This window comes from Helianthus annuus, chromosome 17 (genome assembly GCF_002127325.2).
Source record: "Helianthus annuus cultivar XRQ/B chromosome 17, HanXRQr2.0-SUNRISE, whole genome shotgun sequence".
NCBI classification, from domain to species: Eukaryota; Viridiplantae; Streptophyta; class Magnoliopsida; order Asterales; family Asteraceae; genus Helianthus; species Helianthus annuus.
This window is the reverse complement of record NC_035449.2, coordinates 120,462,428-120,534,516: the sequence shown is the minus strand read 5'-3', so window position 1 is coordinate 120,534,516 and position 72,089 is coordinate 120,462,428. Positions and strand designations below refer to the sequence as shown.

The 72,089-nt window shown below is 39.3% G+C and overlaps 3 protein-coding genes across 6 annotated transcripts; 1 reads left to right on the top strand and 2 right to left on the bottom strand.

Annotated features, from left to right (window-relative positions):
- Positions 1 to 19,157: 19,157 nt before the first annotated feature.
- On the bottom strand, positions 19,158 to 20,353 carry LOC110924914 (ras-related protein Rab11D). The gene is made up of 2 exons (XM_022168888.1): positions 20,337 to 20,353; positions 19,158 to 19,763 (listed from the first exon to the last, which is right to left on the bottom strand). Exons 1-2 carry the CDS (start codon positions 20,351 to 20,353, stop codon positions 19,328 to 19,330), a joined length of 453 nt encoding a protein of 150 aa, XP_022024580.1. The 3' UTR covers positions 19,158 to 19,327.
- A 1,969-nt stretch (positions 20,354 to 22,322) lies between these two features.
- Positions 22,323 to 25,964, top strand: LOC110922478 (peroxisome biogenesis protein 6). Of its 4 annotated transcripts, XM_022166774.2 has the most exons (7): positions 22,323 to 22,491; positions 22,723 to 22,882; positions 24,368 to 24,512; positions 24,591 to 24,659; positions 24,940 to 24,996; positions 25,307 to 25,409; positions 25,516 to 25,964. In XM_022166774.2, the coding sequence occupies exons 2-6, from the start codon at positions 22,836 to 22,838 to the stop codon at positions 25,310 to 25,312; spliced, it is 324 nt and encodes a 107-aa protein (XP_022022466.1). In that variant the 5' UTR covers positions 22,323 to 22,491; positions 22,723 to 22,835; the 3' UTR covers positions 25,313 to 25,409; positions 25,516 to 25,964. The 4 variants fall into 4 exon arrangements, with proteins under 4 accessions (XP_022022466.1, XP_022022464.1, XP_022022465.1 ...); XM_022166772.2 differs by lacking the exons at positions 22,323 to 22,491; positions 22,723 to 22,882 and adding an exon at positions 22,966 to 24,177; XM_022166773.2 differs by lacking the exons at positions 22,323 to 22,491; positions 22,723 to 22,882; positions 24,940 to 24,996 and adding an exon at positions 22,966 to 24,177.
- A 1,530-nt stretch (positions 25,965 to 27,494) lies between these two features.
- On the bottom strand, positions 27,495 to 33,604 carry LOC110926305 (ras-related protein YPT3). The gene is made up of 2 exons (XM_022170055.2): positions 33,228 to 33,604; positions 27,495 to 28,122 (listed from the first exon to the last, which is right to left on the bottom strand). The coding sequence occupies exons 1-2, from the start codon at positions 33,446 to 33,448 to the stop codon at positions 27,687 to 27,689; spliced, it is 657 nt and encodes a 218-aa protein (XP_022025747.1). The 5' UTR covers positions 33,449 to 33,604; the 3' UTR covers positions 27,495 to 27,686.
- Positions 33,605 to 72,089: the final 38,485 nt, after the last annotated feature.

Sequence of the window (72,089 nt, the reverse complement as noted above, 5' to 3'; positions counted from 1 at the left end):
GCCACTCGGTCTCGAGTGGGCCCTTGGGCCGTAACCGGCTTGGGCCGAAATCCCCTAAGCTTATGTTGGAACCTTGTATATAAACCCAACCTCCCCCTCATTCTTCATTCTTTAGTTACCACACTTCTCCTATTCTCTCTCAACTAGAAACCCCAAAACAACATTCCATCTCTTCCAAATCACGGTTCAAGCAAGGATCTCGGACAAGAACTCGGTCAAGATCATCACTCGGACACTTCATCTTCTCTTATTTTCTTCTTTTCTTTCGGCTCCTTCTTCTTCTTCATAACCGGTTAGTGTTAACTTTATGATTTATGAAATGTTCATGAACTAGAATGCTTGGTTAGTAATGTTATGCATGATTTTTAGGATGTTTTGTGAAGTTTGGCATTATGTGTAAACCACTATGTTTGAATGCTTGATGACATGTTCAAAATGACTAACAAATGGTAGTCTAAGGATGATTATGGCTAAACACACTATGCTTCATTGTTTCTTGCAAAATGATAATGCTAAACATAAGATTTCGGCTATATATTGTATGTTCTTTGTTCTTGCCATGATAATCTTGTTAAAAACATATGGTTTTGGTTCATAAAATATAGTTATATTTGACATGAAAACCCTAGAAAACTTTGAATATAGGATGAACTTCTTGAATGTGGTTTGAAGATTTAAAAATGGCAAAGTTTGATCTAAGTTTACTAATATTCAGATTAGGCAAAGTGTTAGTAGGAACCTTATTGGTTGTTTCCTAATCTGGGTCTGATTTCTTGGTACAAATTGGACTGTCATATCTGCATCATCACGTGTGCATGAAAGGGACATATTACGACTCGCAACCATGGCATGGCAACTCAAAACCACACGGTTGCGACTCGCAACCATAGCAGGACAACTCGAAACCACGAGATTGCGACTCGAGACTACGACCGTTGCGACTCGCAACCACAGCGTGATGACTCGAGACCACGCGGTTGCGACTCGCAACCACAACGTGACAAGCCGAAACCTCCTGGTTGCGACTCGAGACCGCCTGGTTGCGAGTGGGCTGTCCATTTTGGTTATTGGGCCAATATGTGTTTAACTTGGGCTATCTGTTGACTGGATTATGTGTTGCTGTTGACTGCTTAATTGTTTAGGCCGGCCCAATAACCCCACGACTGTTTATTTGTATGTATGTTACGTGCCAGTATGTGTTTTACGTGAATGCTTGTATACCGAACCTGACCTATACCGGTAACCATGTTAGGACGTGGTGACCAGCGTGTTTGACCAAGTAACCTAAATCTACCGAGCAACCCAAGGTGAGTTCACAACTTAAAAGCATGCGTCCCGGTGGTTTGGGACACGAGACTAAAACAACCCTATCCCCTTGAAAAGGGGATACCATTTACATACCTTCCCTAGTTATTGGGAACAAAACTTACTTTCCTTCCCTGGTATTGGGAAACCTTTTGGTTAATTACTGTTTATACGGATTGCAACTAACGGCACTAAACGAAACTCTATCACTCAAGTCCCTACTACAAATACCGATTAGTCGCCGGGGTCAGGCGAACGGGTTATTAGTTGATAGCGCTATTTAGGTGTTTACCAGCCTCACACCGTGCCCTGGTTTGGGATCGGTCGTGAACTAATGTACTCAGGCATCCGTCAATGATGATAGAACATTGACATCGGGGCATCCTGCGGAAACGCAACGGTTACCTAGTGTTCGGTATTGGAAAAACAGTTTAGTCGCTAACTTTTGGGGTAGCTCCCCATGGCATGTATAAACGGATAAATTAACTGGTGAAACAAGTTTTTGGAAATTAAAACTGGACAACTAGTGAACTCACTCAGCATTATTGTTGACCCCTTACTGCATGCTTTGCAGGTAACCCGTGACGAAGGAGCTTGCTGCTTGGGAACGTGTAGTGTCTGTTCACCCTTGTGTTGGGTGTCACCTTTTTTTGAATTATGAACTTTGTTTAAACTGCCTTACTTATGCTTCCGCTACTTATTAACTGTTTGAACTTAAAACCTTAAACTCTGAACTTGATATTTACTAATCTTACGATTAGTAAGTATTACTTTTGTTATCAACTTAATTATTCAGTATAATTGGTGGCTGGATCCTGGTCAGTCACGCCCTCGAAGCGGGTGTTATCCGCAGGTGGATTTTGGGGGTGTGACAGATCTTTCATTCTGTAATTTTACTTGAACTACATTGATCGAATCAGTGAATCTTCGACAACGAGTCTTAGATTGATTTCACAAACATACACTTTTACGTATTTAGTTTGTTTTGAACTGATCGTTTATTGGTTTGATTGCTGGTGATCCGAGGTATTAGTCAAGCATCGAATACTCACCCGAGCGAATTCACACTCGATCTGCCGTCACCGGATTTTTGCCATTCAATCAGACATTCATCTATTTCAGTTGTTTGAGAGAGTGTTTGAACTGATCTTAGATTGTGTGAATTTGTGTATCGTTTGAAAATCTATCTTTGTGAATCTTTCAATACTGAAACATGGATTCTGAGTCATATAACTCATCTTTCGGATATGGAATGCTTGTTCAGAATCCAGCAGATATTGCACAGAAGAAGTTTGATAGTTTTACTGGTATCGAGGGGGAGTCTACAAACAAATTGATCGAGAGGTATTGCAAGCTGCATATAGAGATGAAAAATTTGAACATTAACAAAATGGATGAGACGTGGGTTAATAAGTTGGCAAATGCTTTACCAAATGATGTGTGGGGAACGTATTTATTGAATTGGAAGAATAGCTTTGGATATTTTGGATTCAATTTGAGCTCGTTCGTCGAGAAGATTCAAGCTCAAGAACTTGAGTTCCAAAAGATTAGAAAATTGAAGTCTGATTCAAGAGATAAAAGTAAAGCAACAACTGTTGAAGTAAAAGTCAAATCTAAAGAAAATGTTCAAGTGGTAGAGAAGCAAGTTGACAAAATTTTAGCTATTAAGGATGAGAAGAAGGCTGAAGCTGTAAAGATGATCGAGAAGTGCTTAAATTGTGAAAATCTGAAATCTGAGAATGCCAAACTCTTGAGGGATTTAGAGAGTTTGACATTAGAAAACAAAATTTTAAAAAATTCAGAAAATGATTTGAAAATTCAAATAAAAAATTTAGAAAATGAAAAAGTAAAAATTGAAAAAGATTTTCAAAGTCAAATAAAGATTTTAGAAGATGAGAAAGATATTTTTGGTAAAAATAATCTTGAAAAACAAATTGCAATAAATTCTCATCTTGCTAAAATCATTCAGCTTGAAAAAGAAGCTGAAAGTGATCGGAATAAAATTGCTGAGTTAGAAAATAAGTTGAAAGGTTTTGTGACTTCTGCATCATATGTGTGTCTAGAACCGATCAATATTCCAATAAGTGACTATGTCACAAATTTTGACAAAGTCAAAATTGAAGATTGCGATGAGAAATCTGATGATGAAAATGAAAAAATTGAAAAATAAAAATTGTTTTTGAAATTAAAAGATAAATTTCAGAAAACTGTTCTACAATCGACTGAAAAGGGAGAATGCTCTAAGCAAAAACCTTTGAAGAAGAAAGTGGAACAGAAACAAAAAGATAAAAAGTTGAAAAATGTACAAAAAGAAAATAACAGCTCATCAGATCGATTATCCAATCAAAATCAAAAATTACAAAAAGTAAAAAATGATAATTCAAAAATTGTTAGTAATAAGTGGTGCAGGTCGGACCACAGTGCTCAAAAGTCAAATCCAGCAATCAACAGGAAAAAGGATTATCACCAAGCCAAACAGTGCTTTGATTTGAGCATTTGGACTGAAAGTGGTGATTGGTATGATAACAGAGTGTGTTACCGGTGCGGTTATCAAGGACACATTGCTGTTAACTGCCAGAGTTGGAATTTTGAGACGAGAAGATGCTTTAACTGTAACATCATAGGTCACCTTGCTAGAGATTGCTCAATGAGATCAATGAGAAGATCGAGAGCTGAATCTCATAAGCAGATGAAAAAGAAACCAGTCAATGTCAAGCCCAAAGAACAGAAGGTTCAAGAACCTAAAGTTCTAGAAAAGAAAGTGAAGCTTTCTCAGGGGCAGAAAGACAGACTGAGAAAAAAGGAAGAAGGCGAGAGAGTATTTCGAGAAAATTTTGTCCTCGGGTTCATCTGTTGGTAAAAATAAGAGTTCTGATGAATCACTTTCCTCGACTGCAAAGTCAAGCAAGATGAATTCATCAGATACAAATCTGAGGATAGAAGAGAGAAAGAAGGAGAAGAAAGTTACTGGCGATGAATTTGTTTCTTTGGAAACAAAGGAGCCACACGTTATTGTGTGTTCGGTCACGCACGTTCACGGATTCCGCACGTCGAACGTTCGTTACGCAATCGAACGATGTCAAAACCGATCCTACAATGGTTTGACCTTTTGAAGTTTTCGTTGTAGTATTTGAGAACACTGAAGTGTTCTTACCTTTCATGTCGATCGATCGAACGGTCTGTTCGATCGACCGGCTTAACCGATCGGTTAGTCACCTCGATAGTGAGTCCTCACCTGGATGTCACCTGGTCGATCGAACAGCATGTTCGATCGGGTGGCATTCCGTACTACGACGAGTTGTAAAATCAATTAAGGGTTGAAGCATATTATCTCATGATCCGGTGAGTAATGTTATCAAATAGCTCGTTCGATCGAACATCCCCTCGTTCAATACTATACTTCATGCAATTTTCAAAGTGTGGGACCACTTGTTAGCCGATCGGCTGGCCTGGTCGATCGGCTGACATGCCCGATCGGTTGGGCTGTTCGTTCGAACAGCCTAACCGTTCGGCCAGCATCCTAACCTGGTCGTCCTGTTCGTCTAACACTTGGCTGTTCTGATTATTTGACGTTATATTGAGGTAGTTTGATAACGAGCTGAACTAGGGAAAGTTTCGTTCTTATTGGTTCTTCCTGCTCGGACAGGAATCACCCAAGTTCGGCCGGTGAACGGTTCGGAACGGCGGTTTAACGTGTAGCCCGTCATCGGTGAACCATGTAGATAGAATCCGAACCTTGAATCATACAACCATTAGAATGACTAGGGAGTTAGCTCAAGTTCCGTTTCTACCAATTTTGAAGGCATTGATGTAAAAGAGTTGAAAGGAAGTTGAAAACCATTCTTCCAATCCTTCACATCGTGTAAATGTTTAGATCTTGTGATAGATCTTAGTTTGTTTATGTGGAACTCGGGTAGATCCGAGCTATTCACGGTGGATTGGGGCCAAAACATGATGTTCTTGAAGAACACGATGATGACATCATCCTAGAATGCTCAGATCTTGATGATTTCACGGTTAGAAATCAAGATTTGAAAGATAGAAAGGTGTAGGAGCATGCATTGATAAAAAACGTACAAGTTTTAGGACGAAAACTTAGCGAAATCGGAAGAAATCTGGGAAAAGAAGGGGAGCACGAGCTGGCTGGTCAGAGAGTTTCCAAAAGTGGAAAGAATGATAATGACAGGCCTATTTATAGGCTTCCCAAAGAGGAAAGGGCTGGCCGATCGGCCAGGCATCCCGATCGGACAGCCTGCTCGATCGAACAGTCCGTCCGATCGACTGGGCTGTTCGATCGGCTGACAGCCTGTTCGGTCAACAGCCTGGTTCGAGTGTTCGGTGCGACGATTTTCAATATTTCGATTTCGATTGAAGATGATACGAATACGATAGAGTTTCCTATTCAAATTACTTTTAATCCCAACCACTATATCTAACATACAAGCATCTACATTCGATATTCGATTTCGATCTTGGTCGAGTTTCGATTCGATTGATTCACCTCGCATAACATAAAGTAAGCACACACAAGTAACACATAAGGCACACACACATATAATACTAGATTCGCATAATTCGAGTTTCGAGTTCGATGATGATTTGATTAACTTGATTATTGATTGATTAACTTTATCGCATTGTTACTTCCTACTATTCATAGTCGTAAATCGGTCATATTGATTAAACATTCGATCATTTTTGATTAGACAACACTTACTCCACATAATACAAAATATGAAAAATAGATTAAGAAGTCAAACTTTGACTTTGACTTTCGAAAACACGGGGTGTTACGGCAGTGGTAGTGACAGCACAGTTCTTGTTGTTGGAGCTGCTGTTGTTGTGCTTCTTCTTTTGGCGTGATGACTTTGATGGTTGCGTAGTGGCGGCGTCGGCGGTCGGTGCAGTAGTAGCTTGATGCAGAGACTTGGAGGGCTTATCCTAGAAACTAGCTTTCACTCGCTTGTCGTTGATTTCGGCGGCAAGCAAGTAAGTCTCTTCAATCAATGAGGTCTTCGTGACGTGAACAAAGTCGGCAACACAATCGGGTAGAGCTCGAATGTACTTCTTGATTGCCATGTCTGGCGTCTTGACTTGATCGGGACAGATAATGCTGAGCTGCTTAAAGCGAGCAGTCACGGTAGCGTTGTCTCCATCCTTCTGCTTAATGTTCCAAAACTCGTCCTCCAGCTTTTGTCGTTCATGGGGAGGGCAGAATTCGTCCATCATAATGGCTTTCAGCTCTTCCCAAGTCAGCTCATAAGCTGCAACATTCCCGCGTTTGTTTCGTTCGGTCGTCCACCAGTCTAGAGCTAGGGACTGGAAGACGCCGGTTGCGTTTAGGGTACGGAGATTTTCTAGACAGCCGCCTTGGCGCAGAGTGACTTCGACGGAATCGAACCGTTGGAACATAGCGGTAGGGCCATCTTCTCCGGTAAATTCCTTTGGTCCGCATGCCTTGAACTGTTTGAAGCTGAAAACAGCCTTGGTAGCATCTTTAGGAGCTTCGGTTCTCGACTCCTCAGACGATTTGCTGACGTTCTCATAGACATCGCTCACAGCTTTTGCTACTTGTTTGGCGATGATAGCGGGAAGACGCTTGTCTCTCTTCTCTTGGCGAGTTAGTAGGTGTCGGGATCCAGATGACATCGTCTGCAACAGACATCGTCATAGGACTCAACACATCATAATCGAATCTCACCTCATACGTCTAGTTCTAACTAAAGCTCAGGAACACGATAGGGCATGTACCACATAAACACACAGGCACGAAAATCACATAATCACAGAAGCACATAAGCACATATGGCACAGAATCACAGAAGCACATAAGCACATACGCATTTAATCACAGAGGCAGTCAGAATACAGAAACCTATCATTCAAGGTTCGCAAGTCATTCGTATATATAGCGGTCGCGTATAGCATATCGAGTAGTATAGTATAATCGTATAGCGTAATGTCGTTCATACCGTAGCAACTTGTTATCGTTTTGAGATAGAAATGCAGTGTGAGTTGGGTGTGTTGATCGAAGTGATGGCTTGTAGGATCGTTTTCAGACCCGAACGATTCGATTATAAGAGTTTTGCTCAGTTTGAACGGCGGAAACAGACAAACTGAGGTCAATTCAGCAAGTATACACTTTAATCTGTCGATTTATATTGAAATAATGACTTTTACAGCGTGACGACACTTCGGCAGCACTTCGTTGCAAACCGGAACAACTTCTACTGATTTCGCTTGGAACACCCCTATATATAGGCATGATGATTTCGCTTGAACAGGTTTCAAGCGGAATCACCATCTACGTTTCAAGCGGAATCATACAAATACACTCAAGCGGAATCTTAAACTATGTGATTTCGCTTGAACATGGCCTAATGCCATTTCAAGCGGAATCAGCTCTAAACTCCACTATCTTGATTTTTGTGCCCTGTTCTAACTTGTTCTATACAAGACTCGATACAACGAAGACGACAGACGGATGCACCAACAAACCCCCCTCGGATGTTGACGGAGTCTTCAGTGTCGAGTCTTCGCATCTTCAGTCTTTATCAGCCTTTGGGCTTCTCTTTGATGTATCTGGCGCTGTAAGCATCCTCAAACTTTATCTTCTCTTCTCTTTCCATCTTCCCTCGGATGTTGACGTTTTCTCTAGTCACCATCATCAACATACACTCCCTCTCAAATATTGAATCTTTAATCTCGTCAGCAACTCTATCAGAATCAGAACCTGGCTCTTTGTCATTCATACTCCCCCTCTCAATCAGTTGGATCGCAGTCTGGCTTTCACAAGTTCAAGATCGTTGACTGGTACAAATCTGCACATAATATCTACGACAAACATAAGTTTTATGATATTATACACCACTTGTAAAAATCACAAAATGATATATCTTTTAGATTCTGATGAACCACTTGCAGGAATATCATTTTCAAAGCTTTTTATGACCACTTGTAAGATATATTTTAAACTTTAACTCTCTCTCCCACAATATCATCATGATTTTTTTTGGGTAAAGGGTTACCCCTGGTGAATTTTATAAAAGAATAAACGAACAGGGTGCGACAAAAAGTTTGACACACACTACTAGGCTTGACATACAAAGCCTAGGACGCAGACAAACCTAACCAAAACAAAACACAGCCCAATCCAATACAAAAAGACAGCCCAACAAACAAAACCACACACAATATCATCATGCTTAGCACTTGGAATTTTGAAAATCAGCTTTCCAAAACCTGTTGTCGAAAATCTTTTTGCATTTTTCAAAATTTATGCTAAAACACACTAAACTCTTTTTGGATTTTTGAAAAATATGAAATGCAGTAAAGAAATATTTACAGATAATATTTTTGTGAGTTTGTGTAAGAGGATCATATCAGTTTCTGAGACATATCACCAACACCGTTAAGCTTCATTTCATTATAAGTTCTAAACAATTCACTTAGATTGTCAGTATACTGGTCCACTTTAAATTTTCACACAAAGTTCAATTGTTTCTAGATACGAGATTAACGTTTTAAACAACACTTAAACTTATTCGCGTGTCCCACCACTTGAATATACTCCCGTATCCAGATCCCAATATTCAGTCTTATAGGTGAGTATACCACAGATGATATCTGTAAAGGGGTTAAATTGCGAGGGCCGTGAGAGCTCAGGTCAGAACTTCCGTTCAGCAGAGAGATGACGGCTTCGACTTTTGGTGTGTCCCCTTTAGAGGATATTTTCTTCAACAGCAATGATTATCAATTTTATTGTTTAATCATTTTTGCTGAGGGCTGCGCTATATTTCAAGCATTTGCAGAAAGTATTATACGGGGACTAGGTCAGAATTTCCATTCAGCAGAAGTCCCGGGATAATACCCCAGATATAACTGAGTATAAAGACCTAGTATCTCAGAAAGAGGGACCTTTCAAACAAGATTTCGGTGGTTACCCATATATCCAAGAAATGTTTCCCCATGATATAAGCAAGATTGAATTTTAGGTTTATATCTCGTCACAATCTACTAAATGTATAAAAACCTACTGGCATATCCGCGGTGAGATTGTTTATCACATTTTTACTATCCAATTCTTTAGCATGTTGTGACAGTCCACTGATGTACTATCATTTCCTCTTTTATACACCAAACTCATTTTTGATTTTATCATGTTTTTGTCATTTTCAAATTTTCTAATGTTTTTGGATTTTCTGAAAATTTTTACTCCCCCTAAAATGCAAACATATTTAAAAAATTTGAAACCAAACTGTACAAGTAAACTTGACAACCGATATCAAATTGCCTTTCACTTGGCATAAACAATCAGAACCCCCCTTTCAACGAACTATTTTCCCATTTAGATTTCAAAACACTTAAGTTTGTCTTAATCAAAATGGTTTTTCCGGAAAATAAGTTTAGTTGATTTTACCATTTGTAGGGACGGGGATGTGAATCATCATATTGTCTTTCAACCACTTGTATTATGATATCATCAAGTTCAAATTAATGACCTTGACTAATCACTTCATCAGAACAAACCTCAGTAACACTTGTACGTAAAACACAAACAATTATAAAGAATGATGCCGATTCATGTTCCACTCTTACCAACCTGGGAACTCCGGCAAGTCAGGTTTTTCTATTCAAAGAAAATATCCACCCAAGCCTGACCAGCCTTGGGTGTTACTGAGTCATCAACACTCGGTTTCTTACCTCCCAACTTCTTCTCATAGAACTCTTTAACCCCTTTGACTTTTCGGTCAACCACTTTACCAAAGATATGTTTTACTGTGGGGTTAAAGGCTTTTTCAACATCAAAACCTTTCTTTTCAGAAAAGAATTGATTTGAAATCTCAACCTTACCAATTTTCTTTTTAAAATTTTCAGCCCGAAGTGGTGGAAAATTCTCATCATCCACAGTCGGAACTGATCCTTCACTTTTTGAAATAACCTGTGGCTCATCTGATTTTGTGGAATCAGATTCATCGCCAGAAGATAGCTCCTCTGATTTTGACCTATCAGAATCATCGCTAGAACTATCAACCAATTTCTTAACAACCCATTTCTGGTTGTCAGATTTAGCTCTCTTTTTGTAAAACTTGTTTGAACATTCACCAATTTAAAATGTTGAATTTTTGAATAATTTGGTTCTATCAATTAGTGATTCAAACTCAACCACTTTCTCTTTGAGTTTGGAAACTCCCTGTTTGGTTTGAATTGCTTGCGAACAGTTTACCGCAAGATGTCCAATTCTACCACATTTGAAATAGGTTCGAGTTTTCTTTCTCTGATTAGCATTCTTCATCTCTTCTTGCTTCTTTGCAAGGAATTCTCTCTTTGATTGTCTCCAAAATGCTTTGTTTTCTTCTTCTTTTTCTTCTTCTGATGTACGTGAAACAAATGTCATTTTTGATTTAAAATCACGAACATATTTTTCATTTTTCTGTTTTTCTGTTGGAATAAAACACAATCCTTTCTTTTTGAAATTACCGTTATGGTTTGGTTTCTTTTGAAAACCAGAGCCAGAACCGTAACCTTTTTTCTTGTTTATACGTTGTTGAACTCTTGAGGTGTATTTTTTAGGTTTATCAGTAAGATTTAAATCTTTTATTTCAGAAATATTGATTTTTGTTAGTTTGAAAACCTTTTTTTATCATTTCAGTTTTGACACCTCTTATTGGAAATTCCTTATCAGAATATAATTTGTCCGAATCATTCAAAGTATATGCCACTTTAAATGTTTCATCATTCAAATTAGATTTTGATAACATGAATTCTTTATCATAAACTATTATGTCCTGTTTTTCATTTTGACCCAGAGTGCTGGACTCAGACTTTGACTCTGACTTTGACTCCTCGGTTTCATTGTTATCTAACACATGATCCACCACTTTCTTCATCAATTAAGATTGTTGATCAGTGTCAGACGATGTAAACGTGACATCAATACTTTCTAGCAAATTTACTGTAGACTCCGACTCCCATTGCAAGTTTGTTGCCTTTTTTACTCTTTCAGAATTTGGATTTCTGGGTAAAAATCCATTTTCCAGTGGGGGTGGACACTTGTTGTAACTGACACCTTGTTTCTTACCAGAATTCTTCTTGTTAGCCTTTTTCTTTGTGTCATTTTTCTTCTCAGTCTTCTTCTCAGGAGTCTTTTCTTCTGTTTGTTCTTCTGTTACTTCATCCTCTTCAAATGCCTTCATGCCTTCAACAGTTGGATAAATCCTGTCAATGACATAAGAAGTACATGAGTAACTTTTCAACAAACGATTTACTCTCTCAGTCTCAATTCTTTGCAACTCCAATTTCTGTTCAAGAACAGCACACTTCTCGATGTAGTTGTTCGCAACTTTCTGTTTGATCATGAAAGCTCCTTGAAGTGTCTTCATAGCTGTTGCTTGTTCTTCATTGGAATCATTGTACATGTTCATTGCTTTGTTCAACACATCATAAGATTCTTTTAACCTGTTCATGTTGTTGACTAATTCACTGTTTTTCTTTTTCATGATTTCACAGGTGTCACAATTCACAGGAATCTCTTTTGCAATAACATCTTCGTTAATTTTGAATTTTGGAACTTCTTTCACTTTTCTTCGGACCATCGGAGTTTCTTCATCATCACTGCTTACCGGTGTCTTGATCTTCTTCTTTTTCTGCTTAACTTTCTCATCTTCACTATCGCTTTCAGCCATCATCTTCAAGTGTTGAGCCATTCTTTTAGCATAGTACTTAGTACCATCATCACTGTCTTCTTCAACTCGAGCAACAAAAGCTGTGTGAACAGGAGCTTGGTCAGGAATATAATCATCCCAAGTGAAATTCTCCCAGCTAAACCCTTCAGTAGCTTTTCGTCATCTTGATCAATCACACATGCTTTGCCATCAGCTGGTATATATTTATCCCAGTTGAATCATGTTGATGGCTTCTTCTCATCTTGATTTACCATACATGCTCTCTTTGAAGAATCATCGATCACATTTCTTCCATGAGCAGTTTGTGCCTGATGTTGATGTTGAGTTGGTTGTTGAGCAACTTGATGGTAGATGGCCTTTCGGTAGTAATCATTGTTGTTGTTGAACGGATTTTGAGCTCCGCTTGCTTCACGATTGGTGCACTCCCTCTTGAAGTGTCCTTTTTCCCTGCATCGAAAATAAGTGACTTTAGATTTGTCAAAACCTAAATTAGAAACATTAGCCTCACGAAGATCATCTCTTCCAGTAATTTGCTTAAATTTCTCAGCTCTCCTCAACAAACTAGCCAAGCACCATTTTATCTCCATCAGCTCCATTTCTTCAGCATCGATCTGGTCGTAATCCTTTTTTAGTAAGCATTGGATTCCCGATTCGACCTGCAACAAAACTACCATAAGATTCTAAAACAGTACCCAATAAAGACATATGGCTTTTAGCTAACTCTTCAGAATATTCCTGATCATTTTCAATATTCAAGACAATATGCATTGAAGCTTTTTGCCATTTCTAGTTGTTGAAACATTCGGATTAAATGATGGAAATGATGAGAAACTTGTGTTGCTGTTTGATCCTTTTGATGAACTACCAGATGAGTTCTTCGCGTTGAATGCAGTTTCAACTTTTGGTGACATGTTGGTTGTTTTATCATTCAATACTGTTTTGTAGTACAACCCGATGTCTTGTTCACCATCAAACACTTTCATTCTTGAAATTTTTATCTGTTCCATCTCCTGTGCCTCAATCTTTTCAATAAATTTGCTAAGTGTTAGGTTGCTGAAACCCTTCTTGTTCGTTAGCATCATGAAATAAGTTCCCCATGTTTCGTGTGGTAAAACATCAGCCAGTTTCTCGATCAACTCCTCATTATCTTTGTTGATGCTCACCCTCCTCATATTCACCAACAGATTGCAGTATCTTTCGATAATCTGCTTTGTGCTCTCGTTCTTCAAACCACGAAACAAATCATTTCTTTAGAAGTGATTTTTTGTTCTTGATCATTTCTTGACTACCAACAAACTTTGATCTTAGAGCTTTCCAAATTGAATAAGAACTTCCATTATGTTGCAATAAGACCATGATATCTTCTTTCATAGCTTGTTGTAGTAGACTTAGCATCATTTTCTCATTCTTATATTTCTTTTGTCATCCGCACTCATATCCTTGATAGCAATCTCATCTTCATCGTCATTCATTGGTCTAACGTATTTTGTCTCAACACATTCCCAGGCATCTAAATAGTTTGCTTGTACCCAGTTTTCAAACCGTCCTTCCCAACCCTTATATTCCTCGATATTCATTAGCTTAGGCGGATTTTGCATAGTCCCCGTTTCGTTTTCCAACATCGTGTTCTGTGCAATAGTGATTGGGGTAACCGGGGTAGCGAATGCGTTATAAAATTCCTCGTCCATGTTTTGGATATCAAAAATTTCTCAACACAGTCTATTCAAGCGGAAAAACCAACTGATTTCAAGCGAGATCACAATTCAAGCGGGATCAACGAGTTCGAGCAAAATCCTGATTTCGCTTGAATACACACAACTTTCAAGCGAAATAACCTGTTCGAGCGGAATCACAACAAAATTTCTAGCGGAATACCAGTTCAAGCGGAATCAACTGATATTTCAAGCGGAACCTGAAATTCAAGCGGAATCAAGCTCTGATTTCGCTTGAAGTGTTGCTGATGTCATCATATCACGTTGAATTTTGAAGCGAAATAGCAAATTTTACTTGATTTTGATTGAATTAAAGCCTGAAACTTTCAAGGATTTGTTAAAACATAATTGCGCACAACATATGAGAAATTTGGCCGATTTTAACCGTGAAAAGTTTGAATTTTGAAAAAGAATGGTGTAGAAACAGAATTTTCAGCTGAATTGATAAGAACTCTTCTTCCTGAGCTCTGATACCACTTGTAGGATCGTTTTCAGACCTGAACGAGTCAATTTGAAGAGTTTTGCTCAGTTTTAACGGCGGAAACAGACAAACTAAGGTCAATTTAGCAAGTACACACTTTAATCTGTCGATTTATATTGAAATAATGACTTTTACAGCGTGACAACACTTCGGCAAGCACTTCGTTGCAAACCGGAACAACTTCTACTGATTTCGCTTGGAACACCCCTATATATAGGCATGATGATTTCGCTTGAACAGGTTTCAAGCGGAATCACCATCTACGTTTCAAGAATCATACAAATACAATCAAGCGGAATCTTAAACTATGTGATTCCGCTTGAACATGGCCTAATGCCATTTCAAGCGGAATCAACTCTAAACTCCACTATCTTGATTTTCGTGCCCTGTTCTAACTTGTTCTATACAAGACTCGATACAAGATGAAGACGACAGACGAATGCACCAACATGGCAAAATCGAACAAATTTCAAAATTTTAAACATATAAACAGTTAAACACATATAAACACATAAAATCAACGAGTCATCAGAGTCAGCAGTTGCGGGCTCAGAATCGAAACATGTAAAAATCGGGAAATAGATTGTCTACGGCTATTAGACATTGACTACCCAAAGCGATTCGACTATTCTCAAGGATGCAATGACAAGTCCTTGTTGTCCTAATAGACTGTGCTCTATCACCGTCATGCGGTGAATGACACTCGTCCTTTTGGTCGTTTAAGCACTCGAGTCCTTGGAATCCATCAAGACTTTGGTGAGAGTTTTGTGAAGCAAAATTGGGCGGAATAGATCGTCAAGGTTCGGGGTTCACCCCTGGCTTAGCAACTTCTTCCTTGTTTTTAGTAAAATTGAGGAGATTATTCATCAAAATACGGATTTCACTCCTGATTTGGTATAATTCTCCCCGTTAAACAAGCGTTCGTTATTGAAAAATAATGAAGAAATCATTGATAAGTTGATAGGACAACATTGATCAAGCATTTTAGTCGAGAGTTTGCGGTTTTTACACCTAATCTTGACTATATCACTTGAATTTATTGAAAACTGCAGTGATAGTGTAGTGTAGGCGAGAAATAGCAGGGTACATCACATAAACTTGGTCTGTTGGTTCCTAACTATAGTCTAGGTCTCTAAGACATCGAACCGGACTAGGTCGAGTCTAGCCTAATTCCCTATAGTTATGGCTCTGATACCAATCTGTCAAACCCCAACCGATGGCGGAATCATCGGGGCATGGCACTGAGCGAAACAGATTGTCCAGAAGTTCCCATAACAATTATCATTACTATTCAATTTAAATAATACGTCCCATACCGTATCTCAATTAGCAAACAAATTATTACAGATAAAATCCAGGCAAATATTCTATTCCGACAACTCAGATTTAAATATAAAACTTATTTATCTGCTTCTTGAGACTCATGCTGCAAGATCTACAGACAACTATGCTCTAGACGCTTATTCTAGCCTCGCCTTCCTAGCAGATAAGCAACTTAAACACCTGTCACATACGTTAAAATAAAGTCAATACATAAAATGTAAAGGTGAGCATACAAGTTTGATAATAGCATAATAGAGTTCGAAATAGTTTACGCATAACCAGCACGTACACAGAGGAAAACGAAGCATGTTAATTATCGACATGGATCTATCGATACCAATGACTGCGGGTTGACTGCTCGAGGCAGTTCGCAATACATGATTACCACCGTAGTCCATGCAAGTAATTGTCCTTAATAACCCCCGTGTGAACGGTTGCTAAGTCCAAACTATAGTACTATCGTCGTTAAGGCAGGTAGACAGCATTCCACGTGTAAACATAACAACAAGCATTCATTTAGTCACGTAATACATGCGGTAACGGTTAGCGTTAAACTAATTGCGCAGTGTGTTCGATTGTGATTTAGAATAAGTAACACCCAAAAGTGCTAAAGCAAAAAGGGTTCGAGTACACTCACAGCGGTTGATGGATTGAAGGGAGCGCTTGAGAGTAGGGTTAGCCTAAATAGTTCGATAGCATAATGATAAGCAACGCGTAAAAACGGAAACAAGGTTTGGATGGTCGGACAGCTGGTCGATCGGACGGTAGTCCGATCGGACGGCTTGACCGTTTGGTTAACAGTCTGTTCGGACAGCTGTCCGGTCGGTCGGTAGGCCGATCGGATGGCTGTTCGAGTGGATTGTTCCTTCCTTTGTGTAAGATGTGTTTGTGTATGAGGTTTGACTTTTTGAGGTTTTTGTTGCAGTATTTAAAAACATTGAAGTATTTTTACCTTTCAGGTCGGTCGATCGAACGGTCGTTTGATCGGTCGGCAACCCGATCGGCTAGGTACTTCAGCAAACAGGTCCTTAGCAGGGTGTCACCTGATCGGACGACTGTTCGATCGGGTGGCACTCCTAGTGTGTCGAACATGTTGAAAAATCGATTAAGTGTTGAAGTATAGTATCTCATGATCCGAAGAGTAATTCAATCGGTCGGTAGTCCGATCGAACAACAGTTCGTTCAATACTAGACTTCAAAATAGATTTGGTGTGGGTCCATGTGCTAGCCGATCGACTGACTGTCCGATCGGCTGACTGTCCATTCGGACAGCAGTTCGATCGGTTAGCATCCTGACCTGATCAGCCTATTCGTCTAACACTTGTCTGTTCTGATTGTTTGTCATTTTATCGAGGTATTTTGAGAACGAGTTGAACAACAGAAAACTCGTTTTTACTTGGTTCTCCTGATCGGACAGGAATCACCCAAACCCGGTCAGTGAACTGTTCGGGACGGTTGTTTAACGTCTAACCCGAAATCGGTGAACCTCGTGGATAGAATCCGGATCTTGAGCCATGCAACCACCGGAATGATTAGCAAGTCGGCACAAGCCCCGTTTCTATCGGTTTTGAAGGCATTGAGTGTAAAAGAGTGGAAAGAAAGTTGGGAAACCATCTTTCAATCCTTTTCACCGTGTAAATGTTTAGATCTATAACAGATCTTTGTTTGTTTATGTGGAAATCGGCTAGATCCAAGTTATTCTTGGTGGATTGAGGCCAAGACATGAATTTCTTCAAGAACACCATGATGACATCATCCTAGAACACTTGAATCTAGATGATTTCACAGTTAAAAGTTAAGATTTGAAAGATAGAAAGGTGTAGGAGTGCGTGTAGATCAAGAAAGTACAAGATTTAGGATGAGATCTTACCGGAATCGAGAGAAATCTGAGAAAAAGATGAGTTGAGCATGTTGGTCGGACAGAGGTTTCCAAAAGTAGAAAGGATGACAATGACAGGGGTATTTATAGGATGCCAAATGAGGAAAGGGATGGCCGATCGGTCAGGCAGCAAGATCGGACAGCCTGTCCGATCGGACAGCAGTCCGATCGGCTGGCTGTTCGATCGGCTGGTAGCCTGATCGTTCAGCTGCCTGATTCGAGTGTTCGGCGCGACGATTTTTGACGTTTCGATTTCGATTGAGGACGATGCGAGTACTATAGATTTTCCTATTCAAATTACTTTTAATCCCAACTACTATATCTAACGTACAAGCATCTATATCTCGCACTATCTCTTCTCCACCAATTATCATAATTCGATTTCGATTGGGTTTCAATTTCAATTCGAGTTTCGATTGATCACCACACATAAAGTAAACATGCACAAGTAACACATAAGGCACACACACACGTATAATAACACCAAAGTTGCATAATTCGAGTTTCGAGTTCGACGATGATTTGATTAGCTCGATTACTGATTAATTGACTTTATCGCATTGTTACCTCTTATTATTCACAGTCGTAAAGCGTTTCGTAGTGATAAATATTTGATTACTTCGATTTTAGCAATTACTCAACATAATACAACCAACGTAAACATAAAATAGACTAACTACAGTCAAAGAAGTCAAAACAGTAGTTGAACAAGGAGTGACAGATCGTAATTAGCGATCTTTTCCTCCTTTGACTTCAATCTTGACTTTGACTTTAACTTTTGAAATCACGGGGTGTTACAACGCCGACCCGCATCATTTCGACCCAAACGGGCCCGCCGACGACCCACGTTGTTTCGCACCATTTCCCGAATCAGGCCTGCCAACGACCCGCACCATTGTGACCCGAACTAGCCTGTTGATGACCCGCACCGTTTTGAGACGATACAGGTCAGCGTCAAGCCAAGTCGAGTCGAAACGACAAGGATTAGATCCGCGCTGAGATCGAGGTCTACTCGGGTCGGGGATGCCAGGTCGGGTCGGTTCTGCATGACCAAGTTGGTTTGGTTCGGCAGTGAGGGTTGGGCTGGTGGGCCAAGTTGGTTAATGTCAATAGTGTGGGTCGGGACGACGGGTCAGGTCAATGATGTGGGACAAGTTTTGTATGGGCCTACAAGTGTGGTCGATGATGCGGGTCATATTGGTTTCACGGGCCAAGGCCAGTTTAGGCCGATAGTCCGGGTTGGGGCGGTTGCGTTCAAGGCTGGTTGTTGGGTAGGATCGATGCCCCTATCGGATCGAAGGTAGGGTCGAGGATGGTGGGAGATGGGGTGATAGCTTCCAACTCATTTGCCAACCTAACGCATCAAGTATGAAATTGAGATTCCGATTCCAAAACATTTCTCGAACCAAACACACCATTAATGTTCTTTATATTAGTAATTTGCATTTAAAACTTGAACCAACACTTTAGCCGCATCAGTACCTAATGATGGGAATTAATACTAGAGGGAGACCTAGTTTCACTATATATTCGATAATAACATCACTTTAGACGCATAAATATTAGTCGTGCAAACAAGTTGATTCAAGCTCGAACTCAACTCGTAAAACTTAACTATGCTAAAGCTTAATTCATATCGAGTTTTCTATTCAAAGCTCAAGTCGGCTCGTGAGAAAAATTTTAAACTCGAGTTCATTTTACCTCTAAATTTTAGCATTTTCCATTTTACCAAGCACGCCAACCATATAGATAGAACATAACACAAATGACCTATTCTTAACTTAAATCGAAAATAAAAATAAATAGTCAAGTTCAATATATTTCACATTCTAGATCAAGACCCGTTCATAAATCTTAAACTATCACACACCCCTTTGACCTGCTCAAGATTCTCAAACACTCCTTGATGCAGAACAAGACTGAAGACAATACAAACCAACACCTAATTCGAGCAACACCCGAACCCTTTACCACCCGACGATGCATCCGTGACATCGATCGTTGCTCCTTTTGAAGGAACCGATGCAGAAGCACCCTCGTCTCCAGCTTCAACCGCTTTCTTGCTCACAATTCGGTAAATCTGTGTAATCACTTCACTAAAAGCATTTTCAACATTGGTTGCTTCCAATGCAGAAGTCTCCATGAAATAGAGGGACTCTTTTTCGGCTAATGCCTTCCCATCTTCGGTAGACACAGCAAGTAGGTGACGGAGGTCTGATTTGTTGCCGATTAGCATCACAACAGTGTTTGGGTCGGTGTGGTCTCTCAACTCTTTCAACCACCTCTCGTTGCTGTCAAAAGTAGCATGACGGGTTACATCGTATACTAGTAGAGCACCAACCGCTCCTCGGTAGTAAGCACTTGTGATCGCTCGATACCTGTAAGGAAAATATGTGTATATAGACTATTATGAAACAAAAACCAAAATTTTATCTTAGACATAAAGATCATGATTAAACTGTAGTAACTTGAAACGTCGGACGAGATGTCATAATAATAAGAATAATGAGAGCTTAGTGTCTTCTTGGATGGGTCCCTTTAAATATGGAACTTCACCCTCCAAGAAAGAACCGAAATCGTAACCAAGACCATGACCCATTTAGTTTCTACTGCTGAACCTAAGAAGCCAGAAAACCCAACCACTGCTGAACCTCAAATAGAAGAAAATCACACAAACACAACAAATCTCCTATTGTCATATTTCCTAAACCAATATCACCACCAGAAAAACCAACCACTGCTGAACCTAAGAAGCCAGATTCTGATACACCTAAAACAAAACTCTCACTAGAAAAACCACCTGTCAAAAAGCAGAATACAAAATCCTCATCACCACTGCCAACCTCCACTGAAACAATTGTTGATGCAACAAATGTTTCAACACATGTTACGACAACAGCGGTTGAGACACCAGTTGTTTCAACAGTTGTTAGTCAATCCACTAATTCTACCCAATTTCAATTTCCATCACAATCAACCCTTACACTCATAGCACCTTTTTCTTCCCTAACTCCTCCTTCTCCAAAATCTGTTTACACAAGAAAGAGAAAATTCATGGTGCATAAAGAAGAGAAGGAAGAAAAAGATATACCCGCACCAATTCCGTTATCAGCTACTCCATTCATTCAAACTTCACCCAAACCATTCGTTCCACCTCCATCAACAAAGATCAACCCATTGGCAGTAACTTTCCCTCTGGAACTGCTTGCAGTTCAAGATGAAATGACTCAATTTTACACAGAGGATGATCCATCCAAAAGAACCTTCCCATCTCTTCATGGATTCGAAACTCCAAAGAATATTTATGAATATCTGAAGCTAAAGGGCAAGAAAGCAGAAGATAAGGCAAAAGAAGAATGTAAAGGGCTAGGAGACATTAAGTTATCAGCTCGTATGCAACATTGGCTTGGTGAGGTCAAGAAGTTGGAAGATTTTGCTAGAGACCTGAGTAAGAATATGCCAAATCTGTCACCAAATGCTGAGCTACAAAAGACATTAAGGAATGATTTCTTGAACATTATCATGGATACCAAGCCCTACGAAGCCTACAGGCCTGATTTCAAAGACTGGCCCCTGGAAGCTCTTAATGAGGAAGTTAATAGAATTGAAAAGATGAATAAAGATCCTCAAATGCAAAAATCTGCTCCCAACTGGAAACAATACAAAAAGGTTGAAGTGGATGAAGTGTTGAAGTACAAGAGATTGAAGGCAGAACTTGTAGCAGCTAAGTTTAGGACTGCTAGACAAATTGGAAAATGGTCTAGGCAGTATATTGATCGAGCTTACGATAAGTTAGAAGAGTGAAGAAAGACAGATCCATCCCTTCCTAAAAAGCCAGTATACAAAGATGAAACCACTGTTAGACGTCGGCAGACCATTACATCTAAAAAGTTGTTCTCATCAGCAGATGTATCCATCACTGCCTTGAACCAAAGAAAAAGACAACAACTGATGGATGAGGAAGATGAAAAGAGAGAAGCTGAGTACAGAAAAGAGTCTATCAGAAATCAGTTACGATATGGATTGGATGATGCTTCGTTGCAATTACAAGCTCAAGTTGCTCAAACACTTCAGAAGTTGGCAAGCATGCCTCAATCGCCAAACTCCTCTCAAATAAAACTTCTCCCAAGAAACCCATCAGGCCCAGAAATACTAAAGTGGAAGTCTGACAAACAGACCCATGAATTAACTTTGATCAAGTCTGATGGTAGTGTTGAAGAGATATCAAGGGAGAATGCACTTGGTCTGAATCCAGTTGACCTCCAAGATCTTTTTAACCTTCAGCTTGATAGGGATGAAGATGATACTGATTCCTTGGATTTTGAGCTCCAATTCAAAGGACAAATCCGGGAAAGGTTGATGAGAGAATAAAGATCTGCTGATTTCTAAAGTCTGCTGATTCCTTGATTTAGTTTTGCTGAAAGTTGTTGAGGCAGGTGATTGTGTGTTTGTAGTTAACGTTTGTTGAACCTTAAGTTGTCTTCAAATTCTATTAAGTACCTATGTCTATAAACAGTTTATATTGTCTTTTTGGGTAAACAGTTAAATTGTATGTAACTGATATATTAACCAATAATCTATGTTTATAGTTGTCTTTTAGCTATAATAGATAACACGTTTTGGTACAGTATCTATACACGTATCTACATGTTCTATTAATATGTGTTATGCATGGTTTTCTAAGAAACGACCCGTGTTTGCACACGGGCCTTACTGCTAGTATATATTAATAAATGAGATGATTTGAGTCATGTGACATGTGATAATGGAGCTTTTTTGCTGATGTGGCATGTTATGGTGGATTAGAGGGTGATTTTGGGAGGGAATGAGTTCTAACCATTGTGAAGGCGGGATCCGTTTAGTATTTTGGGTCGGAATCTGAGTGCGGGTCAAGCATGACGGATCCTTTATATTTCTTTTTTCTTATCTTCTTTCACACTCATCGACATTCTGCACAACCCTAATACCAAAGCTGTTCATCTTGATCTTGGTTCAATAATCCTTCGTCAATCCAAGGTGATTTGTGAGGAAATCATTCTTTCCATAAATCTGGAAACGTGATACTGCTTCAATCCATCTTCTTCCACTCATGTTTGATCATCCAAGGTATGCTTTAGGGTTTTAAAAGAATCGTTCGTTTCCGACACTAGAAACACGATCATCTGTTTCTGACATATAATATTCTCATTCTCATCTATTTATTAATAATCTCCATTGAAATCTTGAAACGTTATGATATAACAAACTCATATTCCTACTCCATTACAGATTATATAATTAAACTTACCTAAATTTCCCACCTTCAATATTACCGCCCCAATCTATATCTTTGTGCAGATACAGTCACACGCCACCATTTTATTAGTTTATTATTCAAAGATCTAAAATGGCTGCTAAAGATTGAAACTTGGAGTACTTCAGAGGTCTTTGACAGTCTTTAATGGCTTAAAATGCCTAAAGTTTTCTGGGATTTGAAGTTCAGATTGATATATAGAGAGTAAGTTGTTAAAGTTGTAATCTTTTTCTATTATATATTATTCATAATAGCTGAAAAAGAGTGGTGCTTTTTAGTTTTTTTTTTTTTTTTTTTTTTTTTTTTTTTTTGGGGGGGGGGGGTGGGTTTAAGGGCTGAGAATGGCTAAATTTTTATGGGATTTGAAGTTTAGATTGATATATACAAAGTAAGTTTGTTAAAGTTGTAATCTTTTTTTGTTATGTAATCATAATAGTTGAAAAGATTTAAGTGCTTTTTTTCTTTTTTTTTTGGTTCTCTTTGATTCAATACAGTGTTTTGTTCAAGCTGTAATCTTTTTCTGTTATCTGAACATAATAGTTAAAAAAGATTGGTGCTTTTTTCGGGGTTTTTTTTTTACTCAATACAGTATGTTGTTGTTTAATTTGTAGTCTTTTTCTATTATCTAATCATAATAGTTGAAAAAGATTGGTTATTTTTTTTTTGTTTTGTTTTTTTACTCATACACACGGACTAAGTTGTTCAAGTTGTAATCTTTTTATGTTATCTAATCACAATAGTTGATAAAGATTGGTGCTTTTTTGGGATTTTTTTTTATGTCAATCAAACTGATTCATTCATATGGAGACGTTGAGTACATTAGATGAGTAGTCGCATGACATGAGTCACAAGACGATGAGGAACGACACAAAACAAAAGCAAAGTTAAAGCGAAACAGGCTGCACACAAGATTTTCTTAGATGTGGCCAAGGCTGGCTCCAAATATGTTCTTATATCCCTTTAAAAACACATTTACTCGTGATTTAACGATCATGTCACATGACTGAGATTATAGGATGGGAAGTTTGTTTACAGACTCATCTATCTTAGCGATCTGATGCGGTTTTTGAGACAAGATGAAGCTATGATGACCACATCTCTTCTAGAAGGATCAATGGAAGATGAAAAGTTAGTAAAAAGGGCTTTGAAGACTTTAGGTGCTAAGAACTTAAACCAGAAATTAAGCCTAAAATCCAATGATCACTTGATTATAATTTGCTCACACATGCATTTTTATTCAATTTTTTAGGTTAATACATTAAGAGAATGAAAAGCAATGCCGATTTCTCATTTGTTTATTTTATGTTGTGTTTTATTAAAGAGTTAAATGCCATTTTCGTCCTTGAGGTTTGTCAAGTTTTACGAGTTTCGTCCAAAGGCTTGTTTATAATAGGAGCAAGCAACATACCAGATCTAATAGATGCATTACTTCTAAGGCCTGGTCGGTTTGATAAGCTACTTTATGTTGGCGTCACTATAGACCCGCCTTATAGAGAAAGGTTATATTTTTTTAAACCACTGTTATAGTTTGTATGTTCCATAAATAATGCAATATGACTTTACATGTCCATTGAATTTTATAATTCTTTTTCAATTTTTTTGTGGGAGTGTAGAAGAAAGTTGTGGATACAATGCAGCACCATGACATGTTTGTTTATCTGATACTTGACCATTTTCTTTATTTTTTAGGGTATTGAAAGCATTGACCCGTAAATTTAAATTACACGAAGACGTATCTCTTTATTCAATAGCCAAGAAATGTCCACCAAACTTTACGGGCGTAGACATGTATGCATTTTGTGTAGACGCTTGGTTCCATGCTGCAAAGCGCAAGGTTAGACAAATTACTTGAATTTAAGTTTCTTTTATAATAAGTATATAGCTAAGTTTCCTATTTTGTTAATCGTCATAGGTTTTAGCAGCCGATGCAGATCCAACTAACATGAATTATGTGGTTGTTGAATATGAAGATTTTGTGACGGTAAGTTTATGAATTAATTTATCATCAATTTAAACAGATTTCATATCAACTTCTTGAGTTGGTTCATGGGTGACGCATATTTCAGATACAATATTATGTCATACAAATATAGTGTTATTAATACTTGGGTTGGATAATGGGTCAAAACATGATTGATTTAAACATATCTTTATGGTACTGGTCAGAACACGCGGGTTGGGTTGGGATGACCCAAATCACTTTTATGTCCCAGTTTTGAACAATTCAGTAAAGGAATGAATGTTCTAAGTGTGATTAACAGACATTGCCATTACTACGTATTCAATCGGTTCATACTATCATGGATGTTATTGAAAAGGTAAGAGCTTCATTAATTGTTAGTTTTCTTTTTTGACTTTCTTTATTAGTCATGAAGTTTCTTTGTGACATTTGTAAATCGCTTTTAACTCCACAAGCATTCTCACTCTTTATGCGATCAAACGTTGTCATATCATCCGTGTTTTATAACATAGTCTGACATCAAAATCGGCATTATTTTAGAAAAATGGCACTATAAACAACTAAAATTTTTAAAGAAAACAAAAAAATATTTTACGAGTACAAAATAGCTCGACCTATGGGGAGGCCGAAATATCTACTATAGTAAAATGTTACGCCTGATGTCCCAGTTGTAGAAGCCAAACCTGTCTTGGAACAAGAGGTTTTAGATATTCCACCATTGTTGGTCAACCTGATGAGTACGAACTTACATGGCATCTCACTTTTCGTTTTGTAAGTTTCTCATTATCTAATTGCCTTAATATAATATTATTGAATGTTTTAAAGTTTTATGTGTATTAATAATTGAACTGGCTTCTTTTATGGAATTGTAATGCAGCGGTTCCCAAAGGCCTTTGCCACAAATGTGGATTTATCTGTCCTTGATGAAATGATAGTTCAAACTGAAGACGGCTTTTAAATGACTTTGGAGATGCGGGAAGAAACTGCACATGGCAGGATTAGGTATGTGTTAAGAGGATGGAAAAACTTTATGTTGCAAGCTGGTTTGGAGAATGGAGGTCAGTTCATGCTTCGTTATGATAGGAATCTCAAAAGGTTACTGATTGCTAACCCCAACGTTTAGGGAATGTTTGTTTTTTGACGATAATACATGTAGTAAACAATTATGCCGGTAGTAATCATGTTTTAAAGTTTTTTGGCGTCGTACAATGTTTGGACAGAATTGGCGATTATTATGTCTCTACCATGTATTTTGTGTGGTACCATTTTGGAACATTTATAAGTATATAGTTATGGTAATGCTGAGATTAATTTTTACGGGTATCATTTCAGTCCTTACAAATCCCAACTTCAGTGAGAAAGTAGTGATAGTGATGAGGTAATGTTTGTTTTTAATTTTGAACTGAAGTCTCATTACTTATGTGTGGGAATTAGTTGTTTGAAGGACGTTTATGATGATATGATATGATGTTGGATGGTGTGAAACCAAAAAGAGATATGTTTCGTGTATTGATTGCCGGTAGTATGAAAGGCGTCCGTTTGCAGGATTGTTTCCTATTATGTGACCGAATAAATCCATGGGTTTGATTTCTGATTAGTGATACAGAAAAGTCTATAGGTGATTTTTTAGTTGATAACTATTCATTATATCTTATTAAGCTAATGTTTAGAAAATCATTTCATGTTATATCCCTCTTAGAGTCTTGGTTGTTAAAGCTTAACTACTCTCATATACTTAAAACCTTCTAAATTACTCAATATAAAAGCTTAACTACTCTTTTAACAATATAGTTTTTATGAATGATATGTAAAATTAGTATGTGGACAAAAAGGGTGGTGTGGGATCGGCCTAAATGTTTGACCCGTATTAAAAGGTTACTCATTCGTAATGTAAACTGGCCCAAAATGTATTTCAAATATACGGTCTAGAAGTGGTAGAATCATCACCCAAAAGATAACTGTATGATAACCTTAGAAGAAACAATTGGCAAGGAATAGAGGAAAAGAAAAATCATTGGCGTTCCTCTGTATTTGGTGAGGTAAATTAATTTCATTGTGTTTTCATGTTTGTGATTGTATTTGATTGGGAGTTTTGTGATGTCATCAGTTATTAATCAAGTCTAGTAATTCCGTTTTATTAAGTCTTTTCATGAAAGTTGCAAGCTTTGAATATTAATTTTGGTCAAATTTAAGGTGTGTCATTAGTTAATGATTGGATTTTAGAAGAACCAGATAGGGTTTTGTAACATATGTTAAAATAGGAAAAATGTTGGTTGTAAGTTTGAGACAAGGGGAAACATCAGTTAGTCCTTAGTAATTTGTCTCTAAATTAATCTCTTTTTGAATGAAAATTGCAAGGCAAGCTACATTTGTGTAATTTCGATACTTGAGGCAATGTGGTTACGCCTTGGCTCTCAACTCATCACGATCAAACATTATTTTTTAAGCTATGATATAGAACGAATATAAAACAACTTTGTTTTTATCAGTATTACATTTTATAACTGTTTAATTTTATAGACGTCGTTATCATTCATTAATCTACCTTATTCATCATGCAATTTTCATTTATTAATATATATCTATATTTATTTTTTTTAGAAAAATAGATTCACAACCCGTGAGTATTCACGGGTGATAACCTAGTTGTCTATATAACTAATGAGTTCGTTTATGATGGATGCGTAATTAAGCCGGGCTGGGCTCGTTATACAAAGCTTGGGCTTGCCATTGTCTATTACACGAGTTTAATTATAGGCTCAACCTATTTATACATGGCTTGATTTAAGCTTTTAAATCTATAATCATTTTAGCATTTTCCATTTTACCAAGTACACCAACCATATAGATAGAACATAACACAAACGACCTATTCTTAATTCTTAACTTAAATCGAAATTAAAAATAAATAGTCAAGTTCAATATATTTCACATTCTAGATCAAGACCCGTTCATAAATCTTAAACTATCACACACCCCTTTGACCTGCTCAAGATTCTCAAACACTCCTTGATGCAGAACAAGACTGAAGACAATACAAACCAACACCTAATTCGAGCAACACCCGAACCCTTTACCACCCGACGATGCATCCGTGACATCGATCGTTGCTCCTTTTGAAGGAACCGATGCAGAAGCACCCTCGTCTCCAGCTTCAACCGCTTTCTTGCTCACAATTCGGTAAATCTGTGTAATCACTTCACTAAAAGCATTTTCAACATTGGTTGCTTCCAATGCAGAAGTCTCCATGAAATAGAGGGACTCTTTTTCGGCTAATGCCTTCCCATCTTCGGTAGACACAGCAAGTAGGTGACGGAGGTCTGATTTGTTGCCGATTAGCATCACAACAATGTTTGGGTCGGTGTGGTCTCTCAACTCTTTCAACCACCTCTCGATGCTCTCAAAAGTAGCATGACGGGTTACATCGTATACTAGCAGAGCACCAACCGCTCCTCGGTAGTAAGCACTTGTGATCGCTCGATACCTGTAAGGAAAATATGTGTATGTAGATTATTATGAAACAAAAACCAAAATTTTATCTTAGACATAAAGATAATGACTAAACTGTAGTAACTGGAAACGTCGGACGAGATGTCATAATAATAAGAATAAAGAGAGCTTAGTGTCTTCTTGGATGGGTCACTTTAAATATGGAACTTCACCCTCCAAGAAAGAACCTAAATCGTAACCAAGACCATGACCCGTTTAGTTTCTACTACACGACTCTCAATACTGCAAATATCAAGAATGTATACTCAATGTGAGCTCTATGTCGTGTACCTTCACCCCTGTTAATTGTCACTTCATGTGCCATACATTATGAAAGGTCATTATGCAAGGTAACTCTTTCCCACTTTTTCGGCTCTTCTAGGTTGTATATCTCTCATTTGTTTTACGTATAAACCTACTTATCTAGTAAACCTTTCATAATTTCTTCATCCCTCGTGCTTTTACATATAAACCACCTTTTTGCCCTTAATGCATTTTCCTCAGCGCCTCGCACCACAAGCGCACCTTTTAAACCAAGCTTTCAAGACTTTTGAAACAAGACAGAAATCCACTAGGGCTGCATTGGTTTGGACGAAAGAAAACATAGCTTTCTAGCTTGACTTAAAAAGCGCAATGTACAGCCAAATAAGCTTTATTTACAACCATAGTATTGCTCTTTGCATTTCTGCAGTTGTTCGTTTGACATAACATAGTCCTTTCGATATCCTTATCATCGATGACCATCTAAGAACCTAGTCGATTGTATACACATCTTACTCTACACACAACTTTCTTCATAATCTTATGATAGTTTGATCAATTGCTGATTTCTTGCAATGTTAGTTAATAATTTTGGAATTTATAAAACAACTTGCTGTGTTTATGCAATTTAACAACACAAGTTACAGAAGCCTTGAACTTATCAAGCAGATGGTGTACTTTCCTTTCCTTTACTCACTCTCCTATTGCTCGCATATATATTTTCAAAGTCTTTGACGACTATCCTCGTGCTACTATATCCTATTTACTAAAGTCTAGAAGTAAAACTTGTTCAAGGATATGACAGTTTTGAGCTTATGTTCTAACTTACCCTAAAACCCTTAGGAGTAATGATACTAAAAGCATTTTATATATATATATATATATATATATATATATATATATATGGCATAGCTGTCAATAGTGATCGCTACGGTCGCTATAGCGAATAGCGTCGTGTATAGGTCCATGCTCGCAATATGATCTGTATCGATAGATAGCGACCTTTAATTCTTTTTTTGTTTTTTTAATATAAATAGCAATTAACTATAGCTATAAAATAGCTGGATATTAGGTTTTGTTAAATATATATGTAAAATAGCGTATATACCAAGGTATTTTGATATAATATACATATACAGTTTAGAAAAAAAATCTAGTGTATTGCTATTTATAAAATAACGTCCGCTATTTATCGCTATTCGCCATGTCGCATATAGGTACCTTATTGCTATTTGTCGCTATTCGCGATCAACAACTATGAATTATATGGCTTTCGGTAGCATTGTCCATGAACATATTTGTGCCTATACCTCTATGTAGAATGGTGTAGTTGACTCAGATTCTTCTCTGACCAAAATTTTTTCACTAGTGTCTTTCATACTTGGAGACAATGGAACATCGATTTTGCTTGTTTACCCAACGGGTCAATCAGATTATAACTCTTTTTGTATTAATATGGTTTTGTTAACCATGCAAAATACTTAAATTCAATAAACAAAATAATAAAGGACGAGAAGTGTTGGTCGACCAACCCAACCCGACTCATTTTCCTACCTGACCAACGTACTTGATGGTGACATTACATGGATCATCTCTACCCATCTGCTAATTCATTTTCATTACACCAAAAAAATTGTAGTGTGACACCCCTCATTTCTGATTTCTGAAAATTTAAACCTTTATCGGTGCCACACATCACAAAAAACGATCTTCTTAAACTTAATATCCAGTACTATAGCCCTTGTCTGGGTTACTGCCTAAATTTAAGCTAGTCGGTCAAAAAAATCGGTTATGGTCAAAATCGGTCAAAGTCGGTAAAAGTCGGACAAAATCGGTAAAAGTCGGTCAAAATCGGACTAATCAGGCCCATGTTTTTTGACTCAATAAACCCAATTTTTGAAACCTGGCCCATGGTTTAAAGCCTAAATTTTAGTTATAAACCTATTTTAACATTTAAGTTTAGGTATTTTAACATTTAACCCCCTCACCGCCCGACTAGCGCCTTGTACAACATTGGCCCTTGATACTATAATATATCTATTAGAGTAATACTATTATTAGAATTTAGTTACTCCTAATTTTTCACTTTCCTCTGTCACTACAATTATCACACCTTTATTCTTGAGTGGGGAAAGCGTAAGAGAAAAGTGACAATGACCAACATGCAACTACACACACACATACATACATGTGTATTGTGTGGGTGGGTGGGTGGGTGTGCTATAATGGCTAAATTTAGATACAGCAATTGTCAATGCAAAAAGTGTCATGTCTCATAGTATGCTAGTAGTTATCTATCGGTGTCACATAAGCAAACCAATCATACAACATTGATGCTATGTATGCAATCAATCATATCTTTTCATGATGCAAAAATTGGTAGAGTACTAGAAACAAATTTTAATCATTTTGACAAAAAAAAAAAAAAAAAAAAAAACCTATGACGGTCGTAGATGACCACAATGACCTCTGTTTGCATCTATACCACTTTATTACCTAGATAAAAACATCCATTTCTTGGTATTTTCATGAACAGGCAACATATATAGAGCAAGAACATTTTTTGGGTAAAGTAACACAACACAAGATGATAAAAAGCACTACTGAACAGATTTCTCAAAAGCATGAGAAACGACTTTTGAGCCACTCCATAAATAAGTTGATCCATATATTGTTTTTTTCCTCAATAACATTGACAGATTGTTGATCTTGATAAGAATTAAATCTTAATTTTTGAGATATCAGTATCAGTTTTACTTTTTTTTAGATTTCTTTTTTAACCTTTTAGCTTTTAAGTCTTTTCTACTTATAAAATTGTGATCGAAATTTAAGATAGCATAACAGTACATCTGTTCTTTGAAAAAGTTTATTTTGATTTTGACTCGCATCATGTTACATGTGTTTAAATATCGTCGCTAATGGAAACTGTTAATTCATCTTAACGTCAACCATTTTATATTTGAAATTCAAATGATAGTATTAAATGACTTTTCAAAAATGAGATTGAGGGTGTGTTTGGGTAGGGTTGTAAACAAACCAAACGTTCGGCAAACAGTTCGTGACCGTCCGGCGGGAAGTTCGTTTGTGTTCGTTCGTTCGCTTATTAAACAAACGAACACGAACAAGAAATTTCGTTCGTAAACATGAACAAAGGTCGTGTTCGTTCATTTATGTTCGTGAACGTTCGGTAACGTGTTCGATAGTTCATTAGTGTTTTGTTCTTATATATTATTTAAATATTACAAGATCCCGACAAATAAAATATTTAATAAGTGTTAGTGTCTTATATGATCTATCACGAACGCGTGTTTGTGTTTGTTTATTTCCATTTGTATTCATCAACGTTCGTTTTCATTCGTTGTCTAACATTAACAAACAAACACAAACGAACACGAACATAAAATCTCGTTCGGTAAGTGTTAATGAACCGTTCGTGAACACATAAATTCTTTAACAAACGAACACGAACAAGGTCTAGTTCGTGTTCGTTCGGTTCGTTTGCAGCCCGATGTTTGGGTGTGCATTTAAACATATTATTAATATAAGTGTAAAATTACCCAACTAACCCTAAGTCCCTAACCTTAAGCACATGACTCAACTGTATAACTAGGATAACTCTACATAGACCACTCAACATATCAGAAAGATCGTTACCATTTAGCGTTTAATCGAGTAACAAGTTTTTATGTGATTAAAACTTAAGTAAATAATGGTTATGCATGCAATTATTTTAAAGCCAATTCTTTATTTATAGAAGTGGTTCTTCTTTTAAAAGATGTTTTTGCCCACCTTTTTACTAAACTTTTCCCACGGTCCCCATTTTAACACCATATAACAATAATTCTCCCTTTGATGCTAAGAAAGATCCAAATTAAGATTTTTAATGTCAAGCAATGATATTATGATAATATCTGTGGTAACTCATAGTACTTGTTATATAAGTAGCTAACTATTTTTGTTAAAAACTTTGACTTCCAAATCAACTTTGAAGTCAAAAAATATCATGTGACACTAAAAGATGAAGTTACTAGAAGTCTAGAAATTAAAACGATCTTTAAAACACCAAAGAAAAATAACCTGCATCCATTATCTGCACACATGTGACACGACCCTACATGGCCAGGTGAGCATACCCCTCAGATTACTATATGCACCCCTTTAAACATTCGTTACGGTATTGCATACCCTAATAAAATATACTCAATCCACCATTATATACCGGGATATTTCAGTCACCAAGCACATACACCATATACCCATAACATGATTTCCGACCCACCCAACGGGTCCAATTCTCGTGTGTCCCCGACCCAAAAAACATCATTCATTGTGTAACAAAAGCCTATTTTTTGTTTGATCATCACACATAATTTTCATCGTTTGTGCCACGTGTCACACTTCTGTGAGCCTAAAGACTCTTTTTCCCAACATATTTTATCTCAAAACATCGTTTTGTAATTCCCAAATCTACATTACTAACTATTTAATATTTCTTGTATCCAACCCGTGTAATAATACAACGGTTTCTAACCACTTTAAAAGACAGATCATGACTCGTTGACCAAGTCAAGAACCAGCAAGGACACTTACACTTGCCTTACCTCACTTCAATTTCCACAACTAAAATAAAGCTATTATACAACTCCCAACATAAAATCACAAACCAAATCAAACCTAAATCCAAACAACACAAAACCAAACCAAAATATCACAAACAAGCCCTAAAACCCAAAAAACCCGTATGAGCAACTAGCAATAAAGCAACATGATTTACCTACCAAAATGATAAAGATTAAGAATGGGTATGAATTATTTTAAGTAAAAAGAAAAGGGGTTGACCTTTCTTGACCAGCAGTGTCCCAAATCTGGGCCTTGATGACCTTCCCATCAACATTAAGGCTGCGGGTAGCGAACTCGACGCCAATAGTTGATTTGGTTTCTAGATTGAACTCGTTTCTGGTGAATCTTGAAAGAAGATTGGATTTACCCACACCAGAATCACCGATTAGAACCAATTTGAACAAGTAATCATACTCATCTTCGCCTCTATACGCAGACATCTTTTTGAAAGTAAGTTTGTATGTTCTGGAAATGGCAGCGACTGTTGTCGTGGTGTGGCGAGATGCGGGGGCGATCAAGGTGGTGTGTGAAGTTACGAGTTTAACCTCCACGGCTCCACCCACTCATTGCCTAATGCCTACCCATTATCGTTTGGGTCGGGTAGGTATTACTAGGGTTAAGTTATTCTACAAAGGCTTCTAATTGTAAGAAGTGTAAGAAGGATTTATAGAGTGACAATTGTCCAATAACCTAAAACTAAACCCACTACATCACCACCAAAATCCTAAACACCCACCCACCCACCCCCACCCCACCCCACCACCACCCAAAAACCTAACCCCCCCCCCACCCAAAAACCTAAACCCCCCCTCACCCCACCCCCCACCCCCCGGCAAAAAAAACAAAAAAAAAAAAAAAACTATACCTCACCAAAAAAACCCCCCAAAAAAACCTAACCCCCCACCCACCCCCCAAAAACCTAACCCCCCCCCCCCCCCAACCCCCCAAAAACCTAAAAAAAAATCTAAAAAAAACTACACACCCACCCCCACCCAAAAACCTAAACCCCCCTCCCCCCTCTCGGCAAAAAAAAAATTTTTTTTTTTGGGTGGGTGATGGGGGGGTGGGGGTTTAGGTTTTTGGTGGTGGTGGATATTTAAGGTTTTTTTTTTTTTTTTTTGTAGTGGGGTTTTTTGTGTAGTGGGTTTTTTTAGGTTATTGGACACGTGTCACTCTATAAATCCTTCTTACACTTCTTACAATTAGGATCCTTTGTATTTGATCCTAATCCGGTATGACTAATTTTTTCTCTTTTTTCTTTTTTTAAGGCGAATAATCATGCATTTCGCACTTGAACACAATATCTTCCCGTCTCAATCTCATGTAAAGTCACTATGTTCCCGAGTTTCATTTAACAAGGGAAGAGGAAGGAATTAAAAGGAAGAGAGTAAAAAATATGTTCCAGAGATTTTTTTAGGAAGGGAAGTGGTGAGAAAAGAAAGGAAACAAGGGGATGATTAATGCAAATATTCATCATCCCAATTTGGAGAGATTTGGTGAGAAGAGATTATTATGAATCTCAGAATTTTTTATATTTCCTAAAGTAGCCTCTAATTCATTATAAATAAACTTTCTTTTCTTTTCCTCCCAACTCGGGAACACATAAACTGTTTAATTTCTTATCATTTCCTTTTCTTTTCATTAAACTCGGGAACACGAATATAATCACATCTTTTCCTTTCCATTCCCTTATAATTCCCCTTCCTTTCTCTTCTATCGTTAAATGAAACTCGGGAACACACTGTAAAGGGTGTAAAGGTTTCATCTTTGATAATAGACCACTATCTCATTGATTATCAAGGGTGGACCTAGGTGAAGTTCAGGGTGTACGGGCGCACCCCTTGGAAAAAAGTTAGTGTATTTTTTAGGCAAAAAACCCGACCACACCCTCTGAAAATATGCGTGAACCACTTATCCGCACCCCCAACAACTAATTCATGGGTCCGCCACTGATGATTATTGCTTTTATTTTAACAACAAATGCCTGGGCACTAGGGATGAGCAAATACTGATACCGTCCCGATCCTGAAAAATACCGATCCCGAATTTTGTGTAAACTTGGTACCGATACCGAAATGTAACACCCATCTTTAAAGGACAGAAATATAACATGCATTTGGTGCAAAAATTCCGAGTTTACAAAAATCTTTTTAGTTTTAAGATCATACTTGATCATAAGATTCAAGTTTAGATCCTACTAGATAAACTTTCAAAACATAATTTAAGTGTTTACATGTCACTAAAACAAAATAGACAAAATGCGGAAGCTTTGTTTGGTGTGTTCGGTTCTTGACATGGCTTGATCATCCTCCGAGGTCTAAAGTGCATCTTTACCTATCATACAATTTCATTTAAACGATTAGAAATCAAAGCATTTGAACAAAATAATTAAACACAAGAAATTATATTTTTTGTTTTCAGCCCTTTCACCCGGCCGTGTCAGCTAAACATGTATTTTTCACAACCCCTTCACCTGGCCGTGTCAAAAGGTCACCCGGCCGTGTCAACTCTGCACGTTTATTTTTCACCCAATTTACATCCAAACCTATCCAAACTCATTTTAATCGCTTGGGGTTCGTTTCTTAACATGTCTAAGCTATCATCCATTACCCGGATCCATTATTCATATAGTTTACGCTCCCGTTACCCGGTTTACGTTTGCTTTATTTTGACCCGTTTGTTTACAAGTTCAACATCTTGTTTTATTGTCATCTCATATCTACGACCCATTTACCCAATCCCGGGTTTTCTGATGTAACACCCTGTGTTTACGAAAGTCAAAGTCAAAGTCAAGATTCAAGTCAAAGGAAGAAAAGGTCGCTAATTGCGATCTATCTCTCTTTGCTCAATCCATGTTTGACTTCTTTGACGATAGTTAGTCTATTTTATGTTTACGTTAGTTGTATTATGTGGAGTAATCAATTACAATCGAAGTAATCGAAGTTTATTTATCAATGCGAACCGCTTTACGACTGTGAATAATAGGAAGTAACAATGCGATAAAGTCAATTAATTAATAATCGAACTAATCTAATCATCATCGAACTCGAAACTCAAATTGCACGAATTTTGGTTGTTATTATACGTGTGTGTGCACCTTATGTGTTGCTTGTGCATGTTTACTTTATGTTATGTGTGGTAATCAATCGAAACTCGAATCGAAATCGAAACCCAATCGAACTCAATCGAAATCGAATTATAATAATTGGTGGAGAAGAGACAGTGCGAGATATAGATGCTTGTATGTTGATATAGTAGTTGGGATTAAAAGTAATTTGAATAAGAAACTCTATCGTATTCTCATCAATCGCAATCGAAATCGAAATATCAAAAATTGTCGCACCGAACACTCGAATCGTGCAGCTGATCGATCAGGCTACCAGCCGATCGAACAGCCAGCCGATCGGACTGCTGTCCGATCGAGCTGCGTGGCCGATCGTCCAACACTTTCCTTATTTGGCATCCTATAAATACCCCTTGTCACTCTCAAACTTTCTACTTTTCGAAACCTCTGTCCGACCAGCTCGTGCTCCCCTGCTTTTCTCAGATTTCTCTCGATTCCGGTAAGATCTCATCCTAAATCTTGTACTTTCTTAATCTACACGCACTCCTACACCTTTCTATCTTTCAAATCTTAACTTTTAACCGTGAAATCATCAAGAATCAAGTGTTCTAGGATGATGTCATCATGGGTTCTTGAGAACTTCATGTTTTGGCCTCAATCCACCAAGAATCACTTGGATCTAGCCGATTTCCACATAAACAAACAAAAATCTTTCATAGATCTAAACAATTACACGCTAAAAAAAAGGATTGAAAGATGGTTTTCCAACTTTCTTTCAACTCTTTTACACTCGATGCCTTCAAAATCGATAGAAACGGAGCCTACAAATCACTCCGATGGTTGCATGGCTCAAGATCCGGATTCTATCCACGAGGTTCACCGATTTCGGGTTAAATGTCAAACAACCGTCCTGAACAGTTCACTGACCAGGTTGGGTGATTCCTGTCCGATCAGGAGAACCAAGTAAAGACGAGTTCTCTATTGTTCAACTCGTTTTCAAAATACCTCAATAAAACGACAAACAAATCAGAACAGCCAAGTGTTAGACGAACAGGCCGACCAGGTCAGGATGCTGACCGATCGGACTGCTGTCCGAACGGACAGCCAGTCGATCGGACAGTCAGCCGATCGACCGGCCAGCCGATCGGCTAGCAGATGATCCCACACTTAATCAGTTTATTCTTTTGAAGTCTAGTATTGAATGAACTGTTGTTCGATCGGACTACCGTCCGATTGGATTACTCTTCGGATCATGAGATACTATGCTTCAACACTTAATCGATTTTTCAACATGTTCGACGCGCTTGGAGTGCCGCCCGATCGAACAGCTGTCCGATCAGGTGACACCCTGCTGAGGACTTGTTTGCTGAAGTACCTAACCGATCGGGTTGCCGGCCGATCGAACGACCGTCTGATCGACCGACCTGAAAGGTAAGGATACTTCAATGTTTTCCGATGCTACAACGAAAACTTCAAAAGTCAAAACCATCATACACAAACACATCCTTCTCCAAGGAAGAAACAATCCACTCGAACAGCCATCCGATCGGCCTATCGACCGACCGGACAAATGTCCGAACGGACTGTCAACCGAACAGTCAGCCGTCCGATCGGACTACCGTCCGATGGACCAGCTGTCCAACTCTCCGACACTTGATTCCGTTTTACACGTTGCTTATCGTTATGCTATCAAACTATTCAAGCTAACCCTACTCTCAAGCGCTCCCTTCAATCCATCAACCGCTGTGAGTATACTTGATCCCTTTTTGCTTTCAGCACTTTTGGGTGTTACATACGTAACTTATACGAAATCACATCGAACACACTACGCAACATTTTAAACGCTAACCGTTACCGTATGTATTACGTGACTAAATGAATGCTTGTTGTTATGTTTACACGTGGAATGCTGTCTACCTGCCTTAACGACGATAGTACTATAGTTTGGACTTAGCACCCGTTCACACGGGGGTTGTTAAGGACAATTACTAGCATGGATTACGGTGGTAATCATGTATTGCGAACTGCCTCGGGCAGTCAACCCGCAGTCATTGGTATGGATAGATCCATGTCGATAATTAACATGCTTCGTTTTCCTCTGTGTACGTGCTGGTTATGCGTAAACTATTTCGAACTCTATTATGCTATTATCAAACTTGTATGCTCATGTCACACCCCGATTTCCACGTGTCTCACCGGTGGGCCCGGTGGGGGATTACCGTGACGATGTTGGCAACAATATAGTCAAACCACACAATTATATAATGCACAGCGGAAGCATAAGATAAATATATAAACTTCAACCTCTGGTTGTAATATCAAATGTATTACAGGGGTTGAATATATCCACAGTGGATCGTAAATAAACATAAAGTATTGTTCCATCAGATGCTGCAATCAAGCTTGCGAGACTTATCACGACGCTAGGGAGCTAATACCAGCCAATTTACGTTTAGGTACCTGCACTTAATCTTTTTGGGGAAAATACGTCAGTTTACACTGGTAAATACATTCAACTGACACATTTGAAAATGTTTATTAAAATTGATTTGAATGCACAAGGCACAAACTCTTTTATAACTTGGGAAAATTATAATAAAATCTTGTGAACGTTTTACATGTTCTTTTATGCGTTCAGTAGCCCGGGTCGTGCCGGGTTAAAGATTTATAGACACACCACGTTTGCGTAAAACCGTAGTATAAAAACCAACGGCTACGTCTTTTAACTTAATGTCGACACTTTATACCGGGTGTACGCCTACACCGGGATGTCGATGGTCGTGGCCATTTCGTAAAATGATGCCAAGGATATCCGGGACAACGGTCATTAAACCCCCCAAAGGCTTATAAGCAACAAAACTGTTTAAATGAGCCGATCATATTATTTAATTAACCACCTAAGCGATGGAAGAATATAATGCTCAATCAAGCGGTATTAATATACCGTAACCCAAGCCCATATAGGGGAAATAAGTTAAAGTATTTACCTTTGCAAGTATATTTCCTTAATTTGGATTAAATCACCGATAGCTTTTACTGGGGCTCCTAATCTGGAACGAAGGTTTTAATTAACCTCTTAGAATCCTAACGAGTCGTTATAATGGCCGTAGCCTAGACCGGTTGGTTCCGATATATATAGATATGGTTTAATCGCGCGAAAAGGCGAAAACCGAGAATGGAGTGTGATTCTGACCCAACAAGTTCAGAGACTTGTTCTATATGGATTAATGGTTCACACTCTAGATTTTGGGGTTCAAATAATATAATTTGACCCGTATCGGTTAATTTATGAAAACTAGTTTCATAAGCCGAACCGTGCGCGCAATAGGCGAAACGGTTAACTATGAGAGTCGTACGCTTATTTCCTAAGTCAATATGCCTTAATTGGGTTGTGGTATCAGTAGGATACCTTCCGTGACGCCCGTAACGAGTTTAAGTTAATATTATGCCTCGTAGGGGCTTTTCGGTCATTTTAAAGACTTTTAAAAAGGCTTTTCGAGTTCTACAGGAAATCTGAGTTTCCTGAACAGCTTATAAAGCTTAAAATACTTTATTTATTATTTAAAATCAGTAGCAACTGGAATCGGGTCAAAAGACCTTGTAGAACTCATGTTTTGGCCGAAAAGGGCATATTCGGTATTTACCGAACCGTAGCCATAACCGTAGGTTATGAGCGAGGTAAAAATTATTAAAAATCTTTAAAATTCCCAAAATATTATTTTAATACAGTGGGTAAAAGTTTTGGTGACGGAATCTTGGTTTAGATAGGTGTTATGCTAATTGCGCCGTTTATTACAAAAGTTTATTTAAATTGCGCTAATTAGCATAACTCTCATTCTAGACCTCGGATTGATGTGAAACTTTAAGGACATGCTTATAATTTAATAAGCAAGGTTTTGGTCCATTCACGTGTCCGAAATACTCGTTTTAATTTTAAAAGGCCGTTACGGTCAACTTTTAGGCGAATGACGGAATTGCGCAAAAGACTCGGATAACTCATGAACCGACCACAGAGGTTTATACCAACATGTGACCTGGTCCTAAGAGAGTCCTAAGGTATATTTATACCTCACTAAAACGGGTCAGAACTGAAGTCAAAGCAAAAGTCAAACTTTTGCGACATTCGGCTCCGAACCGGTTCAATATAGCAAATGATCGATTCAAACGAGCGCAAGCAAGTTTATATACTTAATATCATATTTTATAAGTGTCAAAACAGGTTTCATAACATATACATTACAGATTATGCATAAATCGCTAAAATAGCTTTCTGTTGACTTTTTAACCGCACGTTTGACTCGATATTTGACATAGTTAGAGCGGTGATCAGGGGGAACCTTTTTAGAGGTTTATTACCCACATAATTACCTACTCAAAACTACTTTTGATCCGTCATAAGACTGAACCATTTGCAAGTTATTGTAATGACAACCGTTAGTTACGACGGTTGCGTTTATGAGCTATAACTATGGAAATGCAGGACCAAAATGAGTATGAACGACTTACAGAAGTGTGTTCTTGCTTATAGAACAGAGAAAGATGCTTGGAGCTTCTTTAGAATGACCAGAGAAGTTGATTTGTGTTGTGTGAATTGTTATGAGCCAATGTGGCTATTTATAGTGAAACTTAGGCTCTAAGATCATTACAACTCATGCTACACTAAGTGTGGATGATGGGTAGATGTCCCCTAAGTGTTATGGGTCGAGCATAGAGTGCCCATGCCCCATTAATTGGTTGTTGGTCGTTCAAAGGGTCCAAAGGTCAAGTAGTTACAATGTTTCTGCATCTGGGCGTCCCACGCGGCCCGCATGGACATTCCATGCTACTTTCACGCGGGCCGCCTGAGTTTAAGAACTCAGACGCGTAATTGAGGTGGCTCGCGGCCCGCCTCAACTTATGTCTAAACCTCACGCGGGCCGCGAGAGGTTAGATTTCCAGAATTTCTAAATCTTTTGAAATGATTACAGAATCTGGTAATTAATAACGAAATCTTTCGTAATGATTTACCTGACCTTTCGGGTTTGAAGGGGTAACTTTGCGGTTTGGCCCTCGGTTAATTACAATTAAGGACCTCGTGTTATTTACCCGCGTTGTTAAGTCCCCGGTTTATTTATTTATTATTCAGAAAGCCTTAACTTCTGTTATTGACGCTTTTAACCCTTCTCATACGAATTCGAGTATAACTCTTTCGTTTTAAAACGGAACTTCGCGGAATTTATACAGTATATTCTAGTGAGCGTATAATACTGTTACGAAGCTTTGGGAACGTTAAAGGGTCACTCAGAGGTAATATTAAACATGTTGACACAGTTAACCCCTGTAGCTCGTAATCTCTCACTTTCTTCCGCGTTTCGCTTCCGTACGATTTATGATTTATTCATTTGAAGGTACAAGCATTTATTTAGGGTTATTATACAGTATATTTACCCTTGTTGACATTTATAACCCTCGAATTTATATACTTTCAAGGTTTGTCAAAATTAGTCCTTTATTTATTATGGATGCCACGTGTAATCAAATGACACGTGTTAACACATCATTGGACACAAAAATTCGAGGTGTTACATCCTCACCCCCTTAAAATAAATCTCGACCCGAGATTTACTCAAATAAATAGGGGTACTTTTCTTTCATTGTAGCTTCGACTTCCCACGTATATTCAGGACCTCTACGAGCATCCCATTTGACTTTTACAATCGGTACGTGCTTTCTGCGAAGCTTCTTTACCTGTCGATCCTCAATCGACAAAGGTTTTTCTATGAATTTTAAGCTCTCATCTATATGCACATCTGTGTGTGGAATCACCAATGATTCATCGGCGAAGCACTTTTTGAGATTGCAGATGTGGAACACGTTGTGAATTCCATTGAGCTCTTCAGGCAAGTTCAACTTATAGGCGACTGATCCTACTCGTTCAATGACCTCAAAAGGTCCTATGTATCTCGGACTCAGTTTGCCTTTCTTGCCGAAACGCATCACCCCCTTCCAGGGTGATACCTTAAGCAACACTTTTTCACCTACTTCGAAGTGAAGATCCTTACGTTTTGGATCAGCGTAGCTTTTCTGCCTATCACGGGCAGCCTTGAGACGTTCCCGGATCTGGACAATCTTGTCCGTTGTCTGGAAAACAATCTCTGGTCCTGATAATTGGACCTCTCCCACTTCCGCCCAACAAACAGGCGATCTACATTTCCTACCATATAATGCCTCGAAAGGCGCAGCCTTTATGCTGGTGTGGTAGCTATTATTGTAGGAGAATTCGATCAGGGGTAGGTTTTTATCCCAGTTACCACCTAAATCGATCGCACATGCACGAAGCATGTCTTCTAGCGTTTGGATAGTACGCTCACTTTGACCGTCCGTCTGTGGATGGTAAGCCGTACTAAAGTTTAGACGCGTGCCTAAAGATTGCTGGAAACTCTTCCAGAAATGAGACGTGTACCTGGTATCCCTGTCCGAGATAATAGTCACAGGTATGCCGTGTAAGGATACAATCTTATCAACATAAAGTTGGGCTAACATATCGGAGCTATACGTCTCCTTGATGGGTAGAAAATGAGCTGATTTAGTCAGCCTATCGACTATGACCCATATTGTATCGTTTCCTTTCCTGGTTTTGGGTAACTTGGTTATGAAGTCCATAGTTACGCATTCCCACTTCCACTCGGGAAGTTCAGGCTGTTGTAGTAAGCCAGACGGCTTTTGGTGCTCGGCTTTGACTTGAGCACAAGTCAAGCACTTTGTTACATGGGCGGCTACAGACTTTTTCAAGCCTATCCACCAATAATTTGCCTTTAAGTCTTGGTACATCTTATCAGCACCAGGATGAACTGAGTATTTGGAACTATGGGCTTCCTGGAGAACAACATCTCGTAGTCCTCCATAAATCGGAACCCATATACGTCCGTTTAGCCTCAAGATTCCATCCTTGCTAAGAGTCAACTGCTCCTCAGTTACTCCTAACTTTTCATTAGGATAATTAGCTTCCAACACAGCCTCTCGCTGTGCAGCCAAAATCCTTTCAATTAAATTGTTCTTGACTTCAATGCTCTTGGCATTGATTCGAATGGGTTTTACCCTTTCCTTTCTGCTCAAGGCATCGGCGACTACATTCGCCTTGCCGGGATGGTACCTGATCTCGCAATCGTAGTCATTCAGGGTCTCCATCCAGCGGCGCTGCCTCATGTTCAACTCCTTCTGGTTGAACAGGTGCTGGAGGCTTTTGTGATCAGAATAAATCACAAATTTAATACCATAAAGGTAATGTCTCCACAACTTCAGTGCAAATACAACGGCACCCAACTCCAAATCATGGGTGGTGTAATTCTTTTCGTGCACCTTTAATTACCGTGAAGCGTAGGCAATAACCTTGCCCTTCTGCATAAGCACACACCCCATGCCTGTGTGTGATGCATCGCAGTAAACTACGAATTCTTCTGTACCTTCCGGTAATGTCAACACAGGTGCGTTGCTTAGCTTTTGCTTCAGTATTTCGAAGGACTCTTGCTGCTTTGGGCCCCAAATGTACTTTTCTTTCTTCTTGGTTAGGGAAGTCAAGGGCGCAGCAATCCTCGAAAAGTTTTCAATAAATCTCCGGTAGTATCCTGCTAACCCCAGGAAGCTACGGATTTCGGTAGGCGTCTTTGGCTCTTGCCAGTTCATAACCGCCTCTACCTTAGCGGGATCCACTTGGATACCACGCTCACTCACAACGTGTCCTAAAAACTGAACCTCTCGTAGCCAGAATTCACACTTTGAGAATTTGGCGTAGAGTTTCTCACGCTGTAGTAATTCGAGAATGCAACGGAGGTGCTTCTCGTGGTCAGCTTGGTTCTTGGAATAGATAAGGATATCGTCGATGAAGACTATGACGAATTTGTCCAAGTACGGCTTGCAGACGCGATTCATGAGATCCATGAACGCAGCCGGTGCATTCGTGAGCCCAAAAGGCATCACTAGGAACTCGTAATGACCATAGCGAGTCCTAAATGCTGTTTTATGTACATCCTCATCTCTGACCCTTAGCTGATGATAACCCGACCTCAAGTCGATCTTTGAGAAATAGCTTGCTCCTTGCAGCTGATCGAATAGATCATCGATCCTTGGTAAAGGATATCTATTCTTTATGGTCACTTTATTCAGCTCTCGGTAGTCGATGCACAACCGCATCGATCCGTCCTTCTTCTTTACAAATAGGACAGGAGCTCCCCAGGGAGATGAACTAGGTCTGATAAAACCCTTCGCCAGCAGTTCATCCAACTGGGTCCTCAGTTCTTTCATTTCCGTCGGAGCTAATCTGTAAGGTGCTCTTGCTATCGGAGCTGCTCCAGGAATGATGTCAATTCTGAACTCTACTTGTCTATCTGGTAGCAAACCAGGTAGTTCTTCGGGAAAAACCTCGGGGTATTCAGAAATGACAGGAAGATCCTCGATCTTCGGCTTCGGTTCTTCAATTATCACCTGAGCCATGTAAATTACGCAGCCTCTGTTCAAACACCTTGAAGCTTTCAGCATAGATACATCCTCGGGCAATCCGTACTGCGTATCTCCTCGAATGGTAAGAGATTCACCACTCGGAGTCTTTAAGACTATCTGCCTTTTGCCGCAATTGATTTGGGCCTGATTACGGGATAACCAGTCCATGCCTAGCACAATGTCAAAACCCGCTAATTTGAAAGGAAGTAGAGATAAAGGAAAAGAATGGTTCCTAATGGACATTTCACATCCTTCTAAAACAGTAGAGACGGTTTCGATCGTGCCGTCTGCTAACTCTACTTCGTATTTCACGTCAAGGGTTTTGATTGGCATATTTAGTAGTTGGCAAAATTTCTGGTCTACAAAGGATTTATCAGCGCCAGAATCGAATAGTACTCTTGCAAATATATTATTTACGAGGAAAGTACCTGTAAGCACATTGTCGTCCTTAACCGCTTCCTTTGCATCCATGCGAAAAACTCTCGCATTTGACTTCTTTGTCTCTTCCGCCTTCTTGGCATACTTTGGGCAATTACTCTTGATATGCCCCTTTTCATTACAACCATAGCAGGTTGCATCCTTTATCTTTTTGCACTCCACGGTCTTATGATCCTTGGACTTGCATAGCCCACAAGAAGGAGTCTTTGATTGTGACTGTGAGTTTGATGCAAATCTGCATTTCCCAGAGTGGGGTTTCTTGCAGATCTTACAGTTGGGCCTTTCACCAGCTTGCCCATCCTTCTTTGCCTCCGACCCTCTTTTGCCTTCACCGCTTCCACGGTGCTTCTTCCCTGATCTTCGTGAGGTATCATCCTCACGTTTTCTCTTCTCAGCCTCCTTGTTCCTTAGTGTCCTCAGACGGACAGCGTCTAAAGTTAGAGACAAGGAGAGGTCAGTAACTGACCTGAAGGTCGTCGGCCGAGAAGCCTTTACGCTAGCCTTTATTGCAGGCTCTAATCCCCCAATGAAACGGGCGATTCTTCTGGGTTCTGGTGTCACCAGGTATGGAACTAGACGAGACATGGTATTGAAACTCGTCAAATACGCCTGGCAGTCCAGGTTCGTCATCACCAGTGAGACAAAATCAGCCTCTATCTTCTCAACCTCGTGCTGAGGGCAGTAGTTTTCTTTAATGAGAGCAATAAATTCCTCCCATGTCATCTTGTACAAAGCAGACTTACCAGATGCCTGCACCAACGCCCTCCACCATGCCAGGGCCTCGCCCTTAAAAGACTGGGACACATACTTCACCACATCCCTCGCTGCACACCCGCTGATGTCCACAATAGTGTCCATCTCATCTAGCCAAGTGATGCAATCAACAGCACCTTTCTCCCCTGTAAATTCCCGGGGCTTACATGATACAAAGTATTTGTAGGTGCAACCCTTAGCACTGGATGCGTCAGTATATTCTCTATCGCGATGAACGCTGTGCTCAGTGGACGAGTGTTTGTCGTCATCTTTCTTGGGTTCAGAGGGTGGTTTGGAGTGTGTCTTTGGTTTAGAGGGTGGTTTTGACACGGTTCTGCCTTGGGACTCAGTATATTGACGATCAATGGCTGCCTGAACAGCATTGTCAATCAGAGCCTTCAGTTGTGTGCCTGTCAGATGCACTGGCGTATTGTCATAGTCATCTTCATTTGTGTGGCTGTTCTCTCCATTGGGATCCGCCATTGTAACTTGAATCTGTTACAGAAGATAACAAAATTTTATTCAGGAGATTATTATATAATTGTCTTTTATGACAATTTGTCAACCATGGTACAGAGACCATATTTGGTTAACTTATTATTTCATTAAATATTAGGATTTGAGTATATCCTATTTCAGCTATATAAATAGTATTGGCGGCATAAAGCCTAATTATGATGATGTTTTATAATATTAGCCGAGATTTCAGAGAATCAAAGGCATAGAGATTTGAACCGTAGTTCTTTTATCTCTTTCTGACAGGGAGTCATAGACCACCACTGTCTTTTGTCGTTATAAGACAATTATTACGGCCCATAGGCACTACACCTCTAATGGATGTTTTAATATGGTTGGCCCGTAGGCACTACATCACTAATGGATGTTTTAATAATACTGGCCCGTAGGCACTACATCACTAATGGATGTTTTAATAATATTGGCCCGTAGGCACTACATCACTAATGGATGTTTTAATAATACTGGCCCGTAGGCACTACATCACTAATGGATGTTTTAATAATACTGGCCCGTAGGCACTACATCACTAATGGATGTTTTAATAATATTGGCCCGTAGGCACTACATCACTAATGGATGTTTTAATAATATTGGCCCGTAGGCACTACATCACTAATGGATGTTTTTATAATATTGGCCCGTAGGCACTACATCACTAATGGATGTTTTTATAATACTGGCCCGTAGGCACTACATCACTAATGGATGTTTTTATAATACTGGCCCGTAGGCACTACATCACTAATGGATGTTTTATATACTGATCACCTTTATTGGTGATTTAACCCACGATTTATAAATCATTTAGTTGGGTTTTGAAGTCCTTAAAGGATTATCGCACAAGAATGACGTGCGTGATTTTAACGAATCACATCTGCCATGATTGTTAACATGCGTACAGAGGTTAACAGGGAATCAGAATCTTTTCAATTAGGTCGTACCATCTTGACTGGATCTTAAAAGACACCAAGCTAGGTTTCACCTTTCAAGATTCTTTATTTAGGCAGATCAATATAAAAGGAATGGTTTTGATTTATTTTTTTATACATATTAAAACAAAACTCATAACATACATTCCAAAATCTCAAATACAATTACATATTGCCCTAAACGGGTCTTTCAAATAGTACATACCTCCATAGAGGTTTTTTTTTTAAAATAAGTGACAAGTCCACGCAGGGACTAATACAAGATAGGTGTCCATGCAAGGACTAAAGATAAGTCCACGTAGGGATTGAAATACGATAAGTGTCCACGCAGGGACTTATTTCAAAGTAGAAATTACATTGGTACAACTATTTAGGGCTAATGGTCACGTTTCTTCTTTTTGCCCTTTAGTAGGTTCGCCAAGCCTTTGAGAAATCCTCGGTGGCTCTTTTTCTCTTCTTCGAACTCTCTCTCCACACGATCTAGTCGATGGAGTATTCTTCCTGTTCAGGAGGAGAGAAACGTGGTTGTGGCGCTTGATGCGGAACAGGAGGTCTGGGAGGTATTGGATACCCATGAGCTGAGTAGTCCGGTGGTCCCATGTTTCCATGTGCTCCGTCAGGGTAGCGCGCATTATATCTTGCCGACACCACATATGGGTCGCGCTCATAGCCGTAGTTGTATTGTGCTTGTGACGGTTCGAACGGGTTGTAAGCCGTTGGACCCGTATAAGCAGGTATGGGTTGGTCATACCCAAATGGTGGCGAATTTTGTGCAGCTGGTGCGGAGTTCGCCTCCTGTATAGGACTTGAAGGTCCTTCTTCTTGTAGTGGCGGATAGTGGCTACTACTAGAATGTCGAGGAGTGCTGAAGTGGATACCCCCTCCTCCTCGTGTAGACATACGAGCATTTGTCCTCCTACGCCTCGGCGGATCAGGTATTACTGGTTGTGCCGGTGGCGGAGGTGGTGGCGTAACTGCCACAAAGCGTGAATCCTCAGAGGGATCCTGTGGATGTCGCGGTTGTTGAGATGTCTGTTGAGGTGGCGTGTAGTACCACTCATGTCGGTCAAACAACGCTTGGAAACTGTCTGGTCCCTGATAGGGCGTTCCATGGAAGGATGACCCATCAGAAACTTCTATCGGATGCGTGGGCGTACCACGAGCTGGTTCAGTAGGATCCTCATCTTCCTCCATGGGATCTTCAGAAAAGTGGTCTTGTGGCCCTAGTGGAACAAAACCTGAAGGTTCCTGTATGTAATCAGCCGGATTAAACTGACTTATGTAGTATGGAGTAGGGTCGTCGTAATTTCGGGTCGATACCGAACGTTGTAGAGGTATAAAGGAAGGTTGTGGGTTGTTGGGATCATTCTCTGAGTTTGGTCCAAAGGAGTGCCGGTAGGATGGCGTCGAGCTGTGCGAGGTGGAATGCCTCGCGGGTTCGTAAAGATCTCTTCGTCGTTGTGGCTCTTCGCTCCGTGTCATCGAAGGATGCCTTGTACCAGATGGTCCAGCTTCGTTATCGTGATGTGTCACGACTTCTCCTCTGCCTCTTCGTCCCCTTCCTCTTCCTCGGAATATAACAGGTGGCATTTTCCTGCTTAATAAAACTTTAAATACAAATAATAAAAGAAAAGACAAAATTGGAATAACAATTCGAATTTGTCCTAAGTTCTTGTCTAGACTCAAGTATGTGCAATTGTGTCATTGAGATTAAACACAATAGGATAGTGTTTAATTCACTCAATGTTGGCTCTGATACCAACCTGTCACACCCCGATTTCCACGTGTCTCACCGGTGGGCCCGGTGGGGGATTACTGTGACGATGTTGGCAACAATATAGTCAAACCACACAATTATATAATGCACAGCGGAAGCATAAGATAAATATATAAACTTCAACCTCTGGTTGTAATATCAAATGTATTACAGGGGTTGAATATATCCACAGTGGATCGTAAATAAACATAAAGTATTGTTCCATCAGATGCTGCAATCAAGCTTGCGAGACTTATCACGACGCTAGGGAGCTAATACCAGCCAATTTACGTTTAGGTACCTGCACTTAATCTTTTTGGGGAAAATACGTCAGTTTACACTGGTAAATACATTCAACTGACACATTTGAAAATGTTTATTAAAATTGATTTGAATGCACAAGGCACAAACTCTTTTATAACTTGGGAAAATTATAATAAAATCTTGTGAACGTTTTACATGTTCTTTTATGCGTTCAGTAGCCCGGGTCGTGCCGGGTTAAAGATTTATAGACACACCACGTTTGCGTAAAACCGTAGTATAAAAACCAACGGCTACGTCTTTTAACTTAATGTCGACACTTTATACCGGGTGTACGCCTACACCGGGATGTCGATGGTCGTGGCCATTTCGTAAAATGATGCCAAGGATATCCGGGACAACGGTCATTAAACCCCCCAAAGGCTTATAAGCAACAAAACTGTTTAAATGAGCCGATCATATTATTTAATTAACCACCTAAGCGATGGAAGAATATAATGCTCAATCAAGCGGTATTAATATACCGTAACCCAAGCCCATATAGGGGAAATAAGTTAAAGTATTTACCTTTGCAAGTATATTTCCTTAATTTGGATTAAATCACCGATAGCTTTTACTGGGGCTCCTAATCTGGAACGAAGGTTTTAATTAACCTCTTAGAATCCTAACGAGTCGTTATAATGGCCGTAGCCTAGACCGGTTGGTTCCGATATATATAGATATGGTTTAATCGCGCGAAAAGGCGAAAACCGAGAATGGAGTGTGATTCTGACCCAACAAGTTCAGAGACTTGTTCTATATGGATTAATGGTTCACACTCTAGATTTTGGGGTTCAAATAATATAATTTGACCCGTATCGGTTAATTTATGAAAACTAGTTTCATAAGCCGAACCGTGCGCGCAATAGGCGAAACGGTTAACTATGAGAGTCGTACGCTTATTTCCTAAGTCAATATGCCTTAATTGGGTTGTGGTATCAGTAGGATACCTTCCGTGACGCCCGTAACGAGTTTAAGTTAATATTATGCCTCGTAGGGGCTTTTCGGTCATTTTAAAGACTTTTAAAAAGGCTTTTCGAGTTCTACAGGAAATCTGAGTTTCCTGAACAGCTTATAAAGCTTAAAATACTTTATTTATTATTTAAAATCAGTAGCAACTGGAATCGGGTCAAAAGACCTTGTAGAACTCATGTTTTGGCCGAAAAGGGCATATTCGGTATTTACCGAACCGTAGCCATAACCGTAGGTTATGAGCGAGGTAAAAATTATTAAAAATCTTTAAAATTCCCAAAATATTATTTTAATACAGTGGGTAAAAGTTTTGGTGACGGAATCTTGGTTTAGATAGGTGTTATGCTAATTGCGCCGTTTATTACAAAAGTTTATTTAAATTGCGCTAATTAGCATAACTCTCATTCTAGACCTCGGATTGATGTGAAACTTTAAGGACATGCTTATAATTTAATAAGCAAGGTTTTGGTCCATTCACGTGTCCGAAATACTCGTTTTAATTTTAAAAGGCCGTTACGGTCAACTTTTAGGCGAATGACGGAATTGCGCAAAAGACTCGGATAACTCATGAACCGACCACAGAGGTTTATACCAACATGTGACCTGGTCCTAAGAGAGTCCTAAGGTATATTTATACCTCACTAAAACGGGTCAGAACTGAAGTCAAAGCAAAAGTCAAACTTTTGCGACATTCGGCTCCGAACCGGTTCAATATAGCAAATGATCGATTCAAACGAGCGCAAGCAAGTTTATATACTTAATATCATATTTTATAAGTGTCAAAACAGGTTTCATAACATATACATTACAGATTATGCATAAATCGCTAAAATAGCTTTCTGTTGACTTTTTAACCGCACGTTTGACTCGATATTTGACATAGTTAGAGCGGTGATCAGGGGGAACCTTTTTAGAGGTTTATTACCCACATAATTACCTACTCAAAACTACTTTTGATCCGTCATAAGACTGAACCATTTGCAAGTTATTGTAATGACAACCGTTAGTTACGACGGTTGCGTTTATGAGCTATAACTATGGAAATGCAGGACCAAAATGAGTATGAACGACTTACAGAAGTGTGTTCTTGCTTATAGAACAGAGAAAGATGCTTGGAGCTTCTTTAGAATGACCAGAGAAGTTGATTTGTGTTGTGTGAATTGTTATGAGCCAATGTGGCTATTTATAGTGAAACTTAGGCTCTAAGATCATTACAACTCATGCTACACTAAGTGTGGATGATGGGTAGATGTCCCCTAAGTGTTATGGGTCGAGCATAGAGTGCCCATGCCCCATTAATTGGTTGTTGGTCGTTCAAAGGGTCCAAAGGTCAAGTAGTTACAATGTTTCTGCATCTGGGCGTCCCACGCGGCCCGCATGGACATTCCATGCTACTTTCACGCGGGCCGTCTGAGTTTAAGAACTCAGACGCCTAATTGAGGTGGCTCGCGGCCCGCCTCAACTTATGTCTAAACCTCACGCGGGCCGCGAGAGGTTAGATTTCCAGAATTTCTAAATCTTTTGAAATGATTACAGAATCTGGTAATTAATAACGAAATCTTTCGTAATGATTTACCTGACCTTTCGGGTTTGAAGGGGTAACTTTGCGGTTTGGCCCTCGGTTAATTACAATTAAGGACCTCGTGTTATTTACCCGCGTTGTTAAGTCCCCGGTTTATTTATTTATTATTCAGAAAGCCTTAACTTCTGTTATTGATGCTTTTAACCCTTCTCATACGAATTCGAGTATAACTCTTTCGTTTTAAAACGGAACTTCGCGGAATTTATACAGTATATTCTAGTGAGCGTATAATACTGTTACGAAGCTTTGGGAACGTTAAAGGGTCACTCAGAGGTAATATTAAACATGTTGACACAGTTAACCCCTGTAGCTCGTAATCTCTCACTTTCTTCCGCGTTTCGCTTCCGTACGATTTATGATTTATTCATTTGAAGGTACAAGCATTTATTTAGGGTTATTATACAGTATATTTACCCTTGTTGACATTTATAACCCTCGAATTTATATACTTTCAAGGTTTGTCAAAATTAGTCCTTTATTTATTATGGATGCCACGTGTAATCAAATGACACGTGTTAACACATCATTGGACACAAAAATTCGAGGTGTTACAGCTCACCTTTACATTTTTATGTATTGACTTTATTTTAACGTATGTGACAGGTGTTTAAGATGCTTATCTGCTAGGAAAGCGAGGCTAGAATAAAGCTCTAGAGCCCAACAAATAGTTGTCTGTAGTGGTCAAATTAAGGGTCTCTAGAAGCAGATAAACAATTGCTGTTCATTTAAACCTGAGTTGTCGGAACAGAATATTTGCCTGGATTTTGTTTGTAATAATTTATTTTATTGTTTGAGATACGGTATGGGACGTATTATTTAAATTGAATAGTAATGATAAATGTTATGGAAACTTCTGGACAATCTGTTTCGCTCAGTGCCATGAACGCCAAATGCGGGAGGACGAGTTTTGGAACATTAAGCAGAAGGATGGAGACAACGCTGCCCTGACTGATCGCTTTAAGCAGCTCAACATTATCTGTCCTGATCAAGTCAAGACGTCAGATATGGCCATCAAGAAGAACATTCGAGCTCTACCCGATTGTGTTGCCGATTTTGTTCACGCCGCGAAGACCTCATCAATTGAAGAGACTTACTTGCTTGCCGCCGAGATCAACAACAAGCGAGTAAAAGCTGGTTTCTGGGATAAGCCCTCCAAGTCTCTGCATCAAGCCACCACTGCACCGACCGCCGACACCGCCACTGCTCAACCGTCCAAGTCATCACGCCGCAAGAAGAAGCACAACAACAGCAGCTCCAGCAACAAGAACTGTGCTGTCACTACCACTGCTGCTCCTCTGCAAGCCGTACTGGCTCAGCAGCAGTCTCATCATCGACCAGCACCAGCTACTCAAGCGCCGCCAGCAAAGCGTGCTTACACAGGTCCCCACCCGCTCTGCCCGACATGCTCATATCATCATCCGGTGGGTCTTGCCTGTCGTTTCTGTGCTCATTGCAATTTGTACGGTCATTTCACTGCCAATTGTCGCTATGGTCCCCGGAACACCGCAGCTCCTGCCACTGCTCATCAAGCTCTACTCCCAGCCCCGCAAGGCCAACACGTGGCTCAGGCACCCGCGATCATTGCTTGAGTCTGCTTTACATGTGGTGATCCTAACCACTTTGCAAACATGTGCCCGAACAAGGTTGTAAAATAAGAGCCCCAGCAGCAGCAGCAGCCTCAGCAGCAGCAACAAGCAGCACGCGCCAGAACCTTCAACATCAATGCTCGTCAAGCCCAGCTTGACAACAACGTGGTTAATGGTACGTTCCTTGTGAATGGTAATTATGCATCGTGTTTGTTTGATACTGGAGCCGATAACTGCTTTGTGTCGTTTGAATTCGAGAAGCTCCTTAGTCGTAAGCGCTCTTATTTGCCCTCGTCATTCGAAGTTGAAGTCGCTACTGGAAGAACCGTCGCCGTTAATTCTGTTCTTCGTGATTGTACCCTCGAGCTCAACAATCACATCTTCCCAATCGACCTCATTCCGATGCAACTCGGAAGTTTTGACATAATAGTAGGCATGGACTTTCTTCGTGAGAACCATGCTAAAGTTGTGTGCTTCAACAAAATGATTTGATTCTCGCTCGCGAATGGTGATTTATTATGTGTGTACGGTGAAACCGCTTCAAAAGGTCTCAAGCTCATGTCGTGTGTCCAAGCTAGCAAGTATCTCCGCAAGGAATACAGAGCTTTCTTGGCCAACATTGTAGTAGCGGAGAAGGAAACGAAAAGGAAGACAGAAGTCAAGGACATTCCTGTGGTCCGTGAATTTCCTCAGGTGTTCCCTGATGATCTTCCTGGATTACCGCCGAGTCGTGATATCGACTTCCGCATCAACCTCATTCCTGGAGCTAACCCCGTTGCCAAAGCCCCTTATCGACTCGCACCATCCGAAATGCGGGAACTGTCGAACCAACTCCAGGAATTACTTGAAAAAGGTTTTATTCGCCCGAGCACCTTTCCTTGGGGTGCGCCAGTCCTCTTCGTTAAAAAGAAGGATGGGTCGTTCAGGATGTGCATCAACTACCGGGAATTGAATAAGTTAACCATCAAGAACCGCTATCCCCTACCTTGCATCGATGGTTTGTTTGACCAATTGCAAGGTGCTACGTGTTTCTCGAAGATCGACCTCCGTTCAGGCTATCACCAGCTGCGTATTCAAGAAGAGGATATACCTAAAACCGCTTTTCGCACTCGCTACGGCCACTACGAGTTCATTGTTATGCCTTTTGGTTTAACCAACGCACCCGCAGTTTTCATGGATCTGATGAATCGCGTGTGTAAGCCATATCTGGACCGTTTCGTCATCATGTTTATCGACGATGTCTTGATCTATTCCAAGTCGAAAGCCGAACACGCGCAACATCTATGTTTGGTTCTCGAGTTACTCCAGGGGAATCAACTCTACACCAAGTTCTCCAAGTGTGAATTCTGTCTGGAGGAGGTTCAGTTTCTTGGTCACATCGTTAATAGTCAAGGTATTCATGTCGACCCCGCGAAGATTGAAGCAGTTAAGAGTTGGATTACGCCTAAGAACCCGTCTGAAGTCCGTTCCTTTCTCGGATTAGCGGGCTATTATCGACGATTTATCGAAGGATTCTCGAAGATCGTTGTGCCACTTACCGCTCTTACGCATAAAGACAGGTCTTTTTTTGGGGAACTGAACAAGAGTCTGCTTTCCAAACCCTCAAGCATAAGCTTTGCAATACTCCTATTCTCACATTGTCCGACGGAAACAACGACTTCATTGTCTACTGTGATGCTTCCAATCTCGGTCTCGGTTGTGTTCTCATGCAACGAGACAAGGTTATAGCTTATGCTTCTTGACAGCTCAAAATCCACGAGAAGAACTATACAACCCATGATCTCGAGCTAGGCGCGGTTGTTTTTGCGTTAAAGATTTGGCGACACTACCTGTATGGTACCAAGTGTACGATCTTCACCGATCACAGGAGTTTACAACACATCTTTGATCAGAAAGAACTCAATATGCGTTAACGCCGATGGATAGAACTTCTCAACGATTACGACTGTGAGATTCATTATCACCCAGGCAAAGCTAATGTTGTTGCCAACGCACTCAGCAGACGGAGTTATTTGCTCAGCATTCGTAATACCCAAGCCCAGCACGATCTCGAAACCCTCATCCGCGAAGCCCAGCATGCTTGCTTTAATGAACGCACCTTGAAGAAAGAGAGAATCTATCACGATGGAGCTCAGCTTGTCAGCAAATCGAATGGGATCTTCTATTTTCTGGACCGAATTTGGACCCCTAAGCGGACCGAACTACGAAAGATTTTAAAGGACGAAGCCCACAAATCCCGGTATTCTATTCATCCCGGTGCCGATAAAATGTACCAGGATCTTCGTTACAAGTACTGGTGGCCGGGCATGAAAAGGGATATCGCTCTCTATGTCGGAAGATGCCTGACTTGTGCAAAAGTCAAGGCTGAACATCAAAGACCTTCTGGTTTACTCGAACAACCCCCAATCCCTATGTGGAAATGGGAGAGTATAGCTATGGACTTCATAACAAAGCTTCTGCCCACGTCACCAGGTCACGACAGCATCTGGGTTGTCGTTGATCGTTTGACCAAATCAGCCCACTTTTTGCCAATAAGGGAAGACTACAAGGTAGAACGATTAGCCCGAATCTACACCGACAAGATCATTTGTAATCATGGTACGCCTCGTGACATCATCTCTGACCGTGATGCCCGGTTTACGTCGCGATTGTGGGAAACGTTTCAAGCAGCTCTTGGTACGACACTTAACTTAAGTACTGCATTCCATCCTCAAACCGACGGACAGACTGAAAGAACGATCCGTACTCTTGAAGACATGCTCCGTGCATGTGTTATAGTCTTCGGTGGTAATTGGAATAAATACCTGCCGCTAGTCGAATTCTCGTACAATAACAGTTATCATACCAGCATCCAGATGGCACCATCCGAGGCTTTATATGGAAGAAGATGTCGATCGCCTATTGTGTGGCATGAGATCAGTCACTCGCAATTAACCGGTCCCGAGTTACTGCAAGAAACGACTGACAAAGTCCTCCAAATCCGAGACAACTTGTTGAAAGCTCGAAGTAGACAGAAAAGTTACGCCGATAGAAGACGCAAACCCCTTGAATTTGACGTTGGCGACTACGTACTCCAAAAGGTATCACCTTGGAAGGGTGTGGTCAGATTCGGCAAGAAAGGGAAACTAGCGCCTCGATATGTTGGACCTTTTAAGATTCTGGAAAGGATCGGAAAAGTCGCCTACAGACTCGAACTACCGGAGGAACTTAGTACAAGCATTTATCATCCTTGGGTGCTTACAAATCTTCATCTTCTCCACTAGTTTCTTCCCTAGCTATTGTGCTAGTAGTAAGATACTTAAACTCTTTTTTTAGTTTATCATATTATGTTATTTATAAATGTACAAGTAAGAATTTCATCTTGAAACTCAAAATATATATAATCTAAATCACAAAATTAACATACTAAACATAACCAAATATATATTATTTGTGTTGATCTTGATGTTTGTGGTGGTATAGATTATGTTAGATAATGTGATCTTGCCATATTATGTAAAAAAAAATACAATCTAAACATGAATATGTTTAGATTAAGCAAGATCACCATCTTAAACTTCACGAACCTCATATGTAAAAAAAAAAAAAAGAGATTTTAAGTATGTATAAAGTCATTAATGAACTTAAAAGTATGACTTTTAAACTAGTGAACTTGTGATATAACCTAAACTAGGTTATATAAAAATATGGAACTTGTGGATGAACCTAAAAATATATTTATTTTTAGTGATTTTAGAAAATATATATATATAAGCAAGTTATACAAAAAGAATGAAAAAGGGATGATCACAAGAATGTAAATATATATAAACAAGTTCATGAAGATTTGAAGATGGTTATGGGGATACCATGCTTAAGAGTTGTGTTTTGGAACTTGTTATGAATTAATGATGATTTGAAAATTGATTTGGTGATTTAAACGCGTTTTGAAAACGTGGTAAACGTCATAGTTTAGGGAAAACTATGGCGAATTTTTCTAAAAATCTAATCGCGATTAAAAATGGGGTTAAAGGGTGATTAACAATGTTAAATGCGATTAGTGGTCTTAAACGTCATTATGCAAACTTTGATGGGAATATTTAAGGTTTAAATATTCAAGAAGTTCTTATGAACTTAAACTTATTTTTTTTACAAAAATAAATGGGTAAAAATATAACCATGTGTAAATATAATTTTTGGTAAGAAAAATTATATATCTTCGAAAACTTTCTAAGTGCTTGCAATGTGTGCTATATATGTGTATGTAGTAGATACCTAAAGGGTGATCAAAATGAATACACATACATGTTCCTACATGGTCCAAGAAATGCTAGTAAAATTGGACAATTAAATAAAATGGCCGAAATGGAAATACATAACACTTGATGACGACAATTTGGGCGTATCGACACCGTAAACAAGTTACTACAAAGCCGAGTCTAAAATAACATATTTTGGACGTTCAAACGAGCACATATGTAAGTGACCTATAACAAGAATCCGGAAAGTCGAAAACTATAAAAATTACCAAGTATTTTTCATAGAAAAAATGAGCTTATTTAAGTTTGCTACTTGGTAACATTTTGGTAAAAATTGCAAGATTATGTTAATGGACTCATGAAGTTAGAATTGGGCCTATCAAAGTTAGTAATGGGCTAGGCCCAAATTTCTTAATACATGGGCTAGGGCCCAATGGCAATATAACATGGGCTCGGCCCAATAACATAAAAGACATGGATTAGGCCCAATAACAATAAAACATGGGTTAGGCCCAATAACATAGATAACATGGGCTTGGCCCAATAACATGGGCTCGGCCTAATAACATTAAAACATGGTTAGATTCGATAACATAGATGACATGGGCTCGGCCCAATGACATGAGCAAAGGCTCAATGACAGGCGTGCACTGCACGAGGACGTGTGAAGAATGAAGCCGATCACATAAGTCAATACACACAGAATACATGAATACGCTTACGAATTCAATACGTATAGAATATATGTATACACATAACAATCGAGCGAGTAAACTATCAATGCTCTAAAATACAAAGTTGTTCCAAAAATGACAAACGAGAACATAATAAAGAATTCAAGATGAACAACTTGTACGAGGTCCGAAAGACCTAGTGTCTACCGAGATTAGTACACATGTAGGTTATTGACACGTACGGACGCTCACTTCGATATCATAATACACGGAACGCAAACTTGTGAGTTCATGTCCCTCCTTTCACTGTTTTCAATGTTTTGTTTTCAAAAACATCGAGGGGAAATACATGCTAAAACTATTGGTATGTTAGTTACGGAGTAGTAGATAACATGATCAATGTGCATAAGTAGGGAGATAACATTAGTAACCATTAATCACTTAGTGACCAAGGTGCAAAAGGTGTAGATCTATTGGGCTTGAGGCACGCCCCACTCCTGGTTGGTATACCCTGGAGTGCTTTTGTGATCCCGAATGATGACAAAGTGTTCTCGGTTTGGTTATTTACTTATGGTGCATTATGTCAGGGGGCTCGCTACCCACTGATAGATCCTTGACAGACTCCATGAATGAATCAGAACATACCATGATTACAAGATAACATTTATGAGATTTCATATGATAACAAATACTGCATGAACTCGCTCAACTTTTTGTTGACTTTTTAAAACTACATGTATTTCAGGAAACAGGTTTTGAGCCGGTGATTCACTATGGGATTCGGGAAAACAAATGACAACGATGGCCACTTTTGGAGGGTTTGTCCTTTTATATCCCAACTTCGTATGGGTATATAGGGGACAAAACCTCACTATGTTTTATGTCAAAAACTATCTTTTGTTATGTGTAAAATAACTTAGAGCTATGCTATGTCAAACGTTGTTGAAACTTGGAAACTGTGTTGAAAACTTGTAATCTTTTGTTGAAAACTATATATCTATGGCATCGTTGTTGGTTCATGTTGTTAATACATTTGGATGCAATGATTACCTTTCTTACGTCACACACAATACGCTTCCGCTACTAGCAGGGTGTGACAGATTGGTATCAGAGCTCCGATTGTAGTGAACCGGGGAAATACTTTTATTAAAGTTTGGTCTACAATCATCGAAGGGCTCTCACATGAAAACAAAGTCGATAACATTACAAAAGTGATTTCAAAAGTATGACAAAAATGATAAAAGGTTTTCATTGTGTCACGATAACATGAGGATCTATCACGCGGGCTCAATCATAAGTAACGGATAAGGATCAATACATTGTTAGTCTATAAGGATTAGACTTGAAACATTAGAAATTACATGTGAAACATGAGAACAAAAATAACATGAGATTTAGTGATTATATATATAATGTATTTATATATGTGTTGTACGGAATATTTTCCAAGAATGAAAATACCTTCGACTATGAATTCTATTTTTACACTTGACTCACGTGATGAGAATGATGACCTCGCGTCTATTACGAAGCTTATGGCGGTCGTGGTCCCTAAGAGAGATCCTAAAGCATGGATTCCGTGGAAGATGGTTGTTTTCCCTCGGATGGCATATGTCTGGCTTCGGTAGTGACGATGAGTCGGAGGTGGCGGCCTTGGACAACAACTCTACTAGTGGGACGAGATCCCTGAGGCTCATACTAATCGTGATTGATGACACTCTCATCCAGAAAAGGAAGATAAAGTACTCATCTTAAAGTTGCCCCTCCAGTTACTATTGTTACGGATTCTCTATATTTCTATTTTGTCTTACGTTGTGCCCTTTCACGAGTAATGACAAGGGGCATTGGCACGTGGACCAACACGAAGGTCTCTTCTATGATGAAGGTATGTAGACAATAGACTCATCTCTCTGACTGTTCTTCTGCTTTGAACGAGAGACACTGGGGTAACCATGCAAGGCAATTTATTATTACGGGGGCCCACGTAATAACAACTTGTAGTGCATGGGAATCCTGGTGGGCTCTGCGGGTCAAACCAAGAGATCAATATCCATTCGAAGTTCTTAAGTTGTTCAAATTTCTATCTAGTAGAACACTAACCGGAATGGTTACTATAACACTCTATGATACATGGAGACCACATGTATTGTTCGCACATAACATTCGATCTATAATACGAGTCGTTTGAGACTAGTCGTTGAAAGCAAACAAAATTTGTTGTCCACTCATGGAGGATTTTCCTCAACATTCTTGGAATTCTTGTACATGGGCTGGTTCTTTGTTGTCTATGACACCTTACCTTATCTTAGTTATTGGAAATGATTACATTAAACTCCGTTGTTTGACATTTGTCTTATTCTAAGGAATGATATGGCATGAGCCATGCTACAACCCCTTCCTTGCATTTTATCCGACGTCTATGGAAGTCATAACAATTTTGTCAAAGCTCGTGGAGCTCAAGGAGTATCAACGTATTCGTCACACGGGCTAGTGCGGCGAAGGATTTTTCCTACTTTGGGCGATCGAGATCCAGGAAGTATGGGATACACGTTGTAAAATTGGAGACGACCGTTTGGTTTCTCCTCCTCAACGAATTACTTCTTTTCTCATTTAGGCACATGCCTAATACACTCAAGAGGTACTATGCATTTTGGAATGCATTTATTCATGAATATCATTGTTCAAACATACCAGAGCAACGCAGTCTTGAGGTTTCCATGACCAATCACATTCTTAATTCTTAGGCGCATGATAGGCTACATCTGTCCAAATACAAGCCTAGACCCAATGATACTATGTATCGGAAACAACGTGGCGTCGACAAGAAAATACACCTAGAAGAGGGTCAGTTAATCAGCGCCCTACTATTAAAGTTGAACTAGAGGTCATATGGAACAACATGAGGCTGTCAAGTCGACACTAGTGATGGTACAGATGGTACCGGTAGTTCAAGTGGTTCAAATCCCGATGGGACAAGAATGAGTGGCAATGCCACACTTGGAGATGCAATCACACCAGATTTTAATCCTAAGGCTTTTCCTGATTATAAGCCGCGAGACCTCATTGATACGGGAAGGTGCGGTGAGTTTTATCCGCTAGATAAAGACAAGGAAGTCAGTTAACCTTGCTAATAAATGTACTCCTAAGTAAACGTTTTGGTAAACGAATAGCCTTCTATTGAATGAGGCGTTAACTTGGTAGAATCTTTAAGTGAAAACTATAGGGAGTAATACAACAAGGAGGTTATTGTGGGAAGAACTCAAGAATCTTAAGCGAGAAGAGTATTGCTCGCTAGTGGAAAAATTCCAAGTTTGGGAACCGAGCTCTAAAACTCGATCATGATTAGAGCTAATGTTGTTAGTTACCCCGACGCCTCTACAATCTGTCAAGGATTGATTGCATATTGGATAACACTCGAATCCAAACGCACTGAGCGCTACATTTGGGGTTTAGCCCTGAGATCCGAATCATGATCACATCATGTCTCCCTACCTACATTTATTTTCAAGTAACTCTCTCAGTTAGTCTCACCAAGGATGTGGTGAGGATGGGGGACTGCCCAAGGAGGGTGTTAAGAGAAAGAGAAATCCCGTGACAAGCAAAGAGAAGGCGATTACATCCATAATCGATGCTCGCATTAAGAAGTATGCTAATAACTTGTCAAAATTCGGAATGAGATAGGTGAAACTTTCATCATGAGGGCACTTGCAAAAGTGACAAGAGTAGCAGTGTGGTGAGACTTGGCACAAAACAGAAACTAATGAGTTAGCTATATTTAAGAATGAACGAGGTGGTTTTTACTGTGGCAAGGAAGTCACGACAAGCATGGATGTCTAAGGACGAATCAAGCAAGTTAATAAGTGAGTGTATGAGTAAAGTTAGGAATACTCCCTAAAATCCCAAGGTTGCCATGGGTACGTTCTACTCTACAACCAACATGTATCCATTCCTTGGATACCAACATCGGCTTAACTTAGTGTCTTTAGATACGAAGCATATACACGAATTAGAGTCATGTAGGTTAAACATGTCTTACTCTATCAAGTTAGCTAATGAGGAATTAGCGAAGTCATGTGAAGTCATTAAGGGTCACAGATACGTTCCTATCAACCGACCCGTTACATCCATGTTGTTTAACACCGGTGTCGGTATCAGCTTCATCCCCATAAAATTCAAAGCATGCTTGGCCGAGTCAAGTAAACAAGACGTCTTCCCATTCAATAGGATTGGCCAATGGTAAATTGGTCAAGTCAGGAAAGACATCAAAGGATGCACACTCGAACTTGGAGCACGAAAATTCAGTAACGACTTTTCACTCATTCAATTAGGTTGTTACGACTTAACTTCTGGCATAGACTGGTTGGCCGACAACCGAGCAGAAGTAGTTGTGCTGTGAAAACTATTATTCTTTTTCCCCCTGTCTGACGAGAGAACATCTTTTGGTGCACGGAGAGAAACACGACACACAACTGCTGACCAACAACTGTATGAAGGCTCGGAAGAGTCTGAGAACAGGATGCATCGCCTTTCTTGTCCATGTGGTCGACAAGAAGGCCGAGTAGCGCAAGGTGGAGGACATCCCTGTGGTAAGGGAATACCCTGAAGTCTTTCCAGAAGACTTGCCAGGACTACCTCCGCAGCGACAAGTCGAATTCAGTATCGATCTTGTGCCAGGAGCTGCACCGGTGGCGAAAGCTTCATATAGACTCGCACCCTCGGAGATGCAGGAATTATCTACTTAGCTTCAGGAATTGTCTAACAAAGGATTCAATAGACCGAGTTTCTCACCTTGGGGAGCTCCGGTGCTATTTGTCAAGAAGAAAGACGGAACCTTTCGGATGTGTATAGATTACCGAGAACTGAACAAGTTAACCATAAAGAACCGGTATCCTTTACCAAGGATTGACGACTTGTTCGATCAGTTACAAGGTTCTAGCTTCTATTCCAAAATTGATCTAAGAACCGGACACCATCAGCTGAGGATCCAAGAGGAAAGCATTCCTATGACAGAGTTCAGGAATCGCTATGGGCATTACGAGTTCCTTGTTATGCCTTTCGGCCTAGCAAACGCTCCCGCCGTATTTATGGATTTGATGGATCGGGTATATAAGCCATATCTCGACAAGTTCGTGATCGTATTCATTGATGACATTTTAATAGACTCACGAACCAAGGCGGAATATGAACAACACTTGAGAACTATTCTGGAGCTACTTAAGAAAGAACAATTGTATGCAAAATTCTCAAAATGCGAATTTTGGATTCGCGAGGTCCAATTTCTCGGTCACGTTGTGAATGAGAATGGAATACATGTGGACCCAGCTAAGATAGAAGCCATAAAGAACTGAAACGCTCCCAAGACCCCAACGGAAGTAAGACAATTTCTAGGCTTAGCGGAATACTATCGTAGATTCATTGAGAATTTCTCTAAAATTGCTCAACCGCTAACCTCGCTCACTCAAAAGGATAGAAAGTTCGATTGGGGTGAAAACAAGAAACGACATTCCAATCGCTTAAAGATAAACTATGCCAAGCGCCAATCTTATCACTCCCTGACGGCACCGATGACTTCGTGGTGTACTGTGATGCATCACGTCAAGGCTTGGGTTGCGTGTTAATGCAACGTGAAAAAGTCATCGCGTACGCGTCACGGCAGTTAAAAGTTCATGAAAGGAACTATACCACTCATGACCTGGAATTAGGTGCAGTGGTATTCGCTTTAAAAAAATTGGCGTCACTATCTCTATGGTACTAAGTGTACCATATTCACTGATCATAGAAGTCTTCAACACATATTCAACCAAAAGGAATTAAACATGCGCCAACGGCGATGGGTAGAATTGTTGAACGATTATGACTACGAAATCAGATACCATCCAGGGAAAGCAAACGTTGTAGCGGATGCTTTGAGCCGGAAAGAAAGAATTAGAACATTACGAGTACGGGTTTTAGAGTTGACAATCTAGACAAACTTCACCACTCGAGTGCGCGACGCACAACGGGAAGCCCTAAAGCCAGGAAATATATGAGCAGAATACTTGCAAGGAGCAAGGAAACACATGGAAACAAATAAGGATGACACTTTATATTTCAGAGGAAAGATCTGGATTCCCTATTTTGGTGGCTTACGAGACTTAGTGCTGGATGAAGCACACAAGTCCAGATATTCAATACACCCAGGATCTGATAAGATGTATCAGGATTTGAAAGAATACTATTGGTGGCCTAAACTCAAGAAAGATATTGCGACCTATGTTGGGAATTGCCTAACTTGTGTAAAGGTCAAGGCCGAGTATCAAAAGCCATCTGGACTATTACAACAACCCGAGATTCCCGATTGGAAATGGGAACATATACCAATGGATTTCATTACAGGACTCCCACGGACCTCTCGAGGTCATGACATGATTTGGGTTATCGTCGATCGATTAACCAAGTCAGCTCACTTCTTGCCAATTCGCGAGAAAGACAGTACAGAGAAGTTAGTTGAGCTTTATCTCAAAGAAATAATAACACATCAAGGAATACCTATTTCAATAATCTCGAATCGCGATGGTCGCTTTGTGTCAAGAATATGGCAATCATTTCAGGAATCGCTTGGATCTCGTTTGGATCTAAGCACATCATTTCATCCGCAAACCGATGGACAAAGCGAACGAACCATCCAAACGTTGGAGGACATGCTTCGCGCTTGTGTGATGGATTTGGGCGGAAACTGGGATACTCATTTACCGCTAGTGGAGTTTTCCTATAATAACAGTTATCTCACAAGCATCAAAGCCGCCCCATACGAAGCACTATACGGACGGAAGTGCCGATCACCACTGTGTTGGGCGGAAGTCGGAGACAAACAACTCATTGACCCTGAACTAGTCCAAGAGACTATTGACAAGATAGCAAAGATACGAGACCGTATCAAAGCGGCTCGTGACAGACAAAAGAGCTACGCGGACAAAAGACGTAAACCATTAGTCTTCGAGGTCGGAGACAAAGTCTTACTGAAAGTCTCGCCTTGGAAAGGCGTGGCTAGATTCGAGAAACGCGGAAAACTAAACCCGAGATACATTGGGCCATTTGAGATTCTAGAAAAGATCGGTACCGTCGCGTACAAGTTAAAACTGCCAGAAGAACTTAGTAACATACACGACACATTTCATGTGTCGAATCTTAAGAAAAGTCCAACAAATGAAAACAGTTATCATCCTAGCGGATGGAATTCACGTAGACGACAAACTCCAGTTTACCAAAGAACCTGTTTAGGTTATGGACTAGAAAGTCCACAAGACAAGGAGAAGTCGTATTAAACTAGTAAAGGTTCGTATTAAACGAGTAAAGGTCCGCTGGAACTCACGTCACGAACCCGAGAATACATGGGAACGTGGAGTTCAGATCAATACAAAGTACCCCTCCACCTGGTCGAGAAGAGTCCTTTAAAGGATAACTCAACGTGAATTTCGGGACGAAATTCTTTTTAACAGGGGGAGAATGTGACAAATGGCAATAAACCGGCAATTCCGTACAAACTAATCACTATTTTATTTACATAATCTCATGCATTTAGCGTAATTTAATTACGTAACAGTGTCGTTAATTGGATAACAAGGTTAGGACAAGGAAACAATGCTAAAACATATGTTGGTTTTCGCCACATTGCGAAATCAGGCAAACAATGTCCTAAAAGTGTTGGTAGAAAGTGCCACGTGCACTATTCACGGTTACACTATTCATGCCAGCAAACCGTGAAATCAGAACGAAACACTGAAAAACGACACGCGGATAACATAACTGAGTCCATTTATATAAGAAAACATTATTATGAAAACACATCTTGCAAAAAAACAAGACTTTCCGGTATAACGCCCTAATCTCAAAAATGTCTATTTCGGCGAAAAATATAGCACTTTTAACTTGTCCGAACCTATAACTAAGCATTTCCGGGACTTCGGAATTATGTCACTTGATGAAAAACACACTAAAACATTTTAAGGATATCAATGAGATGACCAGAATCATAAGCTTCCGATATTATATCGCTATGCATTAAACTAGTCCGTTAGCGAACCGACGAGCTAGTAAGTAGTATTTCTGTTATCATAACCAACCAAATGAAAACTCTAGTGAACTAGTTAAGCCTAATTTGGAACTCGAAACCACTTCCTACATCGTTCGGATGTGAAATAACAACTTGCGGCAAAACTTTGTCGATACGACGCAAAAGTGCCATAAACTAGTCGGCGCCTAAACGGAAAGCATTTAAGGTATCAAAATGCAACTTACACTAGTCTAGCGGACTAGTTAACAATATTTTGGCGTCGTAAGCACCCTAAATAAATGTCATAGCATCGATGGTAATTTAAAACCATAACTCTCTGTACTATATTTCACCTTTCGTATATCCCACTATATCGAACCGACGAGCAAACTAGTGGCATTTTTACCATCCAAAATCAATACCCACTAAACTAATAAACTAGTTAGACTTTATTTAAAACCCTAAACTACCATTAACACCCTAATTATCCTAATTAACCTAACGACTAAAATATCTACAAATTGACACATATATCACATGTCAAAAAAAAAAAAATTACATAATGGCCATGCTTACCATCATATTTCGACAAAGTGAGGACCCACCTCCATAACCTACAATTTGTAAAAGTGGATGAAGATCTTTGTAGGAGTATGGTCATGGATTGCTTTGACTAATGTGGACATGTAAGTGATTATAATCTCTAGTCTCAAATCTCACGTACACTCCATCACTTTCAATATTTCAAAATCATCAATACATTCCCTTTTGTTCTCTCATTTACGGCAGCCCAAACATACCAACAATCTCACCATTTTCATCTTATAACACCACATTTCAAGCATTTATAACTCACTACAAGGTGATCTAGCAAGGCTCAAGACATGGAAGCTTGATTTTGGAGCATTTATCATCCTTGGGTGCTTACAAATCTTCATCTTCTCCACTAGTTTCTTCCCTAGCTATTGTGCTAGTAGTAAGATACTTAAACTCTTTTTTTAGTTTATCATATTATGTTATTTATAAATGTACAAGTAAGAATTTCATCTTGAAACTCAAAATATATATAATCTAAATCACAAAATTAACATACTAAACATAACCAAATATATATTATTTGTGTTGATCTTGATGTTTGTGGTGGTATAGATTATGTTAGATAATGTGATCTTGCCATATTATGTAAAAAAAATACAATCTAAACATGAATATGTTTAGATTAAGCAAGATCACCATCTTAAACTTCACGAACCTCATATGTAAAAAAAAAAAAAAGAGATTTTAAGTATGTATAAAGTCATTAATGAACTTAAAAGTATGACTTTTAAACTAGTGAACTTGTGATATAACCTAAACTAGGTTATATAAAAATATGGAACTTGTGGATGAACCTAAAAATATATTTATTTTTAGTGATTTTAGAAAATATATATATATAAGCAAGTTATACAAAAAGAATGAAAAAGGGATGATCACAAGAATGTAAATATATATAAACAAGTTCATGAAGATTTGAAGATGGTTATGGGGATACCATGCTTAAGAGTTGTGTTTTGGAACTTGTTATGAATTAATGATGATTTGAAAATTGATTTGGTGATTTAAACGCGTTTTGAAAACGTGGTAAACGTCATAGTTTAGGGAAAACTATGGCGAATTTTTCTAAAAATCTAATCGCGATTAAAAATGGGGTTAAAGGGTGATTAACAATGTTAAATGCGATTAGTGGTCTTAAACGTCATTATGCAAACTTTGATGGGAATATTTAAGGTTTAAATATTCAAGAAGTTCTTATGAACTTAAACTTATTTTTTTTACAAAAATAAATGGGTAAAAATATAACCATGTGTAAATATAATTTTTGGTAAGAAAAATTATATATCTTCGAAAACTTTCTAAGTGCTTGCAATGTGTGCTATATATGTGTATGTAGTAGATACCTAAAGGGTGATCAAAATGAATACACATACATGTTCCTACATGGTCCAAGAAATGCTAGTAAAATCGGACAATTAAATAAAATGGCCGAAATGGAAATACATAACACTTGATGACGGCAATTTGGGCGTATCGACACCGTAAACAAGTTACTACAAAGCCGAGTCTAAAATAACATATTTTGGACGTTCAACCGAGCACATATGTAAGTGACCTATAACAAGAATCCGGAAAGTCGAAAACTATAAAAATTACCAAGTATTTTTCATAGAAAAAATGAGCTTATTTAAGTTTGCTACTTGGTAACATTTTGGTAAAAATTGCAAGATTATGTTAATGGACTCATGAAGTTAGAATTGGGCCTATCAAAGTTAGTAATGGGCTAGGCCCAAATTTCTTAATACATGGGCTAGGGCCCAATGGCAATATAACATGGGCTCGGCCCAATAACATAAAAGACATGGATTAGGCCCAATAACAATAAAACATGGGTTAGGCCCAATAACATAGATAACATGGGCTCGGCCCAATAACATGGGCTCGGCCTAATAACATTAAAACATGGTTAGATTCGATAACATAGATGACATGGGCTCGGCCCAATGACATGAGCAAAGGCTCAATGACATGCGTGCACTGCACGAGGACGTGTGAAGAACGAAGCCGATCACACATAAGTCAATACACACAGAATACATGAATACGCTTACGAATTCAATACGTATAGAATATATGTATACACATAACAATCGAGCGAGTAAACTATCAACGCTCTAAAATACAAAGTTGTTCCAAAAATGACAAACGTGAACATAATAAAGAATTCAAGATGAACAACTTGTACGAGGTCCGAAAGACCTAGTGTCTACCGAGATTAGTACACATGTAGGTTATTGACACGTACGGACGCTCACTTCGATATCATAATACACGGAACGCAAACTTGTGAGTTCATGTCCCTCATTTCACTGTTTTCAATGTTTTGTTTTCAAAAACATCGAGGGGAAATACATGCTAAAACTATTGGTATGTTAGTTACGGAGTAGTAGATAACATGATCAATGTGCATAAGTAGGGAGATAACATTAGTAACCATTAATCACTTAGTGACCAAGGTGCAAAAGGTGTAGATCTATTGGGCTTGAGGCACGCCCCACTCCTGGTTGGTATACCCTGGAGTGCTTTTGTGATCCCAAATGATGACAAAGTGTTCTCGGTTTGGTTATTTACTTATGGTGCATTATGTCAGGGGGCTCGCTACCCACTGATAGATCCTTGACAGACTCCATGAATGAATCAGAACATACCATGATTACAAGATAACATTTATGAGATTTCATATGATAACAAATACTGCATGAACTCGCTCAACTTTTTGTTGACTTTTTAAAACTACATGTATTTCAGGAAACAGGTTTTGAGCCGGTGATTCACTATGGGATTCGGGAAAACAAATGACAACGATGGCCACTTTTGGAGGGTTTGTCCTTTTATATCCCAACTTCGTATGGGTATATAGGGGACAAAACCTCACTATGTTTTATGTCAAAAACTATCTTTTGTTATGTGTAAAATAACTTAGAGCTATGCTATGTCAAACGTTGTTGAAACTTGGAAACTGTGTTGAAAACTTGTAATCTTTTGTTGAAAACTATATATCTATGGCATCGTTGTTGGTTCATGTTGTTAATACATTTGGATGCAATGATTACCTTTCTTACGTCACACACAATACGCTTCTGCTACTAGCAGGGTGTGACAGATGGGAAGGCAAACGAGGCGCAAAGTTCACTTGGGAACTCGAAAGCGACATGAAGGCAAAGTACCCGCACTTGTTTAAGTGAAAGCCTAGAGAAGGAAAGTCCTCAAAAGTGATTCACGGTGTTGATTGTTACGGCTTTGGCCTAATTTCGGGACAAAATTCCCTAAACAAGGGGAGGATGTAACACCCCGTGTTTCCGAAAGTCAAAGTCAAAGTCAAAGTCAAAGTCAAGATTGAAGTCAAAGGAAGAAAAGGTCGATAATTGCGATGTGTCTCTCTTTGCTCAATCCCTGTTTGACTTCTTTGATGGTAGTTAGTCTATTTTATGTTTACGTTAGTTGTATTATGTGGAGTAATCAATTACAATAGAAGTAATCGAAGTTTATTTATCAATGCGAACCGCTTTACGACTGTGAATAATAGCAAGTAACAATGCGATAAAGTCAATTAATTAATAATCGAACTAATCTAATCATCATCGAACTCGAAACTCGAATTGCGCGAATTTTGGTTGTTATTATACGTGTGTGTGTGCCTTATGTGTTGCTTGTGCATGTTTACTTTATGTTATGTATGGTAATCAATCGAAACTCGAATTGAAATCGAAACCCAACCGAACTCAATCGAAATCGAATTATGATAATTGGTGGAGAAGAGACAGTGCGAGATATAGATGCTTGTATGTTAATATAGTAGTTGGGATTAAAAGTAATTTGAATAAGAAACTCTATCGTATTCCCATCAATCGCAATCGAAATCGAAATTGAAATATCAAAAATCATCGCACCGAACACTCGAATCGTGCAGCTGATCGATCAGGCTACCAGCCGATCGAACAGCCAGCCGATCGTCCAACACTTTCCTCATTTGGCATCCTATAAATACCCTTGTCACTCTCAAACTTTCTACTTTTGGAAACCTCTGTCCGACCAGCTCGTGCTCCCCTCCTTTTCTCAGATTTCTCTCGATTCCGGTAAGATCTCATCCTAAATCTTGTACTTTCTTAATCTACACGCACTCCTACAGCTTTCTATCTTTCAAATCTTAACTTTTAACCGTGAAATCATCAAGAATCAAGCGTTCTAGGATGATGTCATCATGGGTTCTTGAAGAACTTCATGTTTTGGCCTCAATCCACCAAGAATCACTTGGATCTAGCCGATTTCCACATAAACAAACAAAGATCTTTCATAGATTTAAACATTTATACGGTAAAAAAAAGGATTGAAAGATGGTTTTCCAACTTTTTTTCAACTCTTTTACACTCAATGCCTTCAAAACCGATAGAAACGGAGCCTGTGCCGACTTACAAATCACTCTGGTGGTTGCATGGCTCAAGATCCGGATTCCATCCACGAGGTTCACCGATTTCGGGTTAAATGTCAAACAACCGTCCCGAACAGTTCACTGACCGGGTTGGGTGATTCCTGTCCGATCAGGAGAACCAAGTAAAGACGAGTTCTCTATTGTTCAACTCGTTTTCAAAATACCTCAATAAAACGACAAACAAATCAGAACAGCCAAGTGTTAGACGAACAGGCCGACCAGGTCAGGATGCTGACCGATCGGACTGCTGTCCGAACGGACAGCCAACCGATCGGACAGTCAGCCGATCGACCGGCCAGCCGATCGGCTAGCACATGGTCCCACACTTAATCAGTTTATTCTTTTGAAGTCTAGTGTTGAACGATCTGCTGTTCGATAGGACTACCGTCCGATTGGATTACTCTTCGGATCATGAGATACTATGCTTCAACACTTAATCGATTTTTCAACATGTTCGACGCGCTTGGAGTGCCGCCCGATTGAACAGCCGTCCGATCAAGTGACACCCTGCTGAGGACTTGTTTGCTGAAGTACCTAACCGATCGGGTTGTCGGCCGATCGAACGACCGTCCAATCGACCGACCTGAAAGGTAAGGATACTTCAATGTTTTCCAATGCTACAACGAAAACTTCAAAAGTCAAAACCATCATACACAAACACATCCTTCTCTAAGGAAGAAACAATCCACTCGAACAGCCATCCGATCGGCCTATCGACCGACCGGACAACTGTCCGA

What these genes read in the sequence shown, in the direction of transcription:
- LOC110922478 (XM_035986863.1), top strand. Translation starts at nt 23,945, where the DNA reads ATGAAAAGCAATGCCGATTTCTCATTTGTTTATTTTATGTTGTGTTTT. An exon ending in GACCCGCCTTATAGAGAAAG is followed by an intron (nt 24,178 to 24,367) that starts GTTATATTTTTT and finishes TTTATTTTTTAG; the next exon opens with GGTATTGAAAGCATTGACCC. An exon ending in AATATGAAGATTTTGTGACG is followed by an intron (nt 24,660 to 24,939) that starts GTAAGTTTATGA and finishes TGTGATTAACAG; the next exon opens with ACATTGCCATTACTACGTAT.
- LOC110926305 (XM_022170055.2), bottom strand. Translation starts at nt 33,448, where the DNA reads ATGTCTGCGTATAGAGGCGAAGATGAGTATGATTACTTGTTCAAATTG. An exon ending in GACACTGCTGGTCAAGAAAG is followed by an intron (nt 28,123 to 33,227) that starts GTCAACCCCTTT and finishes TTTTCCTTACAG; the next exon opens with GTATCGAGCGATCACAAGTG.